Source organism: Urocitellus parryii, chromosome 5 (genome assembly GCF_045843805.1).
Source record: "Urocitellus parryii isolate mUroPar1 chromosome 5, mUroPar1.hap1, whole genome shotgun sequence".
Taxonomy (NCBI): domain Eukaryota; kingdom Metazoa; phylum Chordata; class Mammalia; order Rodentia; family Sciuridae; genus Urocitellus; species Urocitellus parryii.
The window spans coordinates 183704483-183766733 of record NC_135535.1 but is presented as its reverse complement, the minus strand read 5'-3'; the positions used below and the strand labels follow the sequence as shown (position 1 = coordinate 183766733).

General features: G+C 38.9%; 1 protein-coding gene, 1 non-coding gene and 1 pseudogene across 2 annotated transcripts; 2 read left to right on the top strand and 1 right to left on the bottom strand.

The window, feature by feature from the left end:
• Positions 1–4904: 4904 nt before the first annotated feature.
• LOC113187173 (small Cajal body-specific RNA 20) lies at positions 4905–5042 on the bottom strand. The gene has a single exon (XR_003301390.1).
• A 22248-nt stretch (positions 5043–27290) lies between these two features.
• LOC113187164 (ubiquitin-conjugating enzyme E2 G2 pseudogene) lies at positions 27291–27712 on the top strand (annotated as a pseudogene).
• A 5946-nt stretch (positions 27713–33658) lies between these two features.
• Cpn1 (carboxypeptidase N subunit 1) lies at positions 33659–61674 on the top strand. Its single transcript, XM_026394825.2, has 9 exons — positions 33659–34103; positions 39475–39671; positions 44210–44365; positions 47541–47723; positions 48873–48984; positions 52915–53054; positions 55605–55704; positions 57853–57971; positions 61514–61674. Exons 1-9 carry the CDS (start codon positions 33881–33883, stop codon positions 61661–61663), a joined length of 1380 nt encoding a protein of 459 aa, XP_026250610.1. The 5' UTR covers positions 33659–33880; the 3' UTR covers positions 61664–61674.
• The last annotated feature ends 577 nt before the right edge of the window (positions 61675–62251 follow it).

The following is a 62251-nucleotide window of genomic DNA, read 5'->3' as shown; positions in this document are numbered from 1 at the left end:
TAATTGCAGGGATATGTTAGTTAACCTAGGGTAATGCCCTATAGGTATCAATATGTTTCTGTTTTGAGTAGACCCGAAGTTCCCATAGTGGAGAGTGAGCATAGTGCCTGATACATCAAAGTGCACAACAAAACACATTGGTTTATGTCGTTAGTAGCTATGAAGTAAACTAGCTGGCTTATAAACATCAACCATAACTTCCAGCAATATTCCATAAGCACTGAAAACTAATTTACTATTAATTCATTGCTCAGACAATTCACAATAGCTAGACTGTGGAACCAACCCTGATGCCCCTCAATAGATGAATGGATAAAAAAATTGTGGCATTTATACACAATGGAGTACTACGCAGCACTAAAAAAATGACAAAATCATGGAATTTGCAGGGAAATGGATGGCATTAGAGCAGATTATGCTGAGTGAAGCTAGCCAATCCCTAAAAAACAAATGCCAAATGTCTTCTTTGATATAATGAGAGCAACCAAGAACAGAGCAGGGAAGAAGAGCAGGAGGAAAAGATTAACATTAAATAGAGTCATGAGGTGGGAGGGAAAGAGAGAAAAGGGAAATTGCATGGAAATGGAAGGAGACCCTCATTGTTATACAAAATTACATATAAGAGGTTGTGAGGGGAATGGGAAAAAAATAAGGAGAGTAATGAATTACAGTAGATGGGGTAGAGAGAGAAGATGGGAGGGAGGATAGTAGAGAATAGGAAAGGTAGCAGAATATAGCAGTTACTATTATGGCATTATGTAAAAATGTGGATGTGTAACCGATGTGATTCTGCAATCTTTGTAATGTTTTGAATAACCAATTAAAAAAAAATTCATTGCTCAGTCCTAGTGTCACTGTTACACAGACCATAACTCATAATGATGTTTTGTTTCCTTTACCATATACTATGGATTGGATTTGCCCCACAAAAAGCATGTGTTAGAAATTTAATCCCCAATTTAACAGTGTTGGGAGGTGGGGCCTAATGAGAGGTAGTTAGTCCATGATTGGATTAACACCGTTATGGTGGCAAGAAATAACGTGGCTGAATTGTATCCATGCCAAGGTTTTATAGATGGAAAGCAGGCTAGAATGTCTGGTGAAGGAAATCAAACCCAAGGCCTCATGTACTACCATGAAGCTATACCCAGTGGAAGAAAATTCAAATCTTGAAGTAGATTTATGGCTTCTTTTAACTACATACATATAGTAAAGTGCATGAGGAAAAAGGTGATTTGAAGATATAATTTTAAAAGAAAACAGAACTTAGAAATTTGAAGAATCCTCAACCTGGCCCCATAACAAATGAGAAAGGAAAGAAACTAAGGGCATAGGAAGCCATTTGCTAAAAATGTTAGTATGAATAGAAGGAAGCCACATGCTGGCCCTTAAATCTTGGATTTTCCAGTCTCAAGAACTGTGAGCTAATAATTTCTGTTCATTATAGATTATGTAGTCTCAGATATTCTGTTATTATAGAAAAAAACTAAGAGATCATATTTCTTTGGAATTAGTACCAATCTTTCCATTTCTATCTTGTATGCAATTCCTTATAAACCCAGCATAATTTATTTCTACTGTCTCTTGGAGTTGTACCTGGTTTTATTGCCTATTTCATTGGGAAATAGGACAATTTGGCTTTTGTTTCTTGGCCAGGAATCACTTGATCCTGAAAGTCTTGTGAGAAGACATGTCAAGGAATGGAATTAAGCACACATACCACAATGTTGGACAGAAGAAGAAAATTTCTCATCAGAAATTTCTTATCATGTACAAGGAATCCTCCAAAAGATTAGCAGCCAGTTTCTCAGTAGAAACCATGAAGCTCAGAAAACAATGGGTGACAATTTATATTTAAAGTGGCCCTCAGGGCAGTTACTAAGATCTCATGGATTCAGAGTAATTTGGAATGTAGAGTAGAAATGCAAGGTTATTTTTTATTAGTAGCAAAACTGTCTGGCTCCGATAGTAGTGAACCAGTGAGGATAAGACTGTGAAATCCTTGGGCTGCAGTCACAGCAGGCAAGAACAATGGTGGACACCAGACGCCCCTGTCAGGCCTTTGGCCTTGCAGGCATTTTCTTTTTTTGAGTCCTCACAACCTTATAAGGCTGTGTTTTTTTTTTGTTTTTTTGTCATCTATCACTTTACTCTGAAGCTTGAGTGTACCTCTTACCAAAGGGCTAATTAAAGATCGGGGGAATAGCAACAATAAAAAGACAACCCACTATTAAAATGGACAAGTGATCTCAATAGGTGTTTCTCCAGGAAAATATACAAAAGACCAATAAGGAAATAAAAGATGTTCAGCATAATTGGTCATTAAAGAAATGCAATGAGATGCTACTTCACAACTACTAGGATGGCTATAATAAAACACAATAAGAAATGTTAGCAAGTATGGGAAGAAGAAATTAGAAACTTAATATATTACTGGTAGAGATGTAAAATGATGCAATGACTTTGAAATTTATTTTTACAATTTCTCAAATGTTAAACTGAGTTAACATATGACCTAACAATTCCACTTCTGGATGTCTACCAAAAGAATTGAAGCATATCCACACAAAGACTTATATATTGAAGTTCCATAGTAGCATAATATATAGTAGCTCAAAATTAGGAAACAACCCAAATGTCCATAAACAATGAATGAATAAATAAAAAGTAGTTATTTATATAATGAAATATTATTCTATAAAAAGGAATGAATCATGAGGATTACTAATTTGAGACCAGCCTCATCAACTTAATAAGGCCCTAAGCAATTTAGCAAGACCCTGTCTCAAAATAAAAAATTTAAAAAAAAAAAAGACTGGGGATGTAGTTCAGTGGTTAAGCTGCCCTAGGTTCAATCCCCAGTATGGAGGTGGGGGGAGATGAAATACTGATGTATGCTACAACATGTATGAACCTTGAAAATATGTTAAGTAAAATAAGCCAGACACAAAAGGCTTCATATTACAAGACTATTATATGAAATGTTCAGAATTGGAAAATCTATAGATTAAAAAGTACATTGATGGTTGCCAGAGGAAAAATAAGTGGCTACAAATGAGTATAGGGGTTATTTTTTTTTTTTTTGGAGTAATGAAAAGATTCTAAATTTTAATTTTGGTGATACTCAGCTCTGAATATACTAAAGACTATCAGACTATATAAAATAATATATTGTATGTGAATTATATCTCAAGCTGTTAATTAAAAAAAGAAACAGGTAATAGGGTGAAAATCTCAGTTCCAGAGCATTTGAGGAACAAGAAACAATTCAATGTAGGTACAATAGTATTAGTGGGAATGGGATTGCCAGAAAAAGACAACAGGTGTTAGGAGAGGGAAAAGGTAAGGTTGGTCATAGTGGACCTTCTAAATCTTGTCACACTTCAGTGATTTTTTTTTCCAAAGATTGGAAAGAAACATTTCAAGGAAAAACCTTCCCAGATTTTAAAACAGCACTGATTTAGTTAAGTAGTTTTAAAATCCCCCTTTCCCATCGTGTTTACCAGTCTACTCTATTTATCCATCTACCTTCAACATCTAAATCAATATTAAAGCTCTAAATTTTCACAGTATTTCAAAGTCAATAATTTAGTAACCCTCAATGAAATGCCTGTGAGTGTATACTTGCAGAAACTCAACAAAAACCAGTGGATGCTGGTTCTGCATGAAGTTCTGGAAGGTATACAAAAATACATGCAATCCCTAATATACTTTTGTTCTTCTCTGTGCACAAGCCATCATTAGCTGAGGCCCCATCCCAGCTTACTGGTTCTTCAGCCCTAAAAAGAACTGAGAAGAAAAAGTACATGCAGTGGAGATGTTTAGAAAATCAAGGGATAAAGGGGAAAATGGGAAATCTTTGATCTCAAGCTTCAACAAAGTAAACAAACCTCAAGCCTATCCTAGTTTTTTTTTTTTTTTCCCAAGTCCAAAACTTGGACCAGCCTTTGCTCAGCAGGGCACACCCCCTTCACAAGCTTTGCTTTTAAAAAGTAACCTCAGCGATTGCTAACATCCAGAAGCTGAAATGGAGTTGCTGGGAATCACTACTCTTGTTCTTGGAATTTCTGTCACTTGTCTGATTTTTCTTTTTGTTTTGATGAAAAGTCCCACAGGGAAGGCTTCCCCCACCCTGTCTGACTCCACTTCCCTGCATTTCCCCCCAAGGTAAGAGGCTTTGACTCTGATAAGGGGTTCATTTCCAGGCTCTGCATCTCAGACCACTGGGGAGTTAGCTATCTTACTGCAGTCTTTCTTAGTTCTATTCACCACATAGGCACATTGCAGTGTTTATTTCTGTATTACCAAAAGTACAGATAATCCTCTCCCTTTCAGGACTGACTCACTTTAGAGCAAGTAGTGAGAGGTGTTGGCTTGACTTGAGATATTGATTGAATTTTAGTGAATGAGAAGATTGTGAGATCAGAACATATTTTAATTTAAAGGCTTTCAATCCCCTCAGCATATACACCAAAAATCAAGTGCATCAAATATAAAAATGTAATAAATGTACTTTTATATTATTTTTACTAATTATCTGTGGGAGGCTTTGTGATCCATCTTTTAAATAATGATATCCCCACACTGCCCTCCCCAACACCCTGTTAAAATGCAGCCCAGTTCTGCTACCCTGGCTATAGTTACACCTTTGGAAATATTCTTTAGGGAGAAGATTACCTCCATGAGTTTATTGTATAAAAAAATATTCTTCAGGATAAAGAAATACTAAAGTAGAGTTCTCCAATTGTCTTAGCAATAGATAATTTACTAGTAAACATTTAATGAGTCCATGCTTTATAACAAGATGTATTTTAGAGTATAGTCTATTCCTTTCAACTATTTGTCTACTATTTGTTAATACCACACTCTTTTCTTTAGTGTTATTGTTATTTTCTTTTTACTGCAGACGTCTGAGGTAGGAAGATAAGGCTACTCATCTTGTGGCAGTCCCAACAATGATCCATCCACAAGAGCTGATCTTGGTCTCCAGCCCTGTCTAAGGAGAAAAGGATGCCCTCTTCCATCCCCATAGTAAAAAGGACTCATACTTTCTTGTACCTTCATAGTAAGTTGAAGTTGGATAGTATCAGTCCTCCAACTTTTTCTTTTTATTCACACTTTCATTGGTACATTATATTTTATACATAATGATGGGATTTGTTGTTTCATACACAAAATATAATGATATAATTTGGCCAATATCATTCCCCAGCTCTTTCCTAACCCCCAAATTTGTTTTTTGCCTTCAACATTGTATTAACTATTTTACCTGTCCATATAAACTTTAAGATTGGCTTGTCAATATTTACAAAATAACTTGCTGGGATTTTTATTAGGATTGCATTGAATCTATAAATAAGTTGAGAGGAACTGACACCTTGATAATATTGAGTCTTCCTATCTCATGGACATGGAGTATTTCTCAGTTTATTTATTTTTCTTTTATTTATTTTGTCGGAGTTTTGTAGTTTTCCTTTATACCTAAATATAACATTTTTGTTGATGCTAATATAAATGGTATTGCTTTTAATTTCAAGTATACTTGTTCATGTTGGTACATAAGAAAGTGTTTGAGTTTTGTATATAAACCTTGTATCCTGTAAACTCTATGTAATCACTTATTTCTAGAGGTATTTTGATTTTTTTCAGATTATATATATATATAATTTATTTATTTTATATATATTATATAAATATATATATAAAAGCATCTCTGAAAGCAAAATGGTTTTATTTCTTTCTTTCCAATACATACTTTTTTTTCCTTTTCTTGTCTTATTACATTGCCTAGGACCTCCAGTATGACATTGAAAATGAGTGGTAAAAGGACTCATCCTTGTCTTTTCCTGATCTTAGTGGGAAAACTTCTATTTTCTCACCATTGAGTAAAGTTTAACTGAGGTATGATGTTGCATGCCTGTAATTCGAGTAACTCAGGAGGCTAAGGCAGGAGGATCACAAGTTTGAGGTCAGCTGCAGCAATTCAGTGAGACCTTGTCTCAAAATAAAATAAAAAGGGCTTTAGATGTAGCTCAATGGTAAAGTGCCCTGGGTCCAGTCCACAGAGGAAAAAAATAAAAGTTATGTTAGTTCTAGGTTTTTTTGTAGATGATATTGAGGAAGTTCTCTATTTCTATTTTGTTTTTATTATGAGTGAATATTGGTTTTTCTTTTTTTAAAAAGAGAGAGTGAGCGAGAGAGAGAGAATTTTTTTTTTAATATTTATTTTTTAGTTCTCGGCGGACACAACATCTTTGTTGGTATGTGGTGCTGAGGATCGAACCCGGGCCGCACGCATGCCAGGCGAGCGAGCTACCGCTTGAGCCACATCCCCAGCCCCCTGAATATTGGTTTTTCTAAAGTGTTTTTTCTGCATCTATTCTTATAATATTGTGATTTTTCTTTTTCTTGTTGATATGTTTCTTTCATTCAATGTTTTATCTCTCTCTGCCTTTCAATTTTAGAGGTCTCCATTGATATCCCCTGGCTCAGAGATTCTTTCCTCATGTCCAGTAGCTAATGAGCCTATCAAAGGCATTGTTTATTTCTGTGACAGTGTTTTTGATCTCTAGGATTTTTTTTTTTACTTTCTTATAATTTTTCTCTCTCTACTTTCATTACCTGTTTTTTCTTTCATTTTGTCTACTTTTTTCCATTAGAGCCCTTAGAATAGTAATCATAGTTAATAATTCCATCAATCCTGCTATATCTGAATGTGATTGTGGTGCTTTATCTGTCTCTTCAAACTATGTTTTTTAACCATTGGTGTGCCTTATAATTTTTTAGAAGCCAGATATACTGGATAAAAAGAAATCTGGTAAATAGGTATTAGTGGTATTGTAACAGGGGTTCACTTCATGCTTTGAATATAAACCTTGCTCTGCCACTGAGACTTATTTTTTGGTACCAGGGATTAAACCCAGGGTCACTTAACCACTGAGCCATATCCCAAGCCCTTTTGTTTTGTTTTGTTTTGTTTATTTAAAGACAGAGTCTCACTGAATTACTTAAGGCCTTGCTAAGTGACTGAGGCTGGCTTTGAACTTACGATCCTCCTGTCTCAGCCTCCTAAGCTGCTGGGATACGGGTGTGCCCCACTGTGCCCAGTGTTTTAAAACTGATGTCTTTTCCTTCCTCTTCTCCCTCTCCCTCTCCTTAACCACAGGGGAAGCAAAGTTAACCTTCCTCCACTTGAACCTTCCTCCAGGTTATCTGTCATTTGACTCAGGGACCACAGGAATAAAGGAATCCAGACTTCCAAGCTGGCACTAACAGTTCAGAGAAATGGCTCTCTCTCAAGGCCACAAATGAATTATGACTCCTGGCAGGGCACAGTTGGAAAGTAGCCTTTGTATTCCTTCTTTAAAAGCCTGCTGTTCCCCCTGAAAGAATCACAGCCTCTGAGACAGGAGTCCCCTGTGTTTTCCTTTGCTAGCAAAGGAAAACTCCTTTTTTCCCTTTTCTAAAAATTAGGTGTGAGGATGGAGGACAGGAAGTTTTCTGCAGTTCTGTGATTTTACTTGTCTTTTTAACAGTCTTGTGCCCTGGGCTGTGAATTTCACAAGTGTTTCTCACTCACCCCCCTATTTCCTCAGATAGGACAGACTAGGTGGGGGTGAAATTGGTTATTTCCCCTCCACTATTGGAAGCCTGCTGAAGTTGAATATTTCCCTTCCCCTTCTTAGTTAAGCTCTAATAAAACCCAGTAGATTAGACTCTGCTCAAGGTCTGAGGGCAGACCTTGTAAAGAAGAACAGAATGCTTTTGGGTATGCAACCAGAAATACAAGTCCTCCCCTACCAGAAGCTCAAGGGGATTTCTTTTTCACTGTAGGAACCCAGGAGAGCTCATGGTGGAAAAACTCACAAAATCATGCCCCTCTAAGACCAGGCCCCTCCTAGAATTTTCACTTTTGAACTTATTCACACTGAGCCTCTGGCAATTTTGTAATTATAATTTAGGTTTTCCTATCCTGCTGCTGGTTTCCCATAGAAGGTTTCTACTTTAGTTAGTTTTGTTGTTTGCAATACCAGGAAGTGAGTCCAGAGCCCTGCACATATTAGGTAAGGGCTCTATCACTGAGCCACACCCAAGCCCTTTTTATTTTTTGAGACAGGATCTCCCTAAGTTGCTCAGGCTGGTCATGGACTTAAGATGAGTAGCTGGGTTTATAAGCATGGGCCATCACACATGGCTGATCTACTCCAGTTAGTTGTGATTTTCTGCATTTGCCTGTCTATATCTCTATTTTTCTTGGGAAGCAGCAATCTGCCTTGGGGCCTCACTTCTCTGAAAAATTTAAGAAAGTTGTTGTTCTTTTAATTTTTTCAGTGTTTGGTGTTTTTTTTTTAAAGCCTGTTAGTAGGACAGAGAGACAACTTCCAAGCTCTGCACATGCCAGACGAAAAATTAGAAGTCCAGAGGTTTATATTTTAAATAGGATATCCAGGAAAGGTTTAAATAGGATATCCAGCAAAGACTTCAAGAAGATAACAGAGAAAGCCATAAAGTTAACCTGAGAAAAATTCATTCCATTCAGAGAAAGCAAAATCCAGAACTGTGACAGAAGGTACCTTGTATACTCAAGGAATAGCAAGGAGGTCAATGCAGGTAAACTAAGGGGAGAAAAGGGGCAGAAATAGGGCATAATGTTAAGTACAGAGAGAGGATCTGATTTCATAGTACTTTGTGGGATCCTGTAAGAACTACAGTTTCTTCTCTGAGATAGGAAATATCAATGGAGAGTTTTTAATTGGAGTGACATGATAATTTGTGTTTTAGCAACATGGCTCTGGAGAATTAGTTAAAGGTAGTGATACTGCCCATTACTGGTGATGAGTTCTGCTCTCTCACGTGTTGAAGAATAACATTAGAGAAGCACGCCAAGGCAAGCATATACAGCATAGTTTATTTAAAAAGGGCTTCCTTTGTTCTCCTGTTCTCTTCCCCTTATCTCTCTCCTTCCTGCAAACATGACTAGGCCCAGGAGATGCTCTGTGGGATGGCCAAAAGATGAGAAGCAGATGGGCCAGAGGGGCCAAGGTAGAGTGATCTGGGCAGGATCAACTGTAGGGAGGGATAATCCCTGGAACAGGTTAACTTAGCAACAGGTTGGAGCAGGGGCTGGTTATCTTGATATGGGTGGAGGAAGGGCTCTGAAGGAATAACATTTCAATCCCTCCATTCTCTGGATGGACCCTTGCCTATCTGCTTAATTCTGTCTTGGTAGCTAAGAAAGGTGCTCAGGGTTAGGGTTAGGGTACCATGCAAATGGCATTTCTCTGATTTACAAGATCTAGGGCCTTAGTAGACATTCATTTTTTTTTTCCCTAGTGAACAGCTGCTGGTGATTCAAATGACTGAGGGTTAGACCCCTGTGGAATCTTCACTTACAAGTCTGGTTCCAGGTGGAGATGACCCAAAGGCAGAGCTCAACTGGGAACATATACTGGAGCCATCTCTCTCTACAGGGCTACTTCTGCCTGGCTTTCTCCAGAATTACAGGACTGGAGCTACAAGAAGCCCTTATCACATGGGCAGACTTGGAATACAGAAGGGAGCCTCTAGAAAACATGGCAAGAGTGAGGCAGAGACCACACTTGAGAATGTGTAGCTGTATTCTACTTATTGTCAGCAATTTTCAATAGATAACTTAAAAGGGATGCTTCCCCCCTTAGTTATACTTCCCCTTTCAATGGGGAAAGTGGTGGTCACACTGCAGAAGAACAAGAGGATGGGACATATTATTGTCAGGTAGGGAAGGAGCCATCTGAGCTGTCTGGGAAAGACCAGCCAGCTCAGCAGAAGATGAGGAGTCTCAGAAGCCAAGGAGCAAAAATGCTATAAGGAGAGGTGTCAGCCAGGTCATGGATCATACTAAGGTAGATTGAAGCAAGCAGATGGTGTTGGAATCCTCAGCAAGAGCAGTTCCATGGAAGCAAAAATGGGGAAGCTAGACTGAAGAGGGACAAAGAATAAATGGGAGTAGGGGAATATAGCTCAGTGATAGGGTTCTTGTCTAGCATGTACAAGGTCCTGGGTTCAGTCCCCAGCATCACAAAAGAAAGGCGGGGCAAATAACAAATGGGATGACTTCTGTTCCTACACAAAATGAAGGGCTAAATGACCTTTTCATGAAAACTGATACTGGGCTTGTGGTTCTGGCTGGCGGTTTCTGTACCAAACTTCTTCTTGGCTTATCCTTGCTGCAGCTGTGGGGTTGGATACCTGCGCCCGTACTCCGGGATCCAACATGGCGGCGGGAGCAGAGAGATCAAGTCTCTGACCTCTTCAGCTGCGCGGGCATAGGGAGTTGTAAACCATCTAAATGCTGTTTGATCAGGATCACTAGGCAATGCTGAGCTGAAGTGGATCTGGGGCAAACAGTCTGGGCCTCTCAGAACACACACCAAGCCTGGATCGGCTGAATTCAAGCTCCCGTTCGCCTGCTTCTCGCAGACAAACTGCTGTGACTCAGCACTAAACGATCCCGCTGAAACAACTGGTCGGCCCTTCTGATCCTACGGAGGTTAATGCCAACCGAGCCTTCATAGGCAGTGGCCACAAGATTGAAACAGGGCTTGGGAGAGACAGTCAGGACCCACCCGTTGCATCAGTCACCCGGCAAAGGGAAACGAACTGTCGCCATTTGCATGGGATTCCACCATGGCAGAGGACTGATGTCACCAGAATGCGGCAGAGGAGATAACTTCATTGAAACCAGCGGCTACAGATGTGTAATCCCCTAGCCTTCCCTCTCCACACAGCGGGGAAACCTTAAGGGCCCCTCCCAGCTCTCCCGTGAGCACAATAGCCAGACAGAGGGAATCAGGAGTGGCGCGGGACCCACGGCGCAGAACTCCTGGCTACCACTCCCACCAGTGCTGACAACTGAGGTCTCTTGCACCAGCTACCGGGGGCGTGGCAACCGGAGGGTAAGCAAAATTCGCTGAGGATTCTCAGCCCCAAGCTCTACAAACTTAGGGTCTGAGGGAATGGCAAACAGGGAGAGTGTGCCCAGTCGTTCATGAAAACAGGGCTCCCGGGAGCAGCAGACCTGGCGTGTAGCCAGTATTGTGGTGAGCAGCACCTGTGAGAAGGGCCTGGCTAGAGGAAAAGTGGGGAAGTGACTAGACACAAGAGAAGGCCCTAGGCACTCAGGATTGGAGAACCGCACAGTCTGGGAGGAAGAGCTGCTGCACAGTGATTGGTTCCTGAGTATTGAGAGGAGAAAATTGGCCCGGTGGACACAGCTCCACCTACTGGAAGAGAAGTTAATCAAACTCCAAGACTGCATTTATTAATTTTTTTTTAATTTGGGTTCTTTTTTTTCATTTTCATTTTTTTGTTGTTGTTTTTTAAATTTTTTAAAATTTTTTTCTATTTTTTTATTTTAATTTTTATTTTTTATTATTATTATTTATTTTTTATTTTTATTTTATTTTTTTATTTTCTATTTTTTTCTTTTGTCTTTTCATTTCTTTTAAACTTTCTTATTCCCCCTTCCTTGAATTCTACCTGCTTACTCTCATTCTCTTTATTGACTTCTTCTCTTCCCTTTTAATACCTTTCCTCCCAAGCATTAAATAAATTTATAGGAGTAAACAGTAACTCAGCAGTCAAACAGAACAAGAAGTAGCATGAGCAGCATGAAAAAGCAAGGAAGAAAAGAAGTACAAACAATGCAGGACAGCCTAAATATTCAGGAGGACCTAGAGTCATCAGAAAAATGGTCATATAAAGAACTCAAGGAATACCTTAGACAGATGAAATGGAACCTTAAAGAGGATATGAGACAGCAAATTCAAACAGTGAAAGAACACATTGAAAATGAATTACATAAACAGATAAAAGAAGAAGTTAAGCATCTTTATCAGGAGATAGAGATTATAAAAAAAAACAAACAATAATTCTAGAAATGAAGGAAACTATAAACCAAATTAAAAACTCAAATGAGAGTATCACTAACAGAGTGGAGCAAGTAGAAGCCAGAACGTCAGATAATGAAGACAAAATATATCATCTTGAAAAGAGTCTAGCCAACTCAGAAAGGCTGGTAAAAAATCACGAGAAAAACATCCAAGAGATATGGGATAACATAAAAAAACCAAACTTAAGAGTCATCGGGATAGAGGAAGGTATAGAGATTCAAACCAAGGGAATGAGTAACCTGCTGAATGAAATAATTACAGAAAACTTTCCAGAAATGAAAAAGGAAATGGATATACAAATTGTAGATGCATACAAGACACCGAGCATACAAAATCACAGTAGACCAACGCCAAGACACATTGTTATGAAGATATCCAATATACAGAACAAATAGAAAATATTAAAAGCTACAAGAGAAAGGAGGCAGATTACATTCAGGGCAAACCAATAAAGTTAACAACTGATTTTTCATCACAGACGCTGAAAGCGAGAAGATCCTGGAACAACGTATTTCAAACACTGAAAGACAATGGATGCCAACCAAGAATTCTGTATCCAGCAAAATTAAGCTTCAGGTATGACAACGAAATAAAAATCTTTCATGATAAACAAAAGTTAAAAGAATTTGCAGCCAGAAAACCAGCATTGCAAAGCAACTTGAGCAAAACACTACATGAGGAAGAAATGAAAAACGATAACCAAAACCATCAATGGGAAGTGCCTCGGTAAAGACAGAAGGCAGGGGGAAAGCTAATCCTGGAGAAACAAACTAAATTTAAAAAAAAGATAAATAATTAAACATGGCTGGAAGTACAAACCATATATCAATAGTAACTCTAAATGTTAATGGCTTAAACTCTCCAATAAAGCGACATAGGCTGGTAACATGGATTAAAAAAACAAATCCAATAATATGCTGCCTCCAGGAGACACATCTGATTGGAAAAGACATACACAGGCTGAAGGTGAAAGGATGGGAAAAAATATACCGCGCACACGGTCCTCGTAAGCAAGCAGGGGTGGCCATCCTCATATGGAATAAAATCGACTTCAAGACTAAGTTAATCAATAAGTGCTGGAGAGGATGCGGGGAAAAGGGCACTCTTGTTCATTGCTGGTGGGACTGCAAATTGGTGCAGCCAATTTGGAAAGCAGTATGGAGATTTCTTGGAAAGCTGGGAATGGAACCACCATTTGACCCAGCTATTCCCCTTCTCGGTCTATTCCCCAAAGACCTAATAAGAGCATGCTACAGGGACACTGCTACATCGATGTTCATAGCAGCACAATTCACGATAGCAAGATTGTGGAATCAGCCTAGATGCCCTTCAATAGATGAATGGATAAAAAAAATGTGGCATTTATACACAATGGAGTATTACTCTGCATTAAAAAATGACAAAATCATAGAATTTGGAGGGAAATGGATGGCATTAGAGCAGATTATGCTAAGTGAAGCTAGTCAATCTTTAAAAAACAAATACCAAATGACTCCTTTGATATAAGGGGAGGAAACAAGGACAGGGTAGGGACGAAGAGCTTGAGACGAAGATTTACATTAACAGAGTTGAGAGGTGGGAGGGAAAGGAAGTGAGAAGGGAAATCGCATGGTAATGGAAGGCGATCCTCAGGGTTATACAAAATGACATATAAGAGGAAAGGAGGGGTAAGACAAGATAATACAAATGGAAGAAATGATTTACAGTAGAAGGGGTAGAGAGAGAAAAGGGGAGGGGAGGGGAGGGGAGGGGGGATAGTAGAGAATAGGACAGACAGCAGAATACATCAGACACTAGAAAGGCAATATGTCAATCAATGGAAGGGTAACTGATGTGATACAGCAATCTGTATACGGGGTAAAATTGGGAGTTCATAACCCACTTAATCAAACTGTGAAATATGATGTATTAAGTACTATGTAATGTTTTGAATGACCAACAATAAAAAAAATAAAAATAAAATAAAATAATAAATAAAAAGACTAAGTTAATCAAAAGGGATAAGGAAGGACATTATATACTGTTAAAAGGAACCATTCACCAACAAGACATAACAATTATCAATATTTATGCACCAAATAATGGTGCTGCGACGTTCATAAAACAAATTCCCCTCAAGTTCAAGAATCAAATAGACCACAACACAATAATTATGGGTGACTTCAACACACCTCTCTCACCATTGGACAGATCCTCCAAACAAAAGTTGAATAAAGAAACTATAGAACTCAATATCACAATCGATAACCTAGACTTAACTGACATATATAGAATATATCAACCATCATCAAGTGGATATACTTTTTTCTCAGCAGCACATGGATCCTTCTCAAAAATAAACCACATATTATGCCATAGGGCAACCCTCAGTAAATATAAAGGGGTGGAGGTAATACCATGCATTTTATCTGATCATAATGGAATGAAACTGGAAATCAATGATAAAAGAAGGAAGGAAAAATCCTACATCACATGGAAAATGAACAATATGTTACTGAATGATCAATGGGTTACAGAAGACATAAAGGAGGAAATAAAAAAATTCTTAGAGATAAATGAAAATACAGACACAACATATCGGAATCTATGGGACACAATGAAAGCAGTTTTAAGAGGGAAATTCATTGCCTGGAGGTCATTCCTCAAAAAAAGAAAAAAAACAACAAATAAATGAGCTCACACTTCTCTCAAAGCCCTAGAAAAGGAAGAGCAAAACAACAGCAAATGTAGCAGAAGGCAAGAAATAATTAAAATCAGAATGGAAATCAATAAAATTGAAACAAAAGAAACTATTGAAAAAATTAACAAAACTAAAGTTGGTTCTTCAAAAAAATAAATAAGATCGACAGACCCTTAGCCATGCTAATGAAGAGAAGAAGAAAGAGAACTCAATTTACTAACATACGGGATGAAAAAAGCAATATCACAACAGATGCTACAGAAATACAGAAGACAATTAGAAATTATTTTGAAAACCTATATTCCAATAAAATAGAAGATAGTGAAGACATCGATAAATTTCTTAAGTCATATGACTTGCCCAGACTGAGTCAGGAGGATACACACAATTTGAACAGACCAATATCAAGGGATAAAATAGAAGAAGCAATCAAAAGACTACCAACCAAGAAAAACCCAGGACCAGATGGGTATACAGTGGAGTTTTACAAAACCTTTAAAGAAGAATTAATACCAATACTTTTCAAGTTATTTCAGGAAATAGAAAAAGAAGGAGCTCTTCCAAATTCATTCTATGAGGCCAACATCACCCTGATTCCGAAACCAGACAAAGACACCTCAAAGAAAGAAAACTACAGACCAATATCTCTAATGAACCTAGATGCAAAAATCCTCAATAAAATTCTAGCAAATCGGATACAAAAACACATCAAAAAAATTGTGCACCATGATCAAGTAGGATTCATCCCTGGGATGCAAGGATGGTTCAATATACGGAAATCAATAAATGTTATTCACCACATCAATAGACTTAAAGATAAGAACCATATGATCATCTCGATAGACGCAGAAAAAGCATTCGACAAAGTACAGCATCCCTTTATGTTCAAAACATTAGAAAAACTAGGGATAACAGGAACTTACCTTGCCATTGTAAAAGTTATCTATGCTAAGCCTCAGGCTAGCATCATTCTGAATGGAGAAAAATTGAAGGCATTTCCTCTAAAATCTGGAACAAGACAGGGATGCCCTCTCTCACCACTTCTGTTCAACATAGTTCTCGAAACACTGGCCAGAGTAATTAGACAGACAAAAGAAATTAAAGGCATAAAAATAGGAAAAGAAGAACTTAAATTATCACTATTTGCAGATGACATGATTCTATACCTAGAAGACCCAAAAGGGTCTACAAAAAAACTACTTGAATAAATGAATTCAGCAAAGTGGCAGGATATAAAATCAACATGCATAAATCAAAGGCATTTCTGTATATCAGCGACAAAACTTCTGAAACGGAAATGAGGAAAAATACTCCATTCACAATATCCTCAAAAAAAATAAAATACTTGGGTATCAACCTAACAAAAGAGGTGAAAGATTTATACAATGAAAACTACAGAACCCTAAAGAGAGAAGTAGAAGAAGATCTTAGAAGATGGAAAAATATACCCTGTTCATGGATAGGCAGAACTAACATTATCCAAATGGCGATATTACCAAAAGTTCTCTATAGGTTTAATGCAATGCCAGTCAAAATCCCAACGGCATTTCTTATAGAAATAGATAAAGCAATCATGAAATTCACATGGAAAAATAAAAGACCCAGAATAGCAAAAGCAATTCTAAGCAGGAAGTGTGAATCGGGCGGTATAGCAATACCAGATTTCAAACTATATTACAGAGCAATAGTGACAAAAACAGCATGGTACTGGTACCAAAACAGGCGGGTGGACCAATGGTATAGAATAGAGGACCAGAGACTAATCCACAAAGTTACAACTATCTTATATTTGATAAAGGGGCTAAAAGCATGCAATAGAGGAAGGATAGCATCTTCAACAAATGGTGTTGGGAAAACTGGAAATCCATATGCAACAAAATGAAACTGAATCCCTTTCTCTCGCCATGCACAAAAGTTAACTCAAAATGGATCAAGGAGCTTGATATCAAATCAGAGACTCTGCGTCTGATAGAAGAAAAAGTTGGCTCCGATCTACATATTGTGGGGTCAGGCTCCAAATTCCTTAATAGGACACCCATAGCACAAGAGTTAATAACAAGAATCAACAAATGGGACTTACTTAAACTAAAAAGTTTTTTCTCAGCAAGAGAAACAATAAGAGAGGTAAATAGGGAGCCTACATCATGGGAACAAATTTTTACTCCTCACACTTCAGATAGAGCCCTAATATCCAGAGTATACAAAGAACTCAAAAAATTAGACAATAAGATAACAAATAACCCAATCAACAAATGGGCCAAAGACCTGAACAGACACTTCTCAGAGGAGGACATACAATCAATCAACAAGTACATGAAAAAATGCTCACCATCTCTAGCAGTCAGAGAAATGCAAATCAAAACCACCCTAAGATACCATCTCACTCCAGTAAGATTGGCAGCCATTATGAAGTCAAACAACAACAAGTGCTGGCGAGGATGTGGGGAAAAGGGTACTCTTGTACATTGCTGGTGGGACTGCAAATTGGTGCGGCCAATTTGGAAAGCAATATGGAGATTCCTGGGAAAGCTGGGAATGGAACCACCATTTGACCCAGCTATTGCCCTTCTTGGACTATTCCCTGAAGACCTTAAAAGAGCGCACTACAGGGATACTGCCACATGGATGTTCATGGCAGCACAATTCACAATAACTAGACTGTGGAACCAACACAGATGCCCTTCAATAGATGAATGGATAAAAAAAATGTGGCATTTATACACCATGGAGTATTACGCAGCACTAAAAAGTGATAAAATCGAGGAATTTGCAGAGAAATGGATGGCACTAGAGCAGATTATGCTAAGTGAAGCTAGCCAATCCCTAAAAAACAAATGCCAAATGTCTTCTTTGATATAATGAGAGCAACTAAGAATAGAGCAGGGAGGAAGAGCAGGAGAAAAAGATTAACATTAAACAGAGACATGAGGTGGGAGGGAAAGGGAGACAAAAGGGAAATTGCATGGAAATGGAGGGAGACCCTCATTGTTATACAAAATTACATATAAGAGGTTGTGAGGGGAATGGGAAAATAAACAAGAAGAGAAATGAATTACAGTAGATGGGATAGAGAGACAAGATGGGAGGGGAGGGGAGGGGGGATAGTAGAGGATAGGAAAGGTAGCAGAATACAACAGTCACTAATATGGCATTGTGTAAAAATGTGGATGTGTAACCGATGTGATTCTGCAATCTGTATTTGGGGTAAAAATAGGAGTTCATAACCCACTTGAATCTAATGTATGAAATATGATATGTCAAGAGCTTTGTAATGTTTTGAACAACCAATAAAAAAAAAGAAAACTGATACTGTTTGCATAAAATATTCACATTGTCAGAAAACATTCAAATTTGTGAATATTTTAGTATATAGTTTGAGGACTTAAAATTTTAGTTTGAAGAAGTAAACCATTGGAAGAACAATGCTTTACCACCCATACAAGAAAGAAAGGGAAAAAAAAAAACTAAAAGCCGTTCAATGGTAAATTAACCCATAAAATAACTGAGTTTTCAGGGCAAGCATGTAACTTTGAATCTAGAGAAAGAGACAAGAGCCTACAGGGCAATAAAAGTTGGAATATTTGCTCTCCTAGGACAGATATCACTCTAGCACCTTTAAAATGGTTAAACTTTAAATAAATACTTTAAATATGTAAAGATAAACTTTAGCTATACCACGGTGAATTCCACCTTTATGTATTTCTAAAAAGCACTAATTAAAAGTAAATGAGTGGAAGGAAGACCAGTAGAATAGAAGAAGGGGGATGGGAGGAAGGAAGAGGAAAGAGAAGGAGATGGAGATCTGGGACTGAAATGTTATAAATTCGACTCCATGCATGTGTGATTATGTAAAAATGAACCCAACTCTTATGCATAACTGTAATGCACCAATAAAAGCAGAGGAATGGGAAGAGATTAGGTCAATACCCCAACTCAGAAATAGGAGGCAGAGAGAGCAGTTGGAGCAGGTTTCTTGCAACAGAAAGTGAAGCTATGCTCCTGGAGAGCAGAACAGGCAAATTGGCTTAGGACCTGTTGACCCAAAACAGTTGGGTTTTTGTTAGAACAAGGAGTTGGGAACTTGGGACTGGCAGGAACTGGAGCATCAGGTAGACACTACTTTTCAGGTTGGTAAATGTGCAACTGCTGCCCTCATGTGGGAACACATATGCCTGCATCATGAGAACTTAGGGCATGGACCTGCACAAGGGATTATTTTGCTTTTTCTAATCTAGAGCCTCCAACAGAAGGTTATTGTGAGGTGGTCAACTGACCTTTGGTGTGGATCATGGGCTCATGCTCACCTGAAGAATGTGTGTTCCTGTTAATCTACAGAGGAGGGTGATGGTGTCTTTTATGTAATGTGGAGAAGGTGGGTCAGTTGCCTGTCCAGGGTCCTTTGATAGCTGCCCCCTGCCCTTGGTTCTCCTTTCTCCAATCCCTACTCATTTCTTTCTGACCACCTACACTGACAGTGGGGCTTTTGGGAGGCATTCAGATCATGAAGCCTCTGACATCATCAATGTGTTAATCCATTGATGGATTCATAGATGATGGCATTATTGGGAGGTGGGTGGTGGAAACTTTAGCTAGTTGGAGGAAATAGAGTGTGTGCTCTGGAAGGTTCATTTATAGGATTTGGTGTTGGAATCACATTTGGGTCTGCCAATACCTGTCTGTATGACCTCCATTATTTTATTTTTGGTTTTGGGGTTTTTTGTTTTGTATCCATTTATTACATTTACTAAACTTATAAATGAAAACTTATTAAATATGAGCTAGAGTTGGTGATTTTCTATACATTTTCTAAAGGACAATATGAATGTTTGTTAACTTGAAGATCAGATGGGCACACCTTACATTTTGATTTTAATCTTTCAAGATATTTAGTCATTCAGATATTAAGTACTTACTGTATGTCAAGAACTAATCTAGGTGATCAAACAAGTTATTTTATCTTGCAGACTTCATACAATTTCCCTACCTTGAAAATTGACCAAACTCCCCAATGGAGATTTTTAGCACGGATATTTAAATTCAGAAATGAAAGTGTAGTAGCCAGATAATCTTAAACCTATTCTCAGAGCAGACTGTAAGAAGTCACTGTTTACATTGCTTTAAAAAAATTCTATTTGTCATTCCTACAAAACACAGGAGAGTGGATGACTGACAAAGAAGATGCTCCTACTAGAGTGAGGATTAAACATTTTCCTGCTATTGCTGCTTTCTAGAAATCATGAGATAAGCCATAATCCCTGCCACGTAATTCCTTTCTTCACCTGTTCAGAGTGAAACTATTAAGACAGGAGACTAAGGACATACCTATTCCAACCTTTGTTTCCTTCAACAAAGTCTTTATTATTTCCAGCAAAATAGTGAGTAGAAATTCAAGCAGGATCAGAACAATGGGCTGCCCTTTGACCCTTGACCCTTTTCTACTTTTGGTCACACCTTGAAAGCTTTTTTTAGGGCATTTCAAGGTCTCTGAGGAATGCAACCTACTCATAGTTTGTATCTTTGCAACCAAATTTCATGAAGAATTGATCACATGATTGAATGCAAATCCCCAATATGAAGAACAAGATAAAGCTGCCTATACAGAGGCTGTGTTGCACAAGATACAAAGATAATAACCCTCCTTCCTTCTGATCTGCCCCATGCTACTATCTGAGACACGAAATTCAGACCCTATATCATCCCCAAGGTGAGCTGTATTTGAGAAAGCTGCAAGGGATAGAAGGTTTTGTGGGACCTGGGAGAGGCTTCTCAGTTCTGTTGCTGGAAGCGAGGCATGCTAGAGTCACAGAAAAAAACACAAGATCAAAGTGTGTCACCTCTGTTGCCTTCCTAAAATGGGGGAGGCTGACGTAGAGCTTCCAAGATCCCTTCCTACTCTTCTGGCAAAGGTATTAAATGAATAGTGATTTCCATTAATAAGAATCTCAAATATCTGATTTTTCATGACAGATTAATAAAAGGGAAGAACTGGAAAAGTGACTGCAGTTCTAGGGTCATCACGCCACATTTCATTGCCTTTAATTCAAATTCTCTCCTCCTAGGACCCTACATACTCAAGAAATTTGAAATATTACTACATGTATGTTTACATACACACTAGGGATGTAGTCAGTCTTCTGTAGTGACTAAGGGTGTGGGCTTTATATTTAAACAGTTCCACAGCATAGAGGAGGAAGAAAAGCTACCAAACCTGACCCAAGTACTACTGCAAAAACAGAGTCACCAATCTAAAAATATCAATGCAAAGGTCTATCAACACATAAATGAAGCATAATATTAAAAAATGCTATACCACTAACCTGAGAATAGAATCAGGAACATGACACTAGTCAACACCAGAAAATATACCTTGAGAAAATTCACCATTTAGATAGAATGGGGAGGGGGGATACATTATCATTTCATTTGTACAGAAAATGCTATCAATAACATCCAACATTCAGTTTTTATTTTTTTAACCTTTAGTAAAATAGGAATAGATGAATACCTCCTTAGGCAGAAAAAAACTATTTCCCAAATCATGTTTATTGATGGAATACTGCAAACATTTCCATTAATATCAGGAAAAAGATAAGCCTATCTTCCATTACTGGTGTTATTCAACTAGAATTAGAAAAAAAGTAGCAAGAGATAGAAAATTTTAAAGATGAAGGTAAAATTTGTACTTTGATACATGGAAAACACAAAAATTAACTTCAGTACTATTGCAAAATAGAAGATATATACACTAATTGGAATACAATTTATATTTTAAAAAAAAACAATCACTATACAATATGAAATGAAAACTAGCTGTGTGCAGTGGTGCATGTTTACAATCCCAGCTACTTGAAGGCTGAGGCAGGAGGATCACAAGTTTGAGGCAGTCTCAACTACTTAACAAGACCCTGTATCAAAAAATAAAAAGGACTGAAGATGTAGCTCAGTGTAGCATGCCCCTGATTTCAATCTATAGTACCTCCTCAAAAAAATTGTTGCAATGAATATTCTTATTTTAGGAAAAATATACATAAAGGATAAATTTCTAGTAGTGAAATGCTCTTTAAGTTGTATGTCTTGAATTTTAATAGATACTGCCACATTGATGTATGAAGAGGTTATAACAATTGACTCTATTGGCAAGAATACATATATAACATCTTCAGTCCTTTTTATTATAGATATAGGTATAGGTATAAATACATAAAAGCTAAGTTAATGAGGCTAGCCTTGAACTTTTGATCCTTCTGCCTCAATCTCCCAAGTCACTGGAGTTATAGGTGTGTGCCAACACACCTGGCAATATTTTTATATTTGAAGACTAGAAAAATCTTTATTTAAAAAGATGTTCATTAAAAAAGACTAAAAATTCTGATATTTCTGTAAAATGGAATACTAAGCAACTACAGAACACTGTAGAGTGTTCCCACTTGTGTGAAAACATTGGAGATTATGTATGACTTTTTCTTTTAATCCAGAAGATATATTCTTGGGGATATGTCATTGCTGATAATAGTGATTATATCAAAAAGGAGACCGGGTAAGTCAGTATAGGAAAAAAAGATAAACTTATTTTAACTTTATACCCTTTTGTTCATTTTTTGTATTGTATATCATGTGTATGTATTACCAATTTCAGTAAGTATACAGATAATGTTCAAGGAAATTTTTTTTAAAAAAAGTAAAAATGAGAAAGCAAGCTTTTATGACCAAATGACCATTTAGGGTCTTTTCCAGTTAACCTTCTGCCTGATACTCTGATATCTTCATTGAAGTCATATCAGTAAACACACATCACATTAGTTTTTTAAACTCCAAAAAAACTGCTTTTCTCCTGACTAGGATGATTGCACAGGAACAGACTATTTACAAATTAGGCAACACTGGTACACAGAATGGAGTCAGAGTTCATGCCATGCATGCTTCCCATTGGCTAGAGGGCAATCAAAGTCAACATGTCACCTAACCAATGATTGCCCTGTTGGAATGAGGATTAGTAGGAGCATATGGAAGAGTCTAGGTTTCTGGAATTCCAAATAGCCACTTCCTGTCCGATTCTAAAATCATCAAAATGTAAATGCAGAGATAGCTATTGTTCATTATTGCCTTTTAACATGAATATCTGTTATATGCCAAGTAGGAACATCAGGTATATGCCAGGGTAGGAACTAGAAATCCAGAAACAAATAAGATATCACTCTGTCCTTAAGAACCTTCATATTTTAATCATTGAAGAGAAACAACTAAGCTAACAATAATAACATAAAGTGATGTTTGTGGAGAAGTATACAGAGTTTTATGGAAACCCAAGGAAGGATACTGAAATCAGAACAGGGCAAGTGACAGGAAAGTTTTATAAAAAAATGATGCTTGGATTTATTTTTGAAACACAAGTAAGTCTTAGCCAACTGGAGATGGAGGAGAAATTAAAAACTCAGGCTTTTTAAAGATTGCAAGATGTTGGGTAAGAAGAGGAGGAAGGAGGTATACTGGGGAGAAGGACGGGAGCCAACAATGGAAAGGCAGTAAACATCAGATTATGTAGGGCCTCTGCCAGGTAAAGAAGCATGGACTTACCTTGGAGAATGGAGAACTAATAAAGAATCTGAGTGGAGGAAGCAAGGGCCAAGTAAGAGAAGAAAGAAAGATCATGATGGTTGCTGTGGGATGTGTGGTGGAGGGAGTGAAATCTCAGGTAGGAAGATAATGGGAGGCTGTTCCATGATCTAGGCAAGAATGAATGAGAGGCATTGGTGAGGCTCTCAAAAGAAAACCAAGAAGGGATAGAGAGTGAGTAAATCTGGGAAGGATGTGAGAAGAATTTAGAATGGCTCCCATGTTTTTGACTTGGACAACAGGTGGTGCCATTTCCTAGAGGAACAGCTACAGGAAAAGAGATGCTGCATTTGGATTCAAACAGGTTGCATTTGAGGATCTTAAAGAACAGCTTAGAAAGGGGGATAGAAATAATATTAGCATAGATAATAAGAAACTAAGAAATACAACTAAGAATAACATATGCGTAGCACTGTATAGTTTATACAAAACTGTTACTGCAAGTGAAACATGACTGGAACAGACACTGTGGGGAATGAGAGTGGAGTGGGGAGGATTATTTCAAGAGAAGAAGAAAGCTATTTTAAAACGTATTGGAAAATCCAGCTGGGAAAGATGCAAAAAATGGAAGAAACCACAAAAGGATTTCTCAGGACTACATTTAGAGGCGAAAAAATACTCAAGAATTGTCCAGAATTTTTGAGCTAAAGATAGTTTCTAAAAAGGGGATGGCATTTTGAATTCACTTCCAATTCTTGGTGAAATAAAAGAACAAAAAATTAAAAAGAAATTCCCATCTTCACTAAAACAAGAAAATGTTACCAAACAAAACTAATAAAGAATGCCGAATGAAGTGAATTTTAAAGTTTTAGCAGGACATGGATTTTATGCATACATATACATGTACGCATGGCTGTGATGAAAATTCTCGACAAGAACAACTTAGAAGAGTAAAAATTTATCTTGGATTACAGTAGCAGAAGTTCAGTCCATGGTGGTCTGATTTCATTGCTCCAGATCCAAGATGAGGCAGAACATCATGGCACAAGGGCATGGTGGAGGAATACTGCTCTATTCATGGCAGCTAGGATTCAGAAAGAGGGAGAAGGCCCTAAGGCAGATGCGTGTTTCTGGGGCCTGCTTCCAGCCACACCCCACCTGCCTACAGTTACCACTCAGTCCATTCCAACTACGATGGACTAATGAGGTTACAGCTCTCACAATCCAATAAATTCACCTCTGAGCATCTGTGCATTAATATAGGAGCTTCTGGGAGACTCTTCCTATCCAAACCATAATAAAATATAAAATATTTAATTGAAAAATAATAAGTGTATATATTTATGGTTACAGTATGACATTTTGAGATATGTATACATTAAGTCAAAATAATATTCATCACCTCACCTACTCTCATTTTTTCATTAAAAACATATAAAATCTACTCTTAGCAATTTTGACGCATACAATTTGTTATTATTAATTATAGTTACCATGCTATGCAACAACTCATTAAAACTAATCCTTCTGTCCAACTGAAACTTTGTGTCCTTTGATGTCAGTCTTTGTCCATCTGCCTTCTCAAATACTTGATTAACACTATTCACTCTCCTCTTCTATGAATTTGACTTAATTTTTAGGTTCCCCATGTGAGGGAGATCATGTGGTATTTGTCTTGTGTTTGGCTTGTTTCACTAAACATAATGCCCTTCAGGTTCATCCACATTGTCACAGACATCAGGATTTCTTCTTTTTAAAGATTGTATAGTATTCCATCATGTATACATACCACATTTTCTTTATCTGTTTGTCCACTGATGCACATTTAGGTTGTTTCCATATCTTCACTTTTGTAAACAATGATGCAATGAACATGCACATTCAGCTATCTCTTCAGTATACTGTTGTTTTTTTTTTTTTTTATTTTTCTTAAGGACCACAAAAGTTCTCTGAAAACCAGTACAACACAGAGAGATGCCAACAGACTTGATTTTTATGACATATGTGGCCAGTGGACACATATTTGAATTACATTCTTTGAGACTCTTGTTTCTTCTCTACAAATTTCCTATTTAACATGTTAGATGGAAATAACAAGTGATGATGGAAAACAATTATATTAGTTTCTCTTCTGAAAGAACACAAAGAGAGAAGGAAAGGAAGGAAAGAAGGGAAGCCACTCTAAAAAAATGATTATAAACCTTATATTATTTTAAAAGTAAAAGCTAAACAACTCTGATAATCATGGAGAGAACTGAATGTAAATGTTACAATACTGAAAATGTAAACATAATATGAACTGGGCATGGTGACACATGCCTGTAATTCCAGCAACTCAGGAGGCTGAAGCAAGAGAATCACAATTTTGAGGCCAATTATTTAGCAAGACTCTGTCTCAAAATAAAATAATAAAAAGGGCTGGGAATGTAGCTCAGTGATAGAGTGCCCTTGGGTTCAGTCCCCAGTATTGCAAAATAATGATAATGGTGATGATGATGATGATGATGATGATGGTAATGATAATTAAAAGACTAACAAATCCAGAGTCATTAGATTGCAAAGGTTTTAATTTCACTCCATTTCTCTAACTCTTGGAATAAAATCTGAATTCCTTGCCAAGTGTACTCTCTACTCTCTTCTCACATGGCTTCCTTGGTCTCCAGATTCCTGCACTGGCCAGACTTCTAATCCCAAGGCAAATAAGTCATTCACTCAACAAATATTTATTGAGCACCTACGCATTGAAGGCAGAGCAGTGGAAAACGCAGGCAGTAATCCTTGCCTTCATGCCATTGACATTTTAGTAGGGGATATAGACACAAAATTAAAAATAAATACATAGTATACTTTCAGATAATAAGTATGATAAAGAAGAATCAAGTCAAGGGGTATAGAATGATAAGGAGTAGCAGCTGGGGTCAAGTTTTGATAAAGATATCAAGACTAGCCTTTATAAGGTGATGGTATTTGAATAGTGGGAAGGGAAAACTATGAAAAAAAAATTTAGAAGAACATTTCTAGCAGAGAAAATAGCAAATGTAAATGCACCAGAGTGGAAATAAGCTTAATATGTTCAAGGAATAGAAAGTTCATTGTGATTGTTTACTGGACCTTTATGGAGTCACTGAGTATTTTGTGGGGGAATTTTTGATTTCTCTTTTTAAAAACACTCTGGATAGTATGTAGAGAATAAATCAAAATAGAAGCAGGGAGACTATGGTCACTATCTAAGCAAGAAACGTGGTGATGTGGCCTATGATGTCAGTGGTTGACCATCTAAAGGTGAGAGAAGTTGTCAGGTATGAATACATTTTCCTTTTTGTGTGTGTGTGTCCTTTTAAATTTTTATTTTAAGTCAGGCTTTCTCTAAGTTGCCTAGGCTTGCCTTGAATTTTTTCGTCCTCTGACCTCAGCCTTCCAAGTCACTGGGATTACAAGTGCACCACTGCACCCCAGGCAGATCTGATGTATTTTCAAACACAGTTGAGTATAACTTACTGATATGGGGAGTGAGATAGTGGGGTTATCGTAGTGTCTTAAATTTTGACATAAGCAAGTCAATCCATTGTGGTAAATTTTATCAATCTTGGAAATTAGAGGAAAGGAAAATTTTCAGAGTAACCCGTATAAGACTAATGATCACAGATTGATGACCGTAATTATCCCTGATGACAGTGTGAAGGTAATATTTTATATTTTCCTTGTACTTTCTTTTTTCTTAATTTTTACAGCAAAGATTTTATTTTTACATAAGCAGTAAAGTCGTTTTTAAAAATAAATATTTTTCAGATAGTCTAAAGAGTAATAGCCAGATGGGAGGTAGTTTGCACAAGGTATTTGGTCTGTAGAAAGCTCTTGGACTTTGGAGTCAGGAAGCCAATTTAATCTCCAGATTTTCCAAATAAAAATTACATAATCTGAGCAAATTATTTGAATTTTAGAGTTCTTGCTTATATAAATAGGATATAATGCTCTCTCAAGAAAGATTGGCACATCCCAGAGTCATCTTGCAAGCAAGGCAAAGCGGCCATCGCAGCTGCTGGTGACGTGGCAGGGATAGCGCTCAAGAGGCTGATGGGCAAGTACAAGCAACTAACCCAGAATCCTCCAGAAGGAATTCGGGCCCCATGAATGAAGAGAATTTTTTTTTTTTTTTTTGAAAGGGAGGTGTTGATCATGGGCCCTGAAGATACCTGTTTTTGAGTTTGGTGTTTTTCCTGCTACCTTGAGTTTCCCACCTGACTACCACTGAATCCTCCCAAGGTGAGGTTCACTTGCGAGATGTTCCATCCCAGCATCTACCGGGACCGGCAGAGTTTGCATCTCCATCCTCCACAAACCGGGTGATGACCCCATAGGCTTCAAGAGAGGCTCCGAGATGGGGAGCCCCTAGCTGAGTGTGGAAAAGATCCTGCTGTGGGTGACGGGCATTCTGGCGGAGCCCAGTGACGAAAGTGGACCTAATGTGGATGCTTCCAAAATGTGAGGTGACTGGGAGCAGTTTTACAAGACTGCCAGTCAGATCTTGCAGAAGTCTCTGGGACTCTGAGGCTGCGCACGCGCAGAAGGCAGGACCGCACCTTGTAGTTCCAAGGCTGCTCTCGGGACGCTCAGTGACAGTGCTGCTGGTGCTGCTACCAAAACAGCAACCACGGCACTTCTTGTTTCTTACCTTTCCACCTCAAACGGCTTCTTTTCTGGAATCATGGCCTGCATAGCTTAAGGACAGCTTTGCGATGTCCAAGTGTTCCTCCTTGTGGAATGTTCAGGAAGGGCACCTGGCTGTCTCTAATTCCCAGCCATTGCTCAGTCCGTGCTCCCTCCCGAGGCTGCCCCCAGGATGAGGGCCTGTGCAGACCAGCTGCCTCCAACAAAGGCATAGGGCCTGTGGCCGGGTTGGGCTGGCACACTTTATACCCCACTCCAGGTTCCATGTGCTCTGTGAGGCGTTCAGGACGTCCCACCTTGTGTTTTACAAGCAGAGGTTGTTCATACAGTCTCTTCATTTGTTGTGCATTACAACCACACTTAGAAATACTTTCAGGGATGCTTTGTAAATGGTCAGTGAGAAAGGGGACAGAGAACAGATTCTTGCTGGCCTCGAAGACCAGTGGCTTCTCTGGTTGCATTTTTAGGGGATTAGCGTTCTGTCACCATTGCTTGTGCACTCCTAGAGCAGACACAGGGAGGTCTTTGAAGTGTTAGTGACATTTTTCTCCTGAGTTCTGCAGTTTTCCTTTTCCAGGCTAAAAGCTGGGTTGCTCCAGAGCTCTACACTGTGAGAGCAGTTGCACCAGGACCATTCTTTGCCCTTGAGGTCAGAAGGGACTCTGCCATTAGTTGGCCCAGAGTGCAGAGGTATGCCTTTCCTCAGGTGGAGGGAGCACTTTTTTGCAGTCTGTGACTTTGATGCCACCTAGGTGTCTCTGACTACAGAGCTGAGCAGCACAGTACCCCAAGGAGACATCACAAGCAATAACAGATCTGTTGCCTGGGGAAGCAGATGCCTGATCTGTTCCAAACAGTTTGCATTTCAACAGGAGTTTGTTTTTAAAGAGATAGCCTGTGAGACCTGCGATAGATTTCATTTCACATTAGCCTCTTTACTTCATGTTAGCCTCTTTCCTTCCCTTCCCAAATGTGTCCATCGGACATTTGTCTCTTAGGGAAACCTCACATTTCATGGTGTTAACAATTCTGTAGGAGGACTTGTGTTTGGAAGGGTAAGGAGGTGTTGTGTTACACAGTGTTTACAGGCATGAAGGAGATGCAGCCTTTCCAGAGTAAGAAGCAGTGGCCTGTGTAGAGACTGCTGGCCTGCTTCAAGATCATGGGGACACAGTCACCTGTGGGTGTCCATGGGAGGTAGGGGAGGAATAGCAGTATCTTTGCAAAACATAGTATTTTATTAATTTATATTTATTGAATGAAAAACAATCCTATGGTGTCCCTCTTCTGTTGTGGAATTTAACTACTATGTTAAAAAAAAATAAAGTTCTATATTTCCCCCTCTTAAAAAGAAAGAAAGATTGGCACACTTTGTGTCTTCAAGGCTGTGTTCTGATTCCCGGGACTAGAGCAGGGTAGGTGGCATTAGGCATGGGTGCCTATTAGACATCCTAGTGAAAACGTGGGGTAGGCAGTGGAAATGCAGTTCTGGCGTTCAGAGAAATTAAAAGAAACCAATTGGAAAGTTACCAAATTAAGTGGGATTTGTAGATGAGACTGTTTAGTAGATAAAGGAAAAGAGAAAGATTTTAGGACAGATGCCTGGCTGACTCTAACAGGGTGATAAAGAGGAACCAATAAACTCTTTCCTCTCAAAATCCACTTCCTTCCACCCCAAACTTCTCACCTCTTTTATCTGATTAGCATGTACTTATTCAGATGTTAGAGCTCAGTATGAACATCACTTCATTTATTTTAAAATTTATTGTTCATTGTTCTAGGATGAAATTGTAAATAGTGGAATAAATTAGTCCTGGCCTTCATTAAGCTTATCTTCTACTAGGAAAGATAGTCAACTGACAAGTAAATAGGCAAGCAAAAAAGGTAATTACAGACCAAGAAGTCAAACACTGACTGAAATAACCAGGATGATAAGACAGTAACCAGGGGAGGTCCTTGTAGATAATAGTGGAAGTTCTCCCTATGGAGCTGACCATATACTAAGATCAGAAGTAAGAGATGAGGTGGGAGAAGAACCTTCCAGGCAAAGAGAGCTGGAAAGGGCTTGGTATGCCTTAAGAACCAACTTTCCTTATTCTCCAGGCTCAGTCAGGCTCTCTTTGCCCTGCTCTCTCCTAACACTTGACACCCCAAAATCCCTCAAAGAGTGATTAGTGATTTAAGTAGTCCTGGACTCCTGATTAATTTACAGGTTTAGTCAACTAACATTAATTAAGCAGGGTTAAATCATATTGAGACTACTTGGCACATAACTGCTGGAGAATACCAAGAAATGTTAAAACTAAGCTACCTGGAGCCTGGGCTAGGGAGGTTGGCTTACTTGCCTATACTAGGCTGGCGTTTTCTCCCCACCCCCCTCTCTCCCTCTTCCCAAATCTTTCCACTTTCTGGTGGGTTCCTGTCCTTACTCCTTACCTGTATTCACTGGAAAGGGTTCAATAAGATATTGGGCTAACTGTGCCAGCATGGAATCCAGGCCTTCCTCTGTTACTTACTAGTTACATGACTGAAAGATTCCTCATCTAAATTGGAAATTACCCTCCTTCCTCAGCTGTTTGAGGAATACATACGGAAGTAGTTGGTGCCCCATAAGGCAGTATAGAATTGTGAAGTATTATTAGTATTTGTCTAAGGCAGACTGCAGGCTCAATGGTCCAAACAGAGACAGTTTTGAGGACATTGTGAACCCAGAAAGAAAGAAATGCCTAAAATTTTGTTGAAAAGAAGAAACAGAAAACCTTGAAGATGCCATTTGTCCTTGGCCTACTCAGCCATCTGCAGGACTGGCTTCCCAAGACTCGAGTCAAAATCTTGTGATGCTTAATTGACATTAAGCTTTCTGTTCAGCCTCCCCCAAGTACCCAAGTTTTCTTCCAGGCTTAAGATTTGGGGGATGTATTAATTTCCTGTTGTTATGGTAAAAAAATAACCACAAATGTAAACACAGATTTATTAAAACAACACATATTTATTATCTTACAGTTCTAGACATCAGAAACCTGAAATATGTCTCACTGAATTAAAATCAAGGGATGATCCTTTCTGGAAGCTCTAGGGAAGCCTTGCCTTTCATAGTTTTTAGATGCTATTCACATTCCATGACCCCTTCCTCCATCTTCAAAACCAGCAAATGGCTAGTTGCGTTTTTCTCACATCTGATCACTCTGACACTGACTCTCCTTGCCTCCCTATTCCACTTACAAGAACACTTGTAATTACACAGAGAAAAATCCAAGATAATCTCCTCATCTCAAAATCCTATTCCTTTGATACTCAAGCCCATGTTCCTTTTACCTCTAGTTGGTTTGAGAGGCTTCAGGGAACTCACTCTGGGATTCTATGTGGAATCCAGGGAAGGCATCCCATTCTTGGCCTGGATATTCCCTATTTACAACCACTGGCAGCTCAAACATGCAGGGAAGGTGCCTCCTTCTTTTTGGGAATGGGAGTCATTGATTTAGCATGGGCAAGGTCTCTGTAAAGATCTGTAGGCACATTTGCCAGAGAAGGGGGGAATTTTGCTTTCAGAGGAACAATTTTGGGTTATCTGAGGGCCACCTAGCCAAGCCCTCAGTAGTGACAATAGATATCATCCTAGATCAAGGACTTAAGTAGAGACAGGAGTAGTGATGTTCTTTCAGTCTTCTGTCTTGATCTCGACCTTCACCACATAGGGTAACAAGGTCTTAACAGAAAATTATGGGATTTGTGGTACTGTTAATTTTTTACTTATCTGGACCCTTTGGACCATTTGTGAGCCACACTGGCCAAGTGATACAGTGTTCACCCAAAACACCAAGAGGGAATAGGTACCTTTACTGACAGGTTATAAATGCATAGGATTTCCTTAGAAAGGTGGGATAAAGGCCCCAGCAAGACACAAGGGGAAAAGTCAATAATGGGTTCATTTATTTATTCATTCATTCATTTGTTGAACAGATGTTGAGACCTGTTCCAGGTTCCTTGCTAGAAGCCAAAGATCAGTCTGCAGGGAAGATACAGTTCATCAGTGGGGCTGAACTCTGTTCAAATACCCAACAATTAACACAGTGACTACACAACAGGCAAAGCCATAGGCTTTTAGACTGATTATAGCAGTAACTGCAGGGGTCAGGGGAACTCAAGAATTGGAGCTGGGTTAAAGTCTCTAGGGAAATAGCATGCAGGAGAGTATGGTCAGAAGACAACAGGAAGAGCAACAGGTCTGTGTGGATGACGAGGCACAAATGGACCTGGTAAGACGGACTTGAAGGCCAGGCCAGTGCATTTGGATTTTGTGCTACAATGAATGAAAATCAATTGAAACTGAGGTATAATTTACATACCACAAAATTTGCCTTTTTAAATTGTATAATTAAATGATTTTTAGAAAATTTAGCAAGTTGTACAACCATTACCATCATCCATCACTCCAATAAGATCCTTCCTGCTCTTTTACAATTAATCCTCATTCCCATCCCCTACCTCAGGCAAACATTGTTTTACTTTCATTATATTTTTATTATTACTTTCATTATTTTTATTTTCATTTTTAAAATTTTATATATCATATATATAAGTTGTAGCTAGATGCAATACCTTTTATTTTATTCATTTATTTATTTTTATGTGGTGCTGAGGATTGAATCCTGTGCCTCACCCATGCTAGGCAAACGCTCTACCACTGAGCTACAACCCCAGCCCCTCCATTCCTTATTATTGCTAAATAATATTCCATTGTATGGATACATTGTATTTTGTTTATCCATCAGCAATAAATTGATATTTGGGTTGTTCCCACTTTTAGACTATTATGAATAATAATATGAACATTTGTGTTCAAGTCTTCTGTTGATGTATGTTGGCATTTTTCCTTGGATAGATAACTAAAATTGCTGGGTTATATAGTAAATATATATTAAGTCCTTTAAGAAACTGCCAAACTTCCCAAAATATCTGCACTATTTTACATTCCCATCAGCAATATTTGAGGGTTCTACTGTCTCCCTGTTCTCACCAATTGCTGTTATTGCTGTCTTTTTGATTACAGCCATTCTAGTAAAGGTGAAATGATATTTCAGATGTTTTTAATTTGATTTGATTTAAACGTGCTGAAAATATTTAAATATGCTTACTAGACAATTGCATATCTACTTTGGTTAAATATCTGTTCAAATCTTTTGCCCAGCTTTTATTTGAGTGTTTTTATAGTACTATATTTGTGTTACAAGTATTCTTTATGTATTATGGATATATTATCAGATGTGATTTACAATTGTTTGTTCCCAACTTGTGACTTATCTTTCATCTTCTTTTTTTAATAATTTTTTAGTTGTAGATGGACACAATACCTTTATTATTTATTTAATTTTATGTGGTGCTGAGGATGGAAACCAGTGCCTCATACATGCAAGGCAAGCATTCTGCCACTGAACCACAATCTCGGTCCTATTTTCATCTTCTTAATGGTGTCTGTTGAAAGACTTTTAAGGGAAAAAAGGACAAGACAACTAATGTGAACAAATTTTAAATGTTTTTTTTTTTTAAAAAAAAAGGACAAGATAGAGCTATGCTTCAGAAAGATAGTCTGGCAATTGTATGTGGGAAGGAACAAAGGGGACAGAGAGCTCTTTTCATAAGTTATAACAAAGGGAACAGGCACAGGTCAAGTTTCTTAAAATCCTCTGGGAATCAAAGGGTTATAAGCAGATATTTATCAAAGCATGTTTACAGTCCAGTTAATCAGTAAACCAGAATCCGTGAGACTACCAATCTAGGGATATGCAAGAACTTTTCAAGAGGTTTTCCAGGATTGGGAAAGGAAGAGAAATGAGCATGGAGAGCTGAGGGGCTATTCCAGAGCTACGTAAATAATTTCCCGCATTGAGTGGGAAAGTCCTAAGCCTCCTTTCAAGTGCTGTCACACTAGTGTTTTGTGGTGGGAGCTAGGTAGTGCTGGTTTTCGGCTCTTTGGATTTTGACTGTTGAGGAGGCTATTTGGAGAGGTGGGAGCACATTTCAGTGTCTCTTTTTGAAGAAGCCCAGCAAGATGTCAGACCTGCTTTCAGCCTTCCTGCACCTCCTCCTTCTCTTCAAGTTGGTTGCCCCAGTCACTTTTCGTCACCACCGTTATGATGACCTTGTGCGGACACTGTACAAGGTGCACAACCAGTGCCCCTACATCACACAGATCTACAGCATCGGTCGCAGTGTAAAGGGAAGACACCTCTATGTCCTGGAATTCAGTGACTACCCTGGAATCCATGAGCCCTGTAAGTCTTGAGCAGTTCTGGGAGCATGTGGGACTGGACTCTTTCCTTACAAATCCAGTCATTGGAATTGTTTCTAGGATGGTCGGTGGAACCTTCTCCTATGGATTATTACCTCGTTCTCAAACTGTGACAAGTCTTTGCCTACTTGGCTCTTAAATTTCCCCTGCCTCTGGGAGCCACAACCCCAATTCAGGCTCCAGCCACTCCTTCCTCCTTAGGTTCTGTTTGCTTAAGACCTTAATGGCAAAAGGTGAATCTTCTTCCTGGCTCCCTTCCCATCCCCCACCTTCCCTCCCATTCCCCTTCTTTTTTCTTGCTATTATAGTATAATATCTTTCACAACCCAATGGCTCAGGAGCATAGCAGAAATAATTAGCTCTTGTAGTTTTGTCAGGGAATTTAGAAGGGTTTAGGAGACTCTTCCTGGAGTAGAAGCAGGATAGAACACAGTATCCTAGAGTTCAAGGGTTGGGGTATTAGATTTATTTATTGGATTCTTTTTTGCCAGTTTGCTTCTATTATCAAAGCAATCCATGTTTAGATTAAAAATTAGAAATTAGATGTAATAATAATAAAGTTCATCCATAATCCCAACATTCACCGAAAACCACTGGTAATAAATGGATGCATATCTTTCCAGACATTTTTCTCTGCATATATAAATCTACCTTTCATACACATATAGTTTTTCATAAAAATAGAATCATAGCTCATACTTTCATACTTTCCTCATTTCACAGTCTGTTATGAATAGCATTTGTGTCTATAAATATAGATCTATGCCACTATTTGGGGCTGTGAAATATCTTATTGCATGGTTGTCTTTGTCTGCTCAAGAGTTGATGGACATTTAAGTTATTCCTAATTTCTCATTGCTTTACTTTACTTTCCTCTCCACTCCCACATCCTCAGCCCTAGCCCAGTCTCCACCACAACTTGCCTAAATTATTGCATAAACTCCTAATGGGTCTCATAACTCCTAACTGATCCCACTGAATCTTCTGAACCTTCTCTGAATCTTCCTGAACTTTCTCTGAACCTTGTGTTATTTGGCACACAAAATAATTGTTTTCCTAGAAACTGTTATAATCTTACTCTTCTGCTTCAAAAACCCCATGAATTTGGACTATGTGAATATCAGAATATTACATAGGAGAAGCTCAAGGATCGTCATATGGTTATATGGTCTGAAGGGACTTGCTTTGAAGTTGCACTTGCATAGCTAGAACATGCTTTTACTCAGATCTCGTGTTCACTGTGGAAGCTTAAGACTATTAGTAGGTATGATGGGGTCAGTCCCCCAATACAGGTTCCCTTCTTGGTGCCTCTATACTTTCTAGCATTCAAGGCCTTCCTTGGAGTTTGCTTATACAACACTGCCTCTCCTGATTCCACTTTTCTCTGAAGCCTGTAACTTTAGCTATTCATCCATCTGTTCCTTTTATTCACTTATTTTATAAATATTTACCAATAACCTACTATATGTAAGAACTTTTATGTATTCTAGAATTACAACACAGAATAATACAAAGAACTTGCCCACATAGGCCTGAAGCCTAGTGGAGTCTACTGAGTAATACAATACATATTATATCAGATGGAAACTAATGCTAGAGCAAAAACAACTCAAGAAAGAGAGAGAGTTGCATGAGGTAATATTGGGAGGAGCAAGGAATTGGTGATCAGGAAAGGATTCCCCACAAGGTGGTTTTGAAAAGAGATCCAAAGGACATGAGGGAACATTTCATTTTGATATTGGGCAGGGGTTGGGAAGGTGGCAAGATAACAGGCAGAGGCAAGAGCAGAGGCAAAAGCTAGGGCATGCTTGGCACACATGAGGAAAAAGTGAGGGGGTGGCCATATGGTCCAGCAGGGTGAACAAGGGTAGAACAAGAGGCAAAGTCAGAGACAAACAGTGGGGAGTACTGGGCAGCAGAGGGTCACATAGGGCCTTAGAGACCTTTATGAATATTTTGCCTTTTACTTTAAGTTAAATGAGAAGCCATCAGAGAATTTTAAGAAGAGTTGCAAGATCTGACTTACATTTTTTGAAAGATCACTCAGAAGAGAAGGCAGCAAATTGCCTCTCCAGAACCAGCATCAGCTTTGGTGAATGAAGTTTTACTGGAATGGCCACACCCATTTGCTTTTGTATTACTTTGGTTACTTCTGCTGGAAGAGTTGAATAGCTGTGACAGAGACAATATTGCCCACAAAGCCTAAAGGATTACTTTCTGTCCCTTTAAAGAAATTTTTTGCAAACACCTGATTCAGGAGAAGAGGCTTAAACAGGGCTGGGCAGATGCCAGGAGACCAAGTGGGAAATTCATTACAAAAATCCAGGCATGGGGGGGTGGGGGCTTGAACCAAAATGGTATTTTGAGAAATGGTTGTATATTATGAGGGCTGGGTCTTGCCATGACCTGCGCGGGCTATGAATTTTCAGTTTCCCTTGTGTGACATGTACTGGCTGAGAAATATGGCAAAAAATCACACAATACAGAAGTAATTTTGAAAAGTGAAAATGGGACGGCTCTACGACCTTAGGGGTCCTGCTTCCACACTGGAAGGAGAGAGAGAAGAGCCCACGTTTGCTTTATTTATACAAGGGGGCTTCAAAGGATTTTCATGGAATGTTCTTTTGCCAAATAAGAGGAGGGCTGTCCAAGCTCAATGGGTAACGCCCCAGTCAGGAGCTACAGAGCAACCTCTCTAGCTGACTAAAAGTAATCCATTAAGTGGGAGAAGCCACAAAATGACTTGCAATGCCAGAATTGCAAGGCTGGGTAGAAGCTTTTCAAATAGCTCAGGGGTGGCCCCCCACAGATGGGAGTATGGGCTCAGTGGTGAAGTGCTTGCCTGGCATGCACAAAGCCCTGGGTTTGATTCCCAGCACCACATGATGGGGGAAAAAAAAGAAGGAAAGAAAAAAAAATGATTATGTTCTCAGCCCTAGCCCAGTATGGAAGTGTATCCCTGTAGACTCCAGAGGCTAAACAGGAGTATCACAAGTTCAAGGCCAGCGTGGATATTTAGAGAGACCCTGTCTCAAAATAAAAAATAAAAAGGACTGAGGTTGTAGCTCTGTGGTAGGAAGTACCTGGTACCCTAATACCATGAAGAAAAGAAAGACCAAGAGAAAGAAAAGAAAGGGAGGGAAAACAGAGAAAAAAGAATCTAATCTTGAATACATACTAAGTGCATTCCACCATGCCAAGTTCCACAGGACAGTGGTTCCCTAACTTGGATTTCATAGAAAAGTTAAAACTTTTTTTATGATTAAGATTAGAGGAGACTAAAATAGATTTTCCAAGTTTTATTTTATTGAATAAGAATATGAAGGAAACTGACCTCTACTATTACCAACCTTTCCTGAAAGAACACCAAGACAGATAAGAAATACATAATCTAAAATTTAAGAAATACCACAAGATTAAGAATACACATTATGGAAAATTCACAGAAATCCTGTAGGTTACAAATGTTCCTTTGGAAAAGACTGCTCTAGGAATACTAAGATAACTAATAATGGATCATGTTCTAAAGAAAATTAAAAATTGTATACATTACTAAGGCCAGGTCCAGTAAATGAATTATAATATGTGCAAAAATGTCAAGTATGGTAAAAGAGAAGTCAGCAGACAGCTCACTCCCAGCAAGGAGAGCCCAAGATGGCCTTACAGAGTAAGAAATATTTGAACTCGGCCTATGAGTATGATAAGGAGAATTTGGAAATAAGGAGATGAAGAGGTGCAGAATCAAAAAAGAAATGGAGGCAGAAAAGTGTTGGATAGAAAAGAAGACACTTGACAAGAAGCTTTTCTCTTTCCTTTTTAAAGGGCACAAGAGCCAGCACAATGGCACAGGCCTGTAATCCCTAGAGACTGAGGAAGCTGAGGCAGGAGTATTGCAAGTTTGAGGCCAGCCTCAGCAACTTAGCCAGACCCTGCTCAAAAAGAAGAAGAAGAGGAAGCAGCAGCAGCAGCAGCAGCAAGAAGAAGAAGGAGGAGGAGGAGGAGGAAAATAAGAAGAAGCAAGCATAATCTTTTTAAAAAACATTTTTAAGTTGGGGTTGTATCTCAGTGATAGAGTGCTTGCCTAGCATGTATAAGACTTCCTCTTCCTCCTCTTCCTCTTCCTCCTCCAGGGATTGAACCCAGGGGCCCTTAACCACTGAGCCACATCCCCAGACCTTTTATTGAGACAGAGTTTTACTAAATTGCTCAGGGTCTTGATAAATTGCTGAGGCTGGCTTTGAACTTGTGATCTTCCAGTCTCAGACTTCCAAGTTGCTAGGATTATAGGCCTACACTACCATGCCCGGCAAGAATATTTTAAAAGTGTTTTTATTAGTACATTATAGTTTTATATAATTGTGGGGTTCATTTTGACGTATTCATAAATACATATAACATAACTTGCTTCTTTTCAATTCTCAGTATTATTTCCTCCCTCCCCTGACCCCTTACCTCTACTCTATTGGTCTTTTTTAAAATTAATTTATTTTTTTAAATTTGTGTTTGCTTTTTAATGTATAACTAATGCTCTAATTGGTGCATTAGTTATACATGAAAGTGGAATTCATTGTGATATATTCATATGTGCACATACCATGATTTGGTCAATTTCTTTCCACAGACTGATCTTTAAATGATTCTACAGGCTATCTCCAGAATCTTAATTCTTAGCCAAGCTGAGCAGTTATTAGCATGGCCAAACACTAAGGACTGAAACATAAATAGATTCCTTCCTACTCTGTCTCAAGACATGTCTCTCAGATACAAAGGAAAGATTTTAGCTTCCTAAGTGCCCTAAAAATTATGTCTTCAATTCAATTGGGATGACTGTTAAATGTTATGCCATAACCTAGAGTACTTCATGAGACATATTTTGGGAAAACACAAGCCTCATCCTGAAGGATTAGTCTCTGCTTGAGAAGCAGCATGCTACTGTGAATGGTACTACAAATGCAAGCTGGGCTTTGACTTTTATTGTCTGCACTAGCTAGGTGGCCTCAGACAAGTTTCTTAACCTCTTTCATCCCTAGTTTCTTGGCTTTGAGCTAACCATGCCTACTTCACAGGTTTTTCTGTGAAGATGAGTAATAATGAACATAAATGCCCAGTTCATCGTAGGGGTTCAAAAGGTAGTATGCATTATTATCCCTGGTATGAAGTTTTAGACATTTTGCAATTGCAATTGGTTAGGAAGGGGCTCTGGGATTATTGGCAAAGACTCAATGAAAGCCTAAGGTTATCTTTTATGTATTAATGAAAAGGAAGGAAAAGATGCTTTTGCAAGATCATGACTTAGTAGCACTTCTAAACTTCCCCATCTTTTCTTCTCCTGCATGTGCGTGTTCTGCTTGCAGTGGAACCGGAAGTCAAGTATGTGGGGAACATGCATGGTGATGAGGTGCTGGGCCGGGAGCTGCTGCTGCAGCTGTCCGAGTTCTTGTGTGAAGAATTCCAGAACCAGAACCAGCGCATCATGCGGCTCATCCAGGAAACGCGCATTCACATCCTGCCCTCCATGAACCCGGATGGCTATGAGGCTGCGGCCACACAGGTAGAAGCCCAAAGGAAATACCAGGGAGAGACTAAAGCCATATTAGGAAAGAAAGTATAACACAGAGCATGGATAGATGGGTTCTTTGTTTCTAAATTCAAAGAATGAAATCCATGGACGCAAGGGTGAGAGCAAAGTAACAGGATTTATTAGCATAAGAGAAAGAAAGCAGAGCTTCCAAATAGGGAAGGGTCCTGAGAGGGATGCCAAGGGCTTATCTGCTGTCTAAGGGTTTTTAAAGGCATATCTGATGACCCAGGGCAGATAATTTGGGGGGTGAGAGATGGATCAATCAAGCTCTTCAAGCTCCCAGTTTAGTAAGCCAATCAGAAATGCCTAAGTTTAATCCCTTATTTACATAATTAAGAGGTCAGGTCCAACCTTGTGATTTGACATGTCTATTGGGGAGGGGAAGTTCTTCAAGCAAGGTTAGATCTGGTAGTGGGCGGCGGCTAGGAGTAGAGGTAGCCAAGGGAGAGCCATGTGGTTGAAGCTGTCAGCAGCAGGGACAGGATATGCTAACTAAGGAAGAGCTGTTGCAGTTGAATCTGTCAGGGACAATGCCAGGATGTTCTCCAGGCCCGATGTCTCCTTCTAGGATGGCATGGTCTCATTCCCCCTTTTCCCTTCTCTGAGGCTCTATCCTGTCTGCCTGTGGGAAGTTTACCTTCTTGCCCATTCCCTCAAAACTAAATGCCAACAGACAATGTATCCCAGTAAAAAAATAAAGGATAACCCTAGGAGTGATGGCACTCGCCTGTAATCCCAGTTTCTTGGGAGGCTGAGGCAGGAGGATCACAAATTCAAGGTTACCCCTCCACAACTTAGCTAAACCCTGTTTCAAAAAAAATTTTTTTTAAAGTAGAGAGAGAGAGAGTTTTTTTAATACTTTTTTTTTTTTTTAGTTTCCGGTGGACACAACATCTTTATTTTATTCTTATGTGGTGCTGAGGATCGAACCCAGCGCCCTGTGCATGCCAGGCAAGCACGTTATGGCTTGAGCCACATCCCCAGCCCAAAATTTTAAAAAATTAGAAGGCTGGGGATATAGCTCAGTGAGGAAGCACTCTTGAGTTTAGTCCCCATACCAAAATAAATAAATCATAAATAAAATAAATAATAAAAAATAAAATAATAAACAAAATAAATGATAAAAGATAAAATGGCTGAGAAAAAAAGCAACAGAAAATAAAATAGAACTATAATAAAGACTTTGGTCCTGTCTAAATGTAACACATTAGGCAATAACTGTGGGCTCTCTGAGCTTCAGTTGCTTCTACACCTGTCCAGTTGACCTCAAGGTTTATTGTGAGGATCAATGAGGCAATGTCTATGACAACACTTTGTAAACTGAAAAATACTATGCAGAAGTGAAGTGATATTGCAAAATACACCTCTTTCCCTGAACTTTTGGCTTCTGATTGTAAATATTGTTCACCCTCCCACCTTACATGCCTATTTGAGGGGTTTTTGTGTTTTTTGTGGAAGCAGGGATTGAACCCAGAGGTACTCAACCACCGAGCCACACCCCCAGCCCTCTTTAAAAAATTGACACAGGTTCTGCTAAGTTTCTGGTTCTGGCCTTGAACTTTCAATCCTCCTGCCTCAGCTTCCTGAGTAGTTTAAATCTACATGGGAATATGGTTAAAGATTGAGTAGAGGCAGACAGAGGAATGGAACCAGATTGTTGAGCCAGTTATGCTGCTGGCTTTGAAAATGGAAGAAGGAACCATAAACTCAGGAATGTGGATGGCCTCTAGAAGGTGGAAACGTCAGAAAACAGATACCTCTAGAGCCCTCAGAAGAAATTCAACACTGCTGACACCTAGCATTTATTTCAGTTTTCTGACTTCCAGACTGTTAGGGGAAGCCCTTTACCATGCTGTTTTTCCTTCCTTCCTTCCTTCCTTCCTTGCTTGCTTTCTTCCTTCCTTCCTTCCTTGCTTGCTTCCTTCCTTCCTTCCTTTTTTTTTTTTCTTTTTTTAGTACTGGGGATGGAAACCAAAGCCTCATGAATACCAGGTAAGCCCTGTATCACCAAGCCACACACTCAGCCCCTCTTCTTGTCATCTTAACTAATAACCAGTCTGGGTAGCAAATCAACTGATCAAGGCTTAATGCTAACGATTAAGAACTACATTGATAAGAATGAGCAAGCAGTGAAAAAACCCTGGAAGCAAAAAGAAAATCATTGTATCACAGAAGTTTGCACCACTGAAAAATCAGATAAATGTTTCCATTGGAACAGAATTGCTACAGGAAACTTAAGATAAATTTTTTAAAGTTATGTGTTGAATGGTGATCTAAGAATAAAATATAAGCAGGATATTATGAAAATATAAAAATAAAGATCTCTTAGAGAATATTCAAGAGGTAGTACATCTGTGACTTACTTTTCAGCTGTCCAACATCATTCATTCACCCCACTTTGGGAAACAACCAACAATTTGGGCTCTATCCTCTCAGTCCACAGGGCTGCCAGGGACACTAGTCCCTTTCTCCAATGCCACACAAAACATTGAATGGAATTTCAGTTTTTAACAGGTATCTTAACATATCTCTGTTATACCATTTTTTATATTTAATTATTTGTGTATATATATCTAACTTATGTACACTATGAATTAGTAGAGTAATGTCTCACTCCTTTCCCTAATGTCTGTCAGACCTTTGAATGGAAACTTAAGTAAATTTGAGTTGACTAACTGGATGACTGAATAAATGAATGAATACATGAGCAAATAAAAATAAAGTGTGAAGTATGAGAAGAGAAAGGAAGTTGATAATGCTCAAAAGAAAATAAGAAAGAACTTATATTTTTCAAAAAGCAAGAGAGTGGATTTCCATGGTAAAACCACTTTGGAAAACAGCTCATCAGCTTTTCAAAAAGTTCAGTCCCTGTTACCAAAAAAAAAAAGTGACCTTACATCAACAGATACCAGCAGGTCTACTCCTAGGTATCTACCAAAGGAAAAGAAAATACACACTCATGCATAGACTTGTACATAAATGTTCATAGCAGCATTGTCCACACCAGCCAAAAAAGCAGAAACAACCCAGTGTCCATGTACTGTGTTGAGTAGCATCGCTGTCCTTAATTTTGTGTTCACTTAGTACCTGTGAAAGTGATCTTGTTTGGAAATAGTCTTTGCAGGTATAATTAAGTTCAGATGAGGTCATACTGGATTAGGGTGAATTCTAAATCCAAAATGATTACTGTCCTTATAATAAGAAAGAAGTGTCTAAATAGAGACACGGACACACTAGAGAGAAATCCAGGTAAAGATGGAAGCAGAAATTAGAGTGGGCCATGGTGGTACATTTCTGTAATCCCAGCGGAAGACTGAAGAAGGAGGATCAGAAGTTCAAGGCCAGCTTCAGCAACTTATCGAAGCCCTAAGCAGCTTTGTGAAACCATGTCTGTAAATAAAATATAACAAGGACTGAGGATATGGCTTAGTGGTTAAGCACCACTTGGTTCAGTCTCTGTTACCAAAAAAAAAAAAAAGAAAGAAAGAAAAGAAAAAAATTAGAGGGATGCATTCACAAACCAAAGATTACCTCCAACCTCCAGAAGATAGAAGAGAGAAAGAGAGAAACTTCAGAAAGCTGAGCCTGCTGAGCCTGCTGGCACGTGGATTTCAAACTTTGAGCCTCCAAAAGTGTGAGACAACAAATGTCTGTTATTAGAAGACTCCCGTTTTTGTAGTAACTTGTTACAGAAGCTCTAGGAAACTAACGCAGTCCCTCATCTGGTAAATGGATGAACAAAATGTGATACATCCATTTGATAGAGTTATTCAACAACAACAACAACAGCAACAACAATGAGGCTCATCAACAAATGAATGAGCCTCTAAAAATATTATGTGCAGTCAGGGAAAAAAATCACAGAACATTCAATGCATGATCCTACTTTTGTGACATGTCTAGAGAATGTGAATCTGTAGAGAAAGAGTGATGACCTTGGGCTGGTGGGAAAATGAGGACTGACTATAATAAAAAAGTTTCTCGGGCTGAAGTTGTGGTTCAGTGGTAGAGCGCTTGCCTAGCATTGAGGCCCTGGGTTCGATTCTCAACACCACATATAAATTAATAAATAAATAAAGGTCCATCAACAACTAAAAAAATATATTTTTTAATGTTTCTCTTTAGAATGATAGAAATGTTCTGAAATCAGATTATGATGATGGCAGTACAACTCAATAAGCATATCAAATTCATTGACTTGTACACTAAAAACAAGTAAATTTTATGGTATGTAAATTATATCTCAAGATCTTTTTTTTAAAAAAACAAGAGCTCCCATGATTCTGAAACACTTTTCTGTTGTTACAGCTTCTCCTGGGATCTGTATCTGCAGTACATGTTTTACAGGGAAACTTCAACCACACCATTGGGATTTTGGAGAGGTTAAAGAAGAAAGTGCTACATTATTTGATAGAGGCAGTTAATATCATAAAAGAGCTATACAGTGTTCTTAAAATATAGGATTCAGTCTGAAACTTACATTTTTCATCTCTTCATTTTTTCTCTAGGGCCCAAACATACCTGAGTATCTGGTTGGCAGAAATAATGCCAATAAAGTGGACCTGAACCGTAACTTCCCTGATCTCAATACCTATTTCTACTACAATGAGAAGCATGGAGGACCCAACCATCACTTGCCCCTTCCAAACAACTGGGAAAGTCAGGTAGGAGATAAAATTTGCAAACAGAAGCAAAAAAATCAGCATCTGGAATTTCTTGTAAAAGGATTATTAAGCAATTTTCATATTAACAAGCAAGAATTAAGCATGTCTTCAACTTCATGTAAATTTGTATAGAGGAACAATAATTGTATCTTATGCTTCTTTGTATTTGTTCTCTCCCCAAGTAGAGCTCTCCAGGGAGCATAAATATTTAATGATAGTAGTGTTGGGGGTAGAGGAGGTGAAAGCAGTATCCTGTAGTTGCAGGGTACTTAATCATTTCACAAAGTCCTATCATAGCCAGTGTTTCAGTTGATCATTAGTGTGGTGAATTCATTGAGCAGTGTCATCCATTTCTGTTTCTTTTTTTAATATTTATTTTTTAGTTGTAATTGGACATAATACCTTTATTTTGTTTATTTATTTTTATGTGGTGCTAAGGATCAAACCCAGGACCTTGCACATGCTAAACAAGTGCTCTACCACTGAGCCACAACCCCAGCCCCCCAAATCTCTGTTTTATAGATATTATACTTACAGATAAAATAATTAAAGAGAGCATGGTAGCAACTTGGGAGCCTGAGACAGGAAGATCACAAGTTTGAGGCCAGCTTGGCCTATTTAGTGAGACTCTGTCTCAAAATAAAATAAAAAAGGGCTGGGGAATGTAGCTCAGTGGTAGAGTACCGCAAGGTTCAATCCCTAATACTGCTACTACTAAGAATAATGATTTAAATATGCACAGCTAATAAGTGATTGGAATCAGGATCAAAACTCAGGCCTTCTGACTCTTAACCCAGCATTCTTTCTATTGCACTAAACTATTGACAGAGAATTCTAGCATTCTCTTCTCAAGATTTCTCAAATCTCTCCTACTTATGGTGAACTGTGTATTTGTCAGCAATTAGTTCCAGAAAGAGATTTAGGAAATCTGACCCTTGTGGGTTTTCCTCTTCCCTTTGTATGTGACCTTAACATTTTACCTTATTCTCCCTCATTTCCCTTCTGTCTCAATAGGAGATGCCAGTCAATGCCCCTAAGCCTCACTCTCCAGGAGGCCTATAATGTGACCACCTGGAAATATGAAGTTTCACTCTGCTAGTGGGCCTGCTTCTACAAATAGCTACAGTCATCTCTGGAGCATCATTGTCATCCCTGGTTTTTACATTGTAGGGTATAGTTCTAAATGTTTTATTTGTGAATATCTAAACTTAGAAACTGGGCGGAGAAAAATAAAGCAGGCATAGGCCTTTATTCTGGGAATTTCCTGGATGGAATATTCTTAGATATTTTTTTCTCTTTGAATAGGAAGTAAAAGTCATGCTCATTAAGTGTCTGATAGCAACTATCCTTTGGCTCAAGTAAAACATGAAAAATAACTTTGTACTAGTCAGACTATCCAACCAAAAGAATGTTCTTATTTGTTAAACTTGTTTCTCTTAGTAAAGTAAGGTGATTTATTCAGTAATAATTAGGGTCCCACTTAGTCCTCTATCTAAATCTTAAAAGGAAAAAAGACAATGAGAAGTCTCTCTTGCTCCTGACGGAGTAGACTTGAGAAAGAAGAGCAGTGAGGAGCTGGCCTTGTTCTGATAGGGCTTCAGACTTGAAGAAAGGACTGCTTCAAATCCTCTGAGCCTCATCAAAGACCAGAACTGGAACTCTTGGTACTATAGCCATGCTTCCCTTAATGACATTTTGGTAAATGATGGGTGGAATATATAGTAGTGGTCCCATAAGATTCTATCCTCTGTGGTGTTGTAGCCATTGTCGTTTGTGTAAGTACACTCCAGATGTTTGCACAATGACAAAATCATCTAACAGTACATTTCTCAGAATGTAGCCCCATCATTAAGCCTCACACAACTCTATATGCATTCTGATTGTGTGAACTCAACACTATTCTTTCAGTCCCCCTGGGATGAAAAAAATGGGTCTTTCAGAGCTTATTTCTGGTCCAGGAAGAGTAATTAACACATTAACATCTCATAATCTCTAAGCACATCTACCCTGAGAGGAGGAAAAAATTGAGGACTATAAATTGTTTATTTATAATACTGTACTCTACTATTATACTAGGCTAGTCCAAGTGGATTCAAGGCTTTGCTTAAAATACTGTCACTCACTAGCAATATAACACACTATAAAGGGTACAGTTACACTACTTGTCCACGGGATAGTGTGTCTAATTCATGACATTTGGATAGGACTAGAGGAGCATGTTCCACATGTCAACATTACAGCACATGTGTTGGGAGAAGGAGGAGGCTGAAAACCTATTATTGTGATCTAGTGTTTTCCAGATTTATTTTCTAAAGCCCCAAATTCCTGTCTTAGAAGCCACAGGACAATGAGTAAATGAGAAGCCTTTTCCTAGGGTCCAGATAGAAGCTCAGCTGGAGCTCTGAACTCTCTAATTATGATAGCCCTCTTCAAACAGATCTCTCTCTCTCTCTCTCTCTCTGTCTCTCTGTCTCTCTGTCTTTCTCTCTCTTCCCCCTCTCCCTCCCCCTTTCTCTTTCTAGCTTATTTTCTCAGGGTAATTTTAGGTTCACAGCCAAAAGTACAGAGTCCCCACATACATCCTGTCCCCCTATTCCCTACCCCACCATCACCCACCTGAGTTTACATTGGTTAGTCACTGAACCTGCACTGACTCACCACTAACACTCAAAGTCCATAGTTTACATTAGTGCTTATTCTTTTTTTAATATTTACTTTTTGGTGTAGATGGACACAACACAATGCCTTTATTTTTATGTGGTGCTGAGGATCGAACCCAGGTCCACCCGTACTAGGGGAGCGCTCTACCGCTGAGCCCACAATCCCAGCCCTAGTGCTTATTCTTGGTGTTATCAATTCTATGGTTTTTAGCAAATTATGATAATATGAATCCACCATTATGGTGTCATACAGCATTGTTCCACTGCCCCAAATATTCTCCTTGTACTTGTTTAGTATATTACAATTCAAGTAAAATTTCCATCTGTAAAAGCCTTCCATACACTTAATTTTGGGAACTGTCATTCCAGAGGTCAGAATTTCCTTAGCTATACTTCTCATGTCAGGTGGGAGTAACTTCTCTGTGTTATTCAGGCACACTCTCTCCCCAGGCCACTTCCTCACAATGACTTCCATGGCCTTTCCTTTGCTGATAGCCTTTCTTATCTACTTACAGGTGGAGCCCGAGACTAAGGCTGTGATCCACTGGATGCGCTCCTTCAACTTTGTTCTTTCAGCCAATCTCCATGGAGGGGCAGTGGTGGCCAATTATCCATATGATAAGTCTCCCGGGCATCGGTTCCGAAATCCCCACCGCACTACCAATTCCCCTACACCTGACGACAAGCTGTTCCGGAAGGTATGCAGAAGGGCATTGTCCTGGCCAGGGGAACATGGGGCTCAATAAACCTGTGTCAAATCAGGAACAAGTCCATAAAAAATAACAGAAAACACTGCCTGCTTGTGAACCACTTAGTCTGGTAAATTATATTTAGGTTTGCATGATGAGCCATAAATTCATGAAAAAGTAATTTAAAAGAAAAGCTTTATACTATAATAACCATGATGTACAAAAGGCAGATATAATTTGATTCAAATGTATGAAATGTCAAGAACATTGTACTGTCATGTGTAACTAATAAAAAAAAATAACAAAAAAAAATATGCCAAAAGACTGGTGGTGAGTGACATTAAACATGAATTTTAGGGTTTCTAATTTATAATTTTATGATAATATATCTGTATTAATGAAGACTATGCACATGAAACAGGCTTAATTAATAATTCAAGTATTAATGTATACTAATAGATACATTACAATTTATATAAATATATTTAATAATATAATAAATTTAATATTTTATAATAAAATATATTGGCTAAATTATAAAATATGTTAACATAATTATATATTGATATGTAAATAATAATAACAATGTAATTCCTCAACTAATGAATTATAATAGCAAAAACACCAATTATTCCTTTTCTCCAATAATCTCATTTTGTCCACTCTTATAATTTAAAAAAAAGGATTATAGAGAAAGACTGCATATGTTTCTTTTCTTCCAAAATATATCTCTCATTTGCCAATACAAATTACTTTTCCTGTTTTTTTTTTTTTTGCTCCTTGATTTTGGCTAGAGAATGATACAATTGGAAGGGACCTACACCATCTAATGCTACCCCTCCTTTTGCACATGAAGAATCTTGACCCCAAGAGAGTGGAAAATCAGAATACAGATCTCTTAATCCTAGTCTGCTTCACACTCTACACACACACACACACACACACACACACACACACACACGCTTACATTCACACACACCCACTCTCATACCCACCCTTATACATACTCACATACACTCCATCTCTCTCCTGTTCATATTTTTTTTTCACTGAAGCATATATTCAGTTGCCTATACCTAATGGGACTTCATGGCACCACTCTAATTCTGAGCATGAACATTGCCATATGAGATCATTTTCTGCATACTTTTCCTCTAGCTGGCCAAGGTCTACTCCTACGCACATGGGTGGATGCACCAAGGTTGGAACTGTGGGGATTACTTCCCAGATGGCATCACCAATGGGGCTTCCTGGTATTCTCTCAGCAAGGGTAAGGAGAGTCCTGGACACTGCCAAGCTGAAATAGTGTAATGCCCACTTCTGAATGACTAGTTTTTTCAAGGAAACAATAGGGACACTATGGAATTTTGCACTCCAGTAAACATCCGAAAAATGGAGAAGATTGGCATTTAGTGTCATCTTGTGAATCTTTAAAACTAAAGTAGAAACACCTGTGGTCCTGTAAAACTGGTAGTTTACACAATAGACTAAAGTATAGGAAGAAAATAATGGGGCCAAGTGATGAAGTGTGTCTCTGAGAATAAACTGGTTGAAACCCAGCTTGCCCACTTTCCAGTCATGTTGTTTCAGGATACTTACTTAACCTCTCTGTGCTTTGGTTTACTGATCTGTAATTAACACTAAGAAGGCTGGGGATGTAGCTCAGTGCTTGTCTAGCATGTGTGATGCCCTCAGTTCAACCCCCAGCATGGCCTCCCCTCAAAAGAGGGATGATTTTGATGCTTTAGATAAAACAACAGACATGAAACATTCAGAAATGCCTCACATGGCAACAGGTGAGCAGAGGAACTGACCTGGAAAGCACCAGTTGCCCTGGGCTCTGCTCTCCACCCTGACTGCCTGCCTCCCACGAGCAGGAATTTGCCATAGGCATTGACCATTAATTCTATAGCCTCAAACAGAAGTAAACTTCTCCATTCTCTATTGTGTGGACCTTGCCCATGTTTGAGGGTCAACATGAACCTTTGATTATGAACTTCTGGCAGATAGGCTGTCTAAGGATAGGGAATAGGCCAAAAGAGGAAGCTGGGTTCTTTCAGGAATCATTTTTAGCATTTGTTTTTCCCCATCCTCTCAAGTCTGAGCTGGCTTCAGCATTGGTGAGGGCTGAGTTGATGGTGGAGTGAGGTAGAGAAAGGTTAAGGAGTTGCCATGTACTGAGAGGGAAACTTGTGGCTGTAAACTCACTGAACACAAGGAAGTAGATTTTGTGAAACTCTGATTTCCTTAGTTTATATTAGAGAAGCAATAGATGTCACCCCCCCATGATTAAAAATATCAAATATGCTTTTTAAAATTAGACTTGTTCCGTGTTTCCTCGATTCCCTTCTCCCTCCTCATCCTCTAAGAAAGCATGGCCCGTGCCTCCTCTGAGAATCCTTGTCCTAAATTAAGCTGGTACATTCCAAGATGATTAAACTAATCAAAATGGTTGTTTTGACAGTGTGGTCTCTGGCTCTGCATAGCTGTCATCACTGGGGACTTGTGAGAAATATGAATTTTGAAGCCCAAACCCAGACCCACTGAATCAGAAACTCTGGGTGTAAGGCCTAGCAGTCTGTATTTAGCCGGAAGTGCCAGCTTGCCAGGGATTCTAATGCATGGAGAGAATCATGGGTTATAGTTATTGTTGTCCAGCTTCCCCATTCTTTCTGTAATGGCTGTTTGCATTCATTAGCTTAAAGAGCAAGTGAAAGTTGATTAAATGGATACTTATTTTTCAATTTTCATTGTGGTAAAATACACATAATATAAAACCTACTGTCTTTTCTATTTTCACGTGTACAGTTAGTTCAGTGTTATTAAATACATTCATAAAGTTGTGCAACCACCAACATCGCTCACCTTCAGAATACTTTTTATCTTGCCTCCAGCCCCTGGAATCCACCATTGTACTTTTTGTCTCTATGATTTTAACTACTCTGTATACCTGATGTAAGTGGAATCATGCAGTGTTTGCCTTTTTGCAACTGGCTATTTGACTTAGCATAATGAGCCTAAGGTTTATCCATATAGCAACATGTGTCAGAATATCCTTCCTTGTTAAGGCTAAATAATATTCCATTATATGTCTACACCACCTTCTATTTGTACATTCAGCCATTGGTGGACACTTGAGTGCTTTTGAATACTGTAAATAATGTTGCTATGGACGTGGGTGTACAAATATCTATTTGAGACCCTGCTTTCATTGCTTTAGGGTATATATCCCAAAGTGGAATTGCTCAGTCCTATGGTAATTCTGTTTTTTTTTTCTTTTTTTTTTTTTTTTACTTTTTTGAGGAACTACCATACTGTTTTCCATAGTAGTGCTACTATTTTAGATTTTTTTACCAAAATGCATATAAGTTCTAATTTCTTCACATCCTTGCCAACACTTAATAATTTCCATTTTTCTCTTTTTATAGTAGCCATTCTAACAAGTGCATGGTGGGATCTCATGGTAGTTTGAGTTGCATTTTCTTGCTGATTAGTGATATTAAGCATTATTTTATGTGCTTATTGACTATTTGTTTTTTTTTTTTTTGAAGAAATGTCTATTTAAGTCTTTGCCCACTGTTTAATCCTGTTGTTTGTTTTTGTTGTTGTTGAGTTTTAGGAATTCTATATACATTCTGGACATTGAGGTCTTATTGGATACATGACTTAGAAATATTTTTATCTATCCCATAGTTGCCATTTTACCCTATTGAGATTATCTTTTGATGCATAAGTCCTCAATTTCCATGAATTCATATTTGCTTATTGTTTCTTTTGTTGCCTGTGCCACTGATGTCAGATCCTACAAATCATCACCAATCCAGTGTCATGAAGCTTTTTGCCTATGTTTTTTCCTAAGAGTTTTGTAGTTTGGGGAATTGTACATTTATGTCTCTGATCCATTTTGAATTAATTTTTTTACTTGGTGTTAGATAAGGACCCAACTTCAAGTATTTGCATGTAGATATCCAGTTCTTGAGCACCCACTTGCTAAAGATTGTCCTTTCTCCTGGAATGGTCTTGGCACCCTTGTCAAAAATCATTTGATCAATAAACAAATAAACAAAAAAATCATTTGACCATATGTGCAGAATTTCTGGGCCCTCTCTTCTATCCATTGCTCTGTTGGTCTGTCTTTATGGCAGTACTACATTGTAGTACTGTGGATTTGTGATAAGTTTTAAATTCAGGCAGGGAGTCCTGTAGCTTTGTTCTTTTTCAAGGTGGTTTTAGCTGTTCGGGGTCCTTTGAGATTCCATATGAATTTTTGGATAGGCTCTTCTATTTCTGAAAAGAAAAAGGAATTGTGTTGAATTTGTAGATCACTTTGTATAGTATGGACATCTTTGCATAATTTTTAACCCAAGTGAATTTGCCATAAGTACCATCCTAATAATCAGAAACATACTAAAAATAATTTATTCCATTGAATAATTGAATGACATAGATCAGAGCAGGCATTTGGTGGAGGAAAAATATACAGCTACCTTCTGCTTTTTCATGAGTCAGTTTGTCTGGGAGAATTATTTTCAGATCAGCATGTTCTCAGTTAGGGTGAGGGATGTGAAAACAAAATATTCATCTTATTTTTAACCTCCCAGGTCTGAAAAGCATTGTAATTTAAAAAGAAAAATCTCCCAAAAGCAATACATAACGCATGTTCTAATAATAAGGCACAGTTAATCATCAGAATTTGGAAATGATAAGATAGACGAGAAGTGAAATTAAATCCTGAAATGGGAAAAATGGAGAGGAAGCAGATGACAAAATGAGCATTCATGAAGAGAGGAAATGGGAAAGAGAGAAAGGCATGTAAACTGGAAACTTGGAGAAAGCTTTTTTTCGTACCAGGGATTGAATCCATCGGACTTAACCACGGAGCCACATCCCCGGCCCTTTTTATTTTTTATTTTTAGAAAGGGTCTCACTAAGTTGCTTAGGGTCTCATTAAGTTGCTGAGGCTAGCCTTAAACTTGAAGTTCTCCTGCCTCGGCCTCCTGAGCTGCTGGGATTACAGGCATGCACCACTGTGCCAGCTAGGGGAAAGGTTTTATGGGAGAGAAAAGTAAACAGAGATCAAGAGGTAGAATAGAAGGTGGGGAGGGTGATGGTGTGGAGAAATTGTGATTAAAAAGAGATGAGGTGGGGGGTTGGGTGGGAACCTAGTTATACAAATCTGCAACTACCCTCTTTCCCTTAGGAATGCAAGACTTTAATTATCTCCATACCAACTGCTTTGAGATCACTCTGGAACTCAGTTGCAACAAGTTTCCCCGTCAAGAGGAATTACAGCGGGAGTGGCTAGGTAATCGGGAAGCCCTAATCCAATTCTTAGAACAGGTAAGATGTCATTTTTCATCAGAGGGAGGGAATGGACAGAGGGAGGGAGGGAAGGAGGGAGAGAGGGATGTGGGTGTTCCCCAGTGACAGGCTCCATTTTTGAGTCCGGCAAGATCTGACTTTTCCAGTCACTCAGTGTAGTAGATTTTGGTTGCCCTTCCCAGTGAGATTCATTCATTCAACATGACAGAGCACTTTGATCTGCCAGAAACTTAAGAGCTTGGTATTATTAATAAACAAATGCACAAACAAATATCCCTGCCAATATAGAATTGAATTCTAAAGAGGACAGACAATAAGTAAAATAAGAAAGTAAATTTTAGAACATGTTAAAGGAGAGATGCTATAAAGAGAGCCTTCTAGGGAAGGTGACTTTTAAACAGAGATTTCAAAGAGTTGAAGGAGAGAATCATGCAGATATTCAGGGCTAAAAAGGGGTTTCCTAAACGGACACAAAACAATCATAAAACCAAAGACAAACCAAAAAATGTTCAACATCACTAATCATCGGGGAAATGTAAATGAATACCAAATGAGATACCCCTTATATCCATATGAACTTTATTTTTCTTTTGCAACACTAGGGATTGAACACAATGAAAAGTAATGTAGCCCTGTATGTACCACAGGGCTACATACCCAGTCATTTTTATTTTTTTATTTCGAGACATAGTCTTGCTAAATTGGCCAGGCTGGCCTCAAACTTGGGATCCTCCAGCTTCAGACTCCTCTCAAGTCACTGGGATTATAGGTATGCACCACTGTACCTGGCTCTGCATACCAATTGAGATGGCACCTACCAGAAAAGAAAAAAATGGCACATCTCTAATCCCAACAACTCTGGAGGCTGGGGTAGAAGAATTGCAAGTTCAAGGACAACATTGGCAACTTAGAGAGACCCTGTCTTTTTTTTTTTCTGTTTATATATACATGACAGTAGAATGTATTTTGATATATTATACATACATAGAGAGAGACCGTGTTTTGATAAAAAAATAAAAAGGGCTCAGGGTGCAGGCCAGTGGTAGAGCTCTCCTGGGTTCAACCCCCAGTACCAGACACACACTAAAAAAGTGTTAGAGAGGATGTGAAGAAAATGGAATTCTTGCACACTGTTGGTGGGAATGTAAAATGGCTACAGCTTTATGGAAGTTCATCACCAAATTGTAAATAGAATTACTATAGGAGCCAGTAATATTGCTTGTGGATGTATACCAAAGCATTGAAAACAGGGTCTCAAAGAGGAATTTGCACACTGTTGTTCATAGTAGCATTTTTCATAATAGCCCAAAAGTGGAAGCAACTCAAGTGTCCCTTGATAGATGAATGTACAAACAAAATCTGGAGTATACATATAATAGATATTATTTAGCCTTCCTTCAAAATGAAGGAAGTTCTGATACATGCTTCATTGTGGATGAACCTTGAGGACATCATGTTAAGTGAAAAGGCAAATGTGCCAGGTGTGGTAGTGCACACCTATAATCCTAGTAGCTCAGGAAGCTGAGGAAGGATCACAAGTTCAAGGCCAGCCTCAGCAACTTAGCAAGGCCCTAAGCAACTCAGAAAGACCCTCTCTCAAAATAAAAGTAACTTGGGATGTAGGTCACTGGTAGAGCACCCCTGGGTTTAGTCCCAAGCACCTCATCCCTAAACGTACTCATCCCGGCAAGTACTGTATGATTCCACATATGTCAGATATGTAGAGTGGTCAAAATATGAAGACAGAAAATAGAATTGTGGTTGCCAGAGCCAGGGAAAGAGGAGGGAATGGAGAGTTTTTATTTAATTAAGTCAGAGTTTCAGGGTTACAAGATGCAAAAAGTTCTAAGGATGAGTGCTGGCACTGGTTGCACATTCTGACTGTGTTTATTAACACTGAAATGGACACTTAAAATAGTTAAGATGATACATTTTATGTCATGTATGTTTTATAAAAATTTTAAAATTTTTAGTTAAAAAAATGCAAGGTTGGGCTGGGTGTGGTGGTGCACATCTGTAATCTCAGCAACCTGGGGGGCTCAGGCAGGAAGATCGAGAGTTCAAAGCCAATCACAGCAACTTAGCAGGGCCCTAAGCAACTCAGTAAGACCCTGTCTCTAAATTAAAATATTAAAAAGGGCATGGAATGTGGCTTAGTGGTTTAGTGCCCCTAAGTTCAATTCCTGGTATTCCCCCACCCCCCAAAATTGCAAGTTCTGGATAGCAGTGTGGCTGGCCCCCCAGTGGGTTTCAGATGTAAAGCAGAGTGTGATCAACAATGAGAGCAGGTGGCCAACAGGGACCACAGCTTTTTAGACCATCCTAAAAACTGTAGTCTCTGCGCTGAGTTAGGTTTTGAGTAGAACATGACATGATTTGACTTAGGTTTTAACAGGATCGATATGTTCTGTTGAGGATATTATTGGGGTGGAGGAACAGCAAAGAGACTGGGTTGGGGACTGTTACCCACTTGGGGAGCTCGAGTGTGAAAGCATATAAGAAAGGGCTTTATACTATAAAAACTCCACCAGTCTGAGCATAACTCTGTGCTCTCAACTTTTCCTGCAGGTTCACCAGGGCATCAAGGGAATGGTGCTTGATGAGAATCATCATAATCTCACAGGGGCTGTCATTTCTGTCCATGGGATTAATCATGATGTCACTGCAGGTAGGTGGTCCCTACTTGGGGGTGTCAGGAATACTGGAGGTAGAGGTTAAGAAGATAGGGTACTAGAAATGGAGAAAGTAAATTAAAAGGCTGGATCAAGCAACCAAGATGTTTATATGGAAAATCTTTTGCTTGTGAAACAAGCAATCCCTGAGAGGCCAGGACCAGGTGGAAAAAATGAAAAGTAATTTCTTGTCAGAGTGGAGGAGTCACTGCCACATACAACCTTGTTATTTCTGGCCTTGAGGCTATAATAGTTTGCAAATTGGTGTGAAAATGGGGTAGAAAAGAAAAGAGAAGGACTGTAAATCTGTTTAGTTTGTCCCTGACTCAGGCATTTCCATATATGTCCACTCAGACATATATGTTAGCAAGATTGGTTCTGGGTTTGCTGCAGGTCAAGACTGGTGGTGGAGAGAGATCTTGGAGCTATGTGAGACCTCCTTGAAGGGTATAGAATGATCTCATGGAAGAATGGTGTTGCAAATGGACCTAGCTCAGATTGATTATGCACAATTTTTAGGGTTTTTTTTCTTGTTTTTAATGGATAGCAGTAGTTACCAATGGTTAAGGGTTGGTAAGATTTGCCTACAACCTCGATACCAGCAAGGCTCAGCTCATTTTACCACACAAACATTTATTACCAAGCAGGCATTTTTACAGTTCATGCAATCTGTTTAAGCTGCATGAAATCTATATTCTTTAAGGTGATCCCAGCATAGCTTCAATTAAAGGTCCAATTAAAGGTCCAAAGGCAATATTCTAAAAGCAGAATTCTGTAGCCTCTTGATCAGGCATCAGACAACCAGAATCCTTCATCCCAATGGCTGGACCCAGGACCATTTATGGATCCAACCTCAGGCACCCTCTTAAGATCACAGGCTTCAGGACTTGTTCGATTTTTATCCCATATAAGCAAGGGAGAGGAATATCTCTGAAACATTCTAGCCACTGATAGTGATCATCATTCATTCCACCAATAAGTGCCCACTTCCCCAAACTCATTGTGCTAATAAATAACATTTCACTGGTGAAAAAGATCTATTGCTAAAATTCATTATGCTACTTAGCAAATCATATAAAGATAAACATAGTTGAATTCCTCTTCCTACCTGCATCTGGAATGGGGTCTTTCTGATAAAACATTTGTTATCACACTTCTAAGTGTGAACCCCCAATTAAGAAAATGATAGCCCCTGGAGTATAACTCAAACTATCTAATATATGCATAATAATACCCTGCCTTTGCTAAAGTATTTTAAAGTAAATTACAGACATTTAATAGATAGCAGAAAAAAAAGAGTTACTCATTATTGCCTGTACCATTCTTTATTGCATTTATTATTTCAATTAATCATTGCTGCATACTTTAAAAAATTTATAGGCACCATCATGATTGGCCATAATACTGTATTCCTGCCACAGAAAAACAGGCTTATTTTGAAGGTGATGGAAGAAATTTTAAAATATGATTTTCAAAACCAGAACATGGCAATCATTTAGTAAGCCTTCCTACTTAAAATAAAATTACATGCTCACAGCATCTCTTATCACTGGTTGTCCAAGCCAGCAGTGTGAGGGCTATTAGTGCAGGTTGTACACAGCTCAACCATGTAGCTTTTCTAGGGCGCCCCATTAAGCATCTACCTGAGTGTTCCCAAATTCATAAAGCAGTCATTTTTTTGATGGCTCTGTTTATTATAATAATTTCTGCTTCTGTTTAGCAACTTAAATCTATAGTTCTCATTCTTGTTTCTTTAGGTAGAGATCATTTCTTCACAGTGACTTTTTGACTTTTCAAATATTAAAAACAGGTTTCAAATAGTTTCCTTAATCAGGCAACATAATAAACATTTTAACCTTTGCTTTCTTCTAGTGACCCTTTACTAGACACAAATTTGTATTAAAATCCAAGGTCTAGAATGGAAGACAATACTTTCAGTGTGAAGCACAACGGAACATTTTCTTAGGGGCTCCTCCTATTGAGAAGTATCCTTGCAATCAATTTAGTGCTTCATCAGTTTCATTCTGCCGTTAAGAAAAAACAAGCTGTAGTCAGCTAAAATCTCCAGATCACTCTTCATAACAAGGTTCCATTTGGGGCATGTTTTTAATCAGCAGACTGAGTCACATCCTTGTCACTGTTAGGTGAACGAGGTGATTACTTCCGGCTACTGCTCCCAGGTACCTACACTGTCACTGCCACAGCACCTGGGTTTGACCCACAGACAGAGAATGTGATCGTGCATCCTGGGAGACCAACGCTGGTGAGTTCTGCTGAGCTTTACAGAACACTACAAATATCATTTATTCCATGTCTTAAACAACTGGTTGCTTTGCTCTAATCTTGTCTGAGCTTCCCTCTTTCACCTTTAAAAGTTCATTGCTCTTCTATCTTAATTTTTCTTGTCCTTCTTCTTTTGTCTCCTTTCCCACTTCCTTTTGGCTTTTTCTTATTCTTCTGTTTAACACAGCATCCTGATTAAAAAACTATGTTTTAAATCCATCTTATTTTCCCACAGACCTTGAATAAATTGCCTCTCTCATCCTCAGTTTCTTCCTAAGACTAATGGTACCACCTTCTCAGGAGGTTCAAAAGAGAAAGAACACAACTAGCATTTAGTATAGTGGTTGACATGACTCAACATGTAAATCCTGGAGCTCCTGCACAGATTCCCTGGCCTCCCCTGATTGTATTCCTTGGTCCATAAGCAAGGAATACCACAGGGTGGCGCTCTGCCAGCCCTTGGGTACCCTGTTGGCTCACACTTTCTTGATTTCTGCTTGCCTCTGCCAAGAGCCCGCTGCTCTCTAATTAGCTGACTGTAATATTCAATCTCCACTGCTTTCCTTTATGGATAGGAAAGCAGTGGAGATTGAATATTACAGTCTCCACTGCTTTTTTTGATTTACAGTCTGGAACTTTTTTACTTTAGGTCATATTAGATAAGGTTCTCAGAGCTTAAAGGGAAGCAGAGGTCATGGACATTAATCCTCAGGTGTTTTCAAATGAGGAAAAAGGAGTCAATTCTATTTAATGAGCATCTACAACCCTTGTTTTCTGTAGTTGGCATTTCCCAGGGCCTCCTCACTCGTCCTTTTCCTTCTCTGCACAACTCCAGAGTTTAGTAGATCCTCCCTCTCTCTTTCCTTAACACAATGCAGTCAAGTATCTCATCATTTTAAATGTAGTAATGTCCCCAAAGGCTCAGATATTGAAGGTTTGGTCCTCAATGCAACAATGTTCAGAGATGGGTCTTTTGAGAATTAAGTGGATAATGAAGGCTCTGACCTCATCAATGTATTGATCCATAGATGGACTCATAGCTGTGGCATTGTTGGGAGGTGGCAGAAGCTTCAGGAAAGGGGACATGATCTGAAAGGGTATAGCTTGTCCTCAACCTTGCTTCCCCTTCCTTCCTTGCTTTGGAGAGGTGAGTAGCTTTCTCTGCCACATTCTTCCACCATGATCTTCTGCCTTACTATAGGCCTAAAGTAATATAGTCAGCCCGCCACTCACTGAAATCTGAAACCATGAACTAAAATAAATCTTTCCTCCTTTAAGTTGCTTTTCTCAGGTATTTTGTCACAGAAATGAAAAGATAGCACAGAGAGTTTTCGAGAATTATCTCAATAACCTTCACAATAACTCTATGAGGTAGATATAAGTGTCCCCATTTGTGGCTGCAGAAATTGAAACTTGTCTAAAGACAGAAACTTATATAATATCACACTGTGAGGAGGTGATGGGAGCCAGGATTTGAACCTATGACAGGCTCTCCAGGCTGCCTCCTCATCCATTGTGTCAGGACTTTATAATCTGTTTTCATAACCCTTTATTTTACCAGCAGCCAAGCAGGGAGCAGATTTGGCTGCCTGCATACATCAAAGTGGGGACAAGCAGCTAAGTTTTTCTCTGCTGGCCCTAAAGAAATGGTTACAGTTTATAGCAATGAAAGCCAGGTGATAGGCATATGTAGGTTTAGCTAGGCTGTGCTAGTCAGAGAACATGTCGGCTTCAGCTTTCCTAATGCCTGGCCCAGTCCAAGGGTAGTTTTTATTCTCAGCATGAAGAAGCTTTCTGTTTCAGGATAATAAGGAATTACTCTGTAAATCCTTTGAGAATTCCTCTGAAATTTTTAGATAATCCTCCCCCTAGTCCCTCTACTCCCATCTCCTGCATTACTTCTACTTACAGATGCAGGAAGAAAAGAGTAACTCTTCCATTTCATCCTGTTAGCTGATTCCAATTTCCCAGCCAATGCGTCCTCTTTCCCTTTATCCTTATTCTACACTAAAATCAAATGATCAGCAGGCAGCTGTATACATAGGTCTTGTGCTAAGCAAGTTTATTCAATGCTGAATGCAAACAACCAAAAGACCTCTCAAATAACATACTGTTTCAAAGTATTTCACCTCCTTTTTTTTCACATATTCTTTAAATAAATTAGCATAACTGGTTCTTCATAGGTCAAATATAACTCAGGGGGAAAAAATCTGTCTTTTAGGTACAATTCTCAGATACAGTAACAACTAAGAATCTGATCTATGGATCACAGTAGAATCCATTTCCCTTTCCATCCTAAAGCAGACAGCCATCTGGCTGAAGAAAGAAAAAAAAAGAAAAGAAAAGAAAAAAGATTGTTTACAGAAGGGTTTCCATGTTACAATCAAGAAGTTTTAAAATACCTCCCAGGGTCCTGTGCGGCCTTGCTTTTCCCCACAGCCTTCCAGATGTGGCTCCTTCCGTTTTCCTCTGTCCTTTCCTCCTTTTGTTGTCTCTCTCCTCTCTTCTTTCCCCTTTCCTAGATTTCTGTATTACTAAAAAGGAAATAGTAAATGACACAGTGCAGTTGGCTATGACTCCCCTACCCCCCACTCCTTTGGTGAACTAGCAGAAGAACTGGCTTGGATTCCTGTGCACAGGGCAGGAAATAACCCCACAGAGAGGCCTCTCCATCAGTGGCCTGTTTTTCACTCCCAGCTGGCTCAGACTGTTCCAAGGGCGGGGCAGCCAGGCTTGCCCCAGGGGAGCTTTCAGGACACTGTGCCTCTCCCTCTTCTTTCCCTGCCTGCAAGGGCTGTCCAGCTCCTCCACGCCCAGTGTATCCCACACTCAAAGGCATCTTTCCATCTGCATGCTGTGGCCAGAAGGGAAGTGTCATTTAGCTCTCAAAGGATGCATCTGTGCCCAGGGAAGTTTAGGGTCCAAAAATGCATAGGCAGTCTCCATCATCTCTATCTACTGCCAAACAATAGAGCAGGAAATTTAGTTCCAAAGGTCTGAGACACACATTGGCATGCCCGAGCAGGGCACCTGTGACTCATATAGTCAGTGTAAAGGAGACAGATATTATTAGGGCACCATCAATCCTAGGTCTTAAGCAACAATATTGGTGAAATCATGATTTGGGATGTAGATATAATTTTTTCTCATTCATATAAAATAAATGTATATTTACCTATGTGTCGCCAGTGATTGTGTACCAATTTGGGGAGACTATTATCCAAGTCTACAGGACACCACTGGTGCCGCTCTTGGCCATTGCTGTAATAATTCTCCCCAAGTCTCCTGCCCTTGGAACCTGGAACTGTGGTAGAGAAGAATCCAGGGGCTGGGGTTATGGCTCAGTTGTAGAGCGCTTGCCTAGCATGCACGAGACACTGGGTTCGATCCTCAGCACCACATAAATGTAAAATAAAGGTATTGTGTCCACCTAAAACTAAAAATAAATAAATAAATAAATATTTAATAAAAAAAAGAGAAGAATCCAAACTGGGATCCTACCTTCTGCGTTTCCTCTTCCAGGTCAACTTCTACCTCAAGAGAAGCATCGCTCCAGTAAACCCTCTGAGGAAGGCTCCGGGTGGAGGGCAGGGAGGCAGGATGCAGGCGCAGCTTCGGATAACCAAAAAGAAAGATGGGGCCAGGAAGCAGCCACACAGAGGGCCTGGCTGAAGCCCACCGGGCCCTGGCCACGTTTAGGAAGGCTTTATTCCTGCTCTCAAATCCCATGAGGCATGCTCTCTATTTTTTTTTTTTTATCTGAGACATATTTAAATATAAACATACTGAGAACAGTTCAGAATGGTCTTCATGTGTTTCGGGAGTAAGCCTTCTCTAGGCCAATGTCAAACAGTGTGGAGTGGAAAACTGGTGCAGTTGTACACACACACCCTGAAGGGTTCAGGTTTCTGTTCTGGGAGTTTGGTTTAGGCCTGTCCCCTGTGCATCCAAGACTACTTCTGCTTGGCTGGCCACCCAAGAGGGGGTTGTTATAAAGTGAAGCCACCCCATATGCCTGGCCCCTTCTGCACATAGCCAGTTTTCTCTCTAGTTCTCCACATCATGACTCAGCCAGGGAGCCCTGGCCAGGACACCACAGCTGTGCTGTTTGGATTCTTCAGCCATCAGAATCATGAGCCAAATAAACCTCCTTACTTTATGAGTTATCCAGCCTTAATATTTTGTTTTAGGAGAACAAAAATGGACTAAGATCTGAAATCAGAATTAATGGGGGCAAGGGAGAGCAGAATTTAGGACAAG

Coding starts and splice junctions, on each gene's coding strand:
- Cpn1 (XM_026394825.2), top strand. CDS start 33,881: ATGTCAGACCTGCTTTCAGCCTTCCTGCACCTCCTCCTTCTCTTCAAG. Junction 47,724..48,872: donor ACGACAAGCTGTTCCGGAAG/GTATGCAGAAGG, acceptor CTTTTCCTCTAG/CTGGCCAAGGTCTACTCCTA. Junction 55,705..57,852: donor TAATCATGATGTCACTGCAG/GTAGGTGGTCCC, acceptor TGTCACTGTTAG/GTGAACGAGGTGATTACTTC.